Below are 72,089 nucleotides of genomic sequence, written 5' to 3' on the forward strand. Positions count from 1 at the left end.
ACCTTGGTAGTTGTTGGCCATGTGGCAGGGACTAGTGCTTCCGGGTACTTTTCCTTGTGAATGTGATCTGTTCCATGTCTTCTTCTTCTGATGTGTGTGTTGCCTCCTCTGTCCTTGTTGGTGGTTGTGGAGGGGCAACACACACCTCAGTGTTAGAAGACTTGGAGTAAGACATCCCGGTCACTGCTCCCTGTGAAGGTCTTAAGGGCAGTACTGCAGCAAGGAGGATCTGCTGTTTTTTTAGAATAGCAGCCACATCATGATGGTAGGCAGCCAGGTCGGCCCTGAGGGGTTCAATGTTGCATTCGTGCACGCGTTGACAGGATTGCCGTTGTAGGTGTTGGGTCAACTGTATTACAGCTGTGCTGATTTCGTCTGGGTTCTTTGCTGTTCCTGCAAGATAGATGTTAGGGCTTGCATAGCTGCTGCCTGATCTGCAGATGACATCATGGACGAAAGCACCCCCTCAAGGCTGGCTGCCATAGTTTGCATTCCCACCCGCACCTCCTTGGCCAGCTCCCACTGTACTCCAACTACAGTTCTCTCAAAGCTGTTGCCAGTGTCGTCTGAGTCCTCAGCTGTATTGGAGCTGGCAGGTCTTACAATTGGGGTGGTGGGTGGATCCTCTGCGATGGCTGCTTGTTCTGTGCTCCTCCTTGTGACTGAAGGTGGGGTCTGGAGGGTTTCAAGGACCTTTTGGATAGTCTCCTGGGGGATGTTTATCGGCTCGTCATCCATGTCATCAGGGTAATCTGGGACATGCATATCCGCAGGAGATCCATCTTCCTCTGCAATGAAACAGGGTACAATTAGTGTGTCTGTGTTGTGGCATGAGTGATGTGACATGCCTGCCTTGTGATGAATTCACATTGTGATCTTGTTTCGTGTTCATTGCTCCAGTCCTTCAGATGGGCATTCACCCAGGCCTATGGCCCACCTGCATGTCACATATATGTTATTGAGTTATTAGACTTGTCGGCATCATCTCTTCTAGGTGTTGGTTTTGGCCAAATAGAGAATTGCCACCTTCTTGTCCTACTCAAACCTCCGTCTACATCCATTCTCATGGTGAGCCCTTTCACTGGCTGTGGGTGCTCTGATGGCACTGGCAGCACACTTAACAATCTGGACCTGCCCCAATCTCTGATCTTTTACATCCACTTAAATGTATTTGACATGTGGCATATCCTATGCATAGCAATGTTATGACACGATATCGATGTTGGCATTGGTAATGTGTATTACTGATGTTGGGGAATGTGTGGTACATTGGATTGCCCTGATTGTCGTAGCAGTGTCCTATTTCCTCCTCTGACTGTGCAGGTGTATTTCAGTGACCAGTTACATGTGTCCCTCCCTCAATGCTGTTGTCTGAGCAGTATGACATTTGGGATGTTACATTGTGACCTAGGCACAGGATGGACCCTGACATATGCAGCATGGGTATGTCCTTAGAGCTGTGTACCTCCTATTGTTGTTTACATTGGCTGTTGTTTGCAACAACAATGGGCATTGACATTTGACAGTTGTGGGGCCTTTGTCTTGATTCAGGGGATTGTTGAAGTTGTCATCCTCAACCCCCTAATTTAGGTGTGTATGATCCATGGGGAGGTTACTGCCATTGGCTACTTGAGCTGCACACAGAGCGGAGGTGGTAGTGGCAACTGTTGTCGCAGTTACATTCCAGTTGTCGGTATGGCTAGAGGTTGTTAAGAGGGCCCTATTTAATGTAGGGGGTATGGTGGCTGACGTGTGCCTGGATGTCAGTTTGACGTTGTGGCCTTCCCTCCTGGCGTGGATTTCCCTTTGCTCCATCGTTGGCATGACAGCATGCCCCCAACGGACTGATGTTGGTGTAGTTTAATGGTGTGCCCCTGCTTCTGTTTGTGCAGGCCATGCCCCCATGCCACCCCCCTTTACCCATGCCACTCCATGTATATGATGACTTCCATGCATTTTGTGGTTGATATCCCCCCCTGCTTATGGTTAACATTAGTGCATTTTGATTCCCCATGCGACTTACCCTGCATTTGCGTTGTCTCCTGGTAGTCTGCGCTGTCCTGTCCTTGAATCCCTGTGACGATATCCTCAGGGATGACGGCTGCGACCATCTCCTCCATGTGGTCCAGGGCCTCCTGGTGTGCTGGACTCCCACCTCCAATCTGCAGTGCTGCCTTCCTGTTCCTGGCTATCTTTTCCTTTGTCCTGCGCTTGCAGTCATGCCAGCGTTTCTTGCACTCAATGGCTGTTTTGCATACTTCAGCCACACTGTTAATCTTGTCAACAATTTGTTGCCATATAGCCTCTCTCCTACTGATTGGCAACTTTAGGTGACAAACAGTTGATGCTTGTGTTCCGTCACCTCTTTAACCAGAATTTCCTGCTCCTCTGCACTAAAGCAACACTTTCTTTTCTTCTTATAAGTGTCCTGGTTCTTGTGTGGGTCCTCCTGGCTGGTTCCTGGTCTGTTGTCATCTTCCTGGGGTCTGTAGTGGCATCTGGGATCCACTTTGGCTCTCCTCTGGTGAAATGGCAGTGTTCGCGTTTTTTTTTTATGCTATTGCCTCAAAAAACGGCGCACATCTGGTTTAACGGGGTCGTAAATCGACCCACAGTCATTTCCGCCGCGTTAACGTCGTTTTGCTTGACGCTGCGGTGTGCGTCAAAAATAATGACTCCCACCTGTGGTTTGCGCCGCCGTGCGTCAAAGTATAAATTTGATGCCCGCACGGCGCACCAAAATGGCGTTAGCCGGCGGTAATATTTTTGACGCAAAACTGCGCCGCCGCAGTTTGCGTCAAAAAGTATAAATATGGCCCTTTGTATTTCTTAACGGACCGAATCTCAATTTCACTTTATTAAGAAATGCTAAATTGCCTTTTCAGATGTACAAAGGACAACAGGGATCGCACAATGTGATTTCTACCCAGTAGAAATCAGATTTTGCGATGCTCAAAAAGGAAACCGCAAATAGAGGTTTTCTATTTGCGAATTCCTAAGCACATGTACAAAGCATTTTCTAAATGCAAAATAGGTATCTAGGAAATGCTATAACCATTGACCCCAAGTCGATGGTAACCATGTACAAGTTTGAAAAATGCAGTCAAAATGCATTTTTTTAAAGTACCATGTTGTGCACATTTTCCCATAGGACATTTGTGCGCTTTACATGTGCACCACTTTTTTTAGGGTTCATCAAGAAGGGCCACAGACCCCTAGGCTCCCTTGCTTTTGCATTTCCTAATTTGTGATTTCTTGTTTGGAAATCACAAAATTAGAAATGCAAAACCATACGTTCCTATGGGCCAATAGGCCTATAGGTATGAATTATATAGCATTTCTTAAATAGTGATTGCTCTTAAATAGTGATTGCCTAAAAGCGATTGTTAGTCCGCAGGAAACGCTATTAGGATATCTCTATTTTTATATATTCCATTTTGCATTTCCTAGCTAGCGATTTCTTAGGATTCACTATTTAGAAAAGCAAAATAGGAATTTCGTTCATCTAGCCCAATGTGTGCAAGGTAAATACTGGGAAGCCAAAAGTCTATGTGGAAGTGTCTATCATGCACCTTGGAATAGAAGGAGTATATCCTATCCTCCCCACACATAGCTCTCCACACAGCTCATAGACCATCCATTTTCAGTATGCATCTTACCACCCTGGCGGCTTGTGGATGGTCCACCCGTGTGGGGTTGATACTGTCAAATGCAGGGAAAGACCCCCGCCTGCATAGTGTGAATATGGAATCAAAGAACACAGAGGAATCCACAATGATGGCATATGAGTTGATCAGTGTGGCACACATCCATCCAGTGTACTCTCCATAAATATAAATCTACCTTCATGGTCCATATGAAGAAATATCAATGAGTATGGCAACTACCCCAGAGTACATATTGTAGGATATATAAAAGCTGGAGTTTTTGCACGCTCAGGTGAATGAAGTGATGACTGTTGGCACTAAATGTGTCAGATGTAGCAATCCTTCCTCTACACCATGCCTTTACTTATGTGTCAAGACCTGACATTTCTTTTTCGGCCTGCTGAGACCTCGCATGTACCATCTGAGTCCTTTAATCTTGCCCATCAATGGCCTTACAAGACGTGATTATTAGGGATTGGTGTTTATCAGCCAAAAACCATGCAGTAAGTATGACGTGCATCTCTGTAAAAAAACAGCTACATAACCAAAACTTCCCCAAAACCCCACTCCACCACCCACACTGAGTTCCCCAACTATCACAGAAATACCTCTTTTTACAAAACTCTTTCAGAAAAAAAACAAAAGATCCCAAAGTCAACCATCACCCACTCCTTTTCTGTTGCAGTATACTTTGAGATAATGAATTGCATAGAAAACATTACCAGGGTTGCCAAACATTCAGGAGGCAGATGATTCCCCCAGGAAGCCAACATGCTAATCCAGCATGTCTTTCGTTAGGTCCATTATCACACGCAGGTGGTCTATTTTTTGCTCTTGCAAGTGTCAGGTGGCATGAGAGAGGCCAGTCAGGACTGCACCTTAGTGTGCTGCCTCTGCTCAAAAGGCAGCCTACCCCGTTTGACGTCCGACTTCCCTTTAGCAATGGTGGGGCAAGAGCCTACAGGTGCAGTGAATGGCAGGGGTGAATTGTTCTCAGGATGTACTCACCAGATGAGGCCACAATTTCCTTTGCCTGGGGAATTAGACTGCCACCAGGAGGGGACTTTATACCCATTGTCTCCCCAAGTGTCTCACTGCTGTGAGGGCTCCTTCATCACATCACTGGGTCATGGCATTGCATCTCTCTGGTATCTCAGGCCAGGGCAGAGAGTCTTGCAGGGAGGACCAACATTAAGCAGCTTGTAGCAGCCATAACACGGTCATCAGACAGCACAGGCCCTAGCAAAAGCCCCTTGGCATCTTCTTGTGATGGAGCACGCCACATCATTTGGTAGACTTTGGACTGTGTCACAGCTTGCTTAGTCCTACAGTTTCAGTTGCCTCTAAAAATCTGTATGGAGCTTGGAGAGTGCAAGTCAGGCTTGGGAAGGGGGTGGGGGTTTGCAGGGATCTCCAATGCAAGCAACCAACACCCTGTTGCCAGAATGTCGGCAGCAAGCAGCATGGGTCCTGATAGAAGCCTGTTACTGCCCCCACCTCTTGGTGTTGAGCTCCACTGTATCTAGTAGGATTTGGGCTGTGCTTCTGCCTGTGGTCTCAGACAGCCCACATAGCCTCCAGGATTTTACATGAGTTGAAGTCGGCCATGGGGGAGGATAACACTGACTGTCCGCACTCTCAAGGGCAACACAACTCTGCTGCCAGTGTCACAGCTTTATTTGGGTGACCAGTGAGGCAAAAGAATCGCTGTAGGCTAAGCCCACCTCTGTCATGCAGCTAGATCACAGGAGCCACACTAGACATTAGCAACCCCAGACCAGCCAGTGATCAGGTTCTTGAGGTGTGGACCATTCAGGGGCACCCACAAAGAGTGTCCTTGGTGCAGTATGCAAGGTTTATGCCATGTTAGTGAAATGGGTGAGGAACAGCTCCGTTCTATGTGACCATCTTGGCAGGCACCTAGCCATTCCCCCAACAAATCTGACTTTACCAGTGAATTAGGCCTGTAACAGATATTTTAAAAACTTCAAGAATTAATTTTGTAGATGTTTCCCAGGTGGAGATAACATTACTTAATTTTTATATTAACTCCCAATACTTTCCCATAGAACAGCTAGCCCTCTTACAGTGAGAATAGCTTTTGAGTCCTTGTCACTGTAAGGACATATTTTATATTAAACCTTAGGTGTCCTACTTTTAAATACATACACAGCGCCAGAATGGGCATTAAGACCTATTTAAGGCTGCCTTAATACTATTTGAATGGAGTCCTTAGTCCTGCCTGCAGTCATGTTTTGCACTGTGACTCATGGTGGCACAGTGTGTGCTGCAGTCCTCTAGTGACATTTAGACCCAGATTTATGTTAAAGTGACACAGTGTGGTGCTGCGCCAAAAATAGCAGTGCCGTGCTGCACCACTTTAGAAATGCAGAGGTGCGTCGTATTTAGAGGAATACTGTGCACCCCTGCATTTCCCCCTGCGCTGGCGCTGAATTAAGCTCTCCAGCGCCAATGCAGGCATCCTTGCACCATATTGCAAGGGTGTCTGTGTTGAGGGAATAGATTGTTTATGTGCAGGAACGTGTCCCTTCCTGCACAATTCAAAAATCTGAAGCAGTGTCAAAAGCAATGGGTGTTGCGGTGGTATGTCCACTGCAACACCCATTGCACGCCCCTCTGACACAGAAAACTGCATCGGAGGGGCCCATATTTCCAAGGAGGCGTAACGCCACAAAAAAATGGAGTTACACCTTCTTGTAAATATGGAACAGTGCTTAGCACCATCGGAGCGTCACAAAAAATTACGTTCAGGTGGCGCTAAAAGCTCTTAAATATGCCCCTTAGTTTGCAGTTCCTGGGTACACTTTGTGCCACATACTTGGAATTTATAGATAAGTTAAATAAGAAAATTAGTAGTCCAACCAATTTCAACATGTTTAGAGGTCATGCCGTATGCACTGGGGCCTGAGTAATTGAGCCCCGGTACGCTGAATCAAAAATCTAGCAGCATCAGTCCAAAATACAGGGGTGATCATGCAAAAAGGAGCATTTTCCTACAAATGCTAATGTAATGATATTTTAAAACGGGTTGGAAAAGGGTCCCTAAAGTAATGAAAGTGTTTCTCCATGTATGTCAGTTAGTGTTTTAATCAGAGTCATCAACATAGATGCTATTTCGAAGGGGAAGTGAGATTGTGAAAGAGTTACAAAATATTTTAATCTCTACCCAGGGACAGCATCCTGCATCTTAAAATGACTTGTAGGATGCACTTGTGTATAACATATAAAATGTAAAAATCAGTTCTTACAAGGCTGTTTCTTGATTGAAAGGAAAACAGCCTTAAACTCATCTTTTGTATCAAGAAGTATTTTTACTTTAGGAGTTAGAGATGAGAACATTGATAACATTGTGTTCCTGTGCTTTCATGCAAGAAAAAATAACAAATGTCAAATGACATTTTAAATAGTTTCCGCTGAGTGTGCATACTTTTCTTTCTGACTAAGCCAGAAGATACCCAACAGTTCTGAAAGCATTCTGGAGCAAAGATTCAGCATGCCTATAGAAGCCGTCCTGTCACTAAACCTCAAGCAGATACCTTTGTTCAATGTCTGCTGATCGGAAAGCCAAATTATCATACAAGAGAATGAAACACAGTAGATGATCACTAGGCTTACAAAGACCTAGATGCTCAAATGACCTGAGCACAAACCTGAAATTCAGACACAACCTAAGGGGAGACAGGAAAGCCTAGCTAAAAACATCTGCTTAAATTTGCCTTTTACCGAAGTCAACACTAACAGATTGCAATCAAAGAATTTCAGACAAAATTAATTTGTTAGACCTGTTGTCCTTGGGGTGGTCTTCACCCAAACTTTTTTCCTTCACTCCTACTGTTTTCTGAATTTGTTTTATTGGTTTTAGCACTGTGTGCATTTTACCACTGCTAACCACTGCTAAATTGCTTGTGCTCTCTCATGAAAACATGGTAAAACTGGCATACACCAGATTGACACATTTAATTTACTTGTAATTCCCTAGTAAAGTGGTCTTACATATATACACAAGGCCTGTAAATTAAATGGAACTAGTGGGCCTGAAGCCTTCATTGTGCAGCACATTAGAGTACCACTTTAAAACATGTCTCAGGCCTGCCATTGCAGTCTGTAGAGCACTTTTAAACTGCCAATTTGAGAGAAAGGTGTTTAAAAGATGGAGGATTTATGTGGTTCACACAGGACAGAAAGGACATACTAACTCCCACCTATTTGTCCTCTCCAGCTCCTTTGTCTCCAGAACACAAGATTTCTCATCAGAGCAGGACTCCGAGGTGGTACCTGGAAGACTCCTTGGTGGGAGTGATCACCACAGTACATTCTCCAACAAGAGAAAGTGGGCCAATCCCAGAAGGCCCTCAGAGGAGGGAAATTCTGCTCAACGCTGCCTGGAGTTTTGAAGTACATGAGATGACCTGACTCAGAATGGTGTTAAGTGCTGTCTGTAAAGGGAAGGATACATACAGTCCTGATTTACAGCTTGGCAGAGGGGGTTACTCTGTCACAAACATTACGGATAGCCTGTCTACTGTATTACGATCCAATTATTGCCTATGGAGATCGTAATACAGCAGACAGGATATCTATCATGTTTGTGATGGAGCAACCCATCTCCCAAACTCTAAATCAGGCCCTAAGTTGGAAATGCAATTATCCTACGGACCACATTCTTCAACATCCAGAGCTGCCTGGACTCTGCTGCTGTAATGGTTACAAAATAAGGAATTGAGTGCTGTTCATGTTCTCTTGGCTTGGAGTAGTCAGAAGGCCTTGCTAAAATACTGCTGGTATGTGCTCCTGCAGACCTTACCTTTATAAAAATTCCCCAGCCCACCTGATGAGTTCAAGATGTGACACAGTGCCTAAAATCCCTTCTACTGTCTCATCTCCTGATTGAAGGCGTGCTGCCTGGTGAACCAACTGACACAGGTGCAAATGACTTAAGTGATGCATGATGAACATACTCCCTACTTGCATGCCCTTTAAACAATGTTGTGGTTATTTGATCCTCTCTTGTGTGAGGAGGTATAGTACTTGGTAGGTCTGCATTTTAGCTGTAGCAGAAGGGCCTGAGTTGTCCATGTGGGCTAGATTGTGGTCTGGCCCTACATCTCCAATAAAGTTTGTCTCACCTACGTGAGAATCTGATGTCTCACAGTCCTGAGGGCCCACAGGCAATAGGATCAACTAACCAGAAACGAAGAGATATACCTGCTTTCTGGAACACTTTGCTCCACACTTGCTGTTCCACTGTTTGTTGATTGCCACTGAATTTTCTTTTGTTGCAGCTTTTGTTGTTTGATGTTTGCAATAATTATGATAGCAAAAGGTAAAGTTTGTGAACCCATAAAAAATAAATTTAGATTTGTTCAGATGAATATTGTTGGACTTGGCCCTCTCTGCCGGGTCACCATTCACCCCTCCTGTTTCCCAAACAAGCTGTTGTTGGCTTTTATGACTTTGTGTACTTTACCCCTGCTAAATAGTTCTAAAATATTTGTTTCATCTAAACATGGTAAAATTGTTTCACCCCCAATTGACAAATTTAATATACCTGTAAGTCCCCAGTAAAAGTAGTACTACATGCACCTGCAAATTAAATTCTACTACAGGCTCTACAGCGCTCATTGTGCTACCTACTAAAGTAGTGCTATAAAACGTGCCTCAGGCCTGCAATTACAGACTGTAGTGTGGTTTTAAACTGCCAATTCGAATTAGCAAAATAAACCCTTTTCCAGGCCTCACCTTTCCTTTTCAAAATATATGTCACCCCAAAGGCAGGCCCTAAATAGCCACAGGGCAGAGTGCATAGTATCTCAAATGTAGGACATATGTTTTTCGGTTTTACAGTTCCTGACAGTTTAAAACTCCAAATTTGCTTTTCACTACTTCAAGGCCCGTCCCTCCCATTCTATCACAGATTGTTACCCTATTACATTTAGTAAGTGCTAACATCTGATTGAATTTTAACCTAAAACCCTATTCAAAAGTAAAGTTGGCATTTCAGTCACAATTCTGAAAATGGCACTTTTAGAAAGTTGGCATTTCTTTTCCTAACCAGTTGGTGCCTGTAGCCTGTGTCTTGACTGTGATTATCTTGGCAGTAAGCCTTTGTGTATTCCTCCGAGATAGTGAGACAAAGGGAGACTGTATGTTGGCAGGATGGGCCATCCTGCTGGGATAGGAGGGGAAGAGCTGTTCCCTGCCCCACTTACATTCCAAAGGGCTGCCTCCAACACACTTACAAAGGGACCTGACACCAGCCTTTTGTTACTCTGGACTGCTTGAAGCCCTGGCACGGGAAGGGAAGAGCTTTCCACATCCAGATGAGGTATTAGCCAGGTTGTCACCATCACTTCAAAGGCAGGCACCAGGTATAAATGTTGGACCTCCTGGATCACCTCTTCCATGCACTCCTGGACATGTGGACATTGCAGAAGAAGAACTGCCTTGTATCCCAAAGAACTGCCCGGCTGCTTGAAGTCTTCCTTTCTCCCCAAAGGATTGCCATGCTGCTTGAGGCATTCCTTGTTCCCCAGGGGACTGCCCCACTTGCTTGAAGCTTTTCCTGCTCTGTAAATTGAAAGACTGGACCTACTCCTCCCTTCATATTAACCAGAGTGACTGCCAGGGTAAGTTGGCTAACCTTCTGTTCTGAGCTACAGGGACACAACATGCCCAAGAGGCCGCCCTGCTACTGTCAAGCTGACCTGCTGCACTGGACCTTCCTGGACCTGCAACTGGACCTGCCTGAGCCCTGGTGGTCTCTGCTGGAGTGAGTCCCTGATCTTCAAAGGGTGCCTTCTCAGGTTCTGGACCCTTGGCTGGCATCAGAGATAACTTATCCTTGCCTAAATAAAAATTCAAAATGGTACAAAGTGATGCAAAGCCCTGGGAAGCCCCATTGCACAGCCGAAAGCTTCCTCAGAACTGACTCCGAGTGACGCGAAGCCTTGGGGCGAAGCTGACAGCATCAATGGAACCGATGCCAAGTGACACAAATCCATGCAAAGCCTTGTCACACCGCTGAAAACTTAATTGGAACCATGCCAAAAGAAGCATAGCCTCCCAATGCAATGCTGCACAGACCTTGCACCAAGGATGACCGGTTCAACTCCCAGCGGGCCAAAAATGGTCAGGTGCCCAGCCTGTCCATTTCAGTTGGACTGAATATTTGACTTTGTCCAGCATGACCAGATACCCTCAGTTGGAGCTTTGTGTTTTTAGGCCCCATACCAAAACTTTAAAATTGCATATCTCCCATTCTACTGTTTGAGTTTTTGTTGTTCATGTATCATTCAATTTATTACAATTTACTCTATGTTTCTAAATTGGTGTAGAATTTTTCTTCAGTTGTTTTTCACTTTATTACTTCTTGTGCGCTGCATAAATACTTGACACATTGCCTTAAGTTAAGCCTAACTGGTTTTGTGCCAAACTATCAGAGTGTTAAGCACAGGTAATACCCTGACGCGTATTGTGTTTATTATTTGAGTGGGGGTTCCACTACTCTCAGCTAATAACCCGATTCAAATCTTACACCCATCCATTTGTACTCTAACACCCTGCTGTAATATAACAGTCATGCACATCTTTGCTCTGACATAACAAGGAGGTCTGAAGCACTTTATAAAAATTATTAAAAAATATATAAATACATTTTCTAAACCACATGGACCAACGTGATATAAATATCTATGTGAGTATAAATGTCAGTATAACTAGATAATAATACCAAAGAATGTGCTACATTCATTTCCTGTTTGCTGCACGATACAACCAATCCTGCCACATAATCTGTCCAAGCATTTCCCCATTATTCCAATTGCCATGTATGGAATTAATTTGAACTTGAGCTACAAATGTCTTGCAGAAAACTTGCATAGCTTGCAGATCTATTTTGCTTTTGCACATATAATTAATTGTGCCTGGGTTAAACAGTGCTGAGATGAATGTGTATACATCTGGCTGCTAAGAACAGTTGCAGTGGCATCTACAAAATTGAAGAACTCAGTTAATGGTCAGTGGCATATTTGTGATGCCTAATATTTTGATGGTTATGGTTGTTATCATCCTCAGAGCAGCAAGCAGCTGTGTGAAAGACAGGAGACAGTTTGTGAAGTGCTGGTAGGTTGGGAATTAGAAAATATCTGTTCTTCATCCTCCTCATCCCAGGGCTGTCAGCCTAATCCTCTGGATCAGAAGGACCAATTTCTCCTAGTGCTGGGCTAAAACACATGGGGCAAAAAGTAAAAAGAAAATAAAGGACAAAAATAATTTGAAAAAAAAGACATCTGGGGCAGGATAAAGCTAACTAAAGTTGACAAAAGGTAAGTAAAAAGGAAAAGTGTCAGAATTTCAGAACCTTGGTCAAGACTCTTCTCATGGGTCAGGAATTGTTTTTAAGTCTTCTCACCTCAGCACTTGTGAAGATGTGGGGCAAGGGCAAAGACGTTTGTACCTTTCAAAATCCAAGGCAAATCTGCTCAAAGTCCAAATAGGGCATACCTAAAGTCCAAAAGAAGTCTGCCCAAAATCCAACAATAAATTAAAGTCCAAAGTGAAAGATGATCTGTCCACCCATCACACCACATTAATTGGAAGGTTTGACTGTCCAATCATAGTCCATCATATAACAGTCATCTACAACATTCAGAAAGATTTCCATTACCAACATGCGAAAGGCATCCATCTTCCTCTCATGTACGATTTTAAACAATTGTATATCATCCATGTCCAAAGTTCCTCTATGTACGAAATTCAAGGTTACTTTCTCAGGTTCTCTGTGCATAAAAAATAGGCATCTGTTTCCAAATAAACATTCTATGGGGACAAAGTTTGAAAGAAATGACACATTAGGAAAAGAAAAACAGCTTTCTCACATCTCTGTAAAGTCAGAGGCCTAGCAAACCAATATGGCTCAACTAAAGCAAATTGAATTAAGATGGCACATTTATTCACTTTAACTAAAACACATATAATGATATAATTGCAATGCCATCATTAACAAACCTTATTAATGGTCATGTTATATTAAATGCAAAAGCAAAATAGCTTGTTAATTCATTTCAGTAGGTATAATAAGGAACAGCATTTTTTACTTTAACATGTAACATTTAAAACAGTTCTTTCTAGAAATTCATTATTATTTTAGTAAAAACTATTTGTTAACAGCATTAGGAAACACATTGAATCAAAAGAAATGATTATTCTTGGATTAAAATAGCTCTACTGTATCACATTAGATCACTAGCCTATAGTGAATGCACTTGAATAAAGGCTTTCAGTGCACCACTTTACAGTTATCATGTTAGAACTTCAAACAATATAATGAAAATATGGTCACGTGTAGATGGTCTCTGTGATGTCAAAGGTTGCAGTGATACTACAGCTACAACAACAGTCTCCAGGCAAATTATTGGAAGGCTTGTGTGACATGGACGCGTAAGTCTGTCGATTTTCTATGGTATGGCAATGCATGCTTCAATTGTTCTTGGTTCTTCCCACAGTGGAGATTAGTTTCTATATTAGCACAGTCGCACAAGATGTAAAACTTGAATATCATGTCAGACACCATGAAGGATACCATTTATGGAGATAGGGGGGGACTTTGACATTCCAGTCCTAATAGCATTAGTTCTCACTTTATGTGGAGGAACCATAACCTGAACAGATGCTCTGAGTCCTTCACCAAGGATAGTGGGATGGAGGTTTTGTAATAAGGTCGTACACATTGGCCCTCATTACGACCCTGGCGGGCGGCGGAGGCCGCCCGCCAGGATTCCGCCCTCCATAATACCGCTCCGCGGTCAGAAGACCGCAGAGGGTATTATGAGTTTTTCCCTGGGCTGGCGGGCGGTCTCCAAAAGACCGCCCACCAGCCCAGGGAAAAACTCCCTTCCCACGAGGATGCCGGCTCGTAATCGAGCCGGCGGAGTGGGAAGGTGCGACGGGTGCTACTGCACCCGTCGCGTATTTCACTGTCTGCAAGGCAGACAGTGAAATTCATTTTGGGGCCCTCTTACGGGGGCCCCTGGAGTGCCCATGCCGTTGGCATGGGCACTGCAGGGGCCCCCAGGGGCCCCGCGACTCCCCCTCCCGCCATCCGGTTCCCGGCGGGAGAACCGCCAGGAACTGGATGGCGGGAGGGGGAGTCGGAATCCCCAAGCCGGCGCAGCAAGCTGCGCCGGCTTGGAGGATTCCTTGGGGGCAGCGGGAAACCGGTGGAAGACTGCCGGTTTCCCTTCTCTGACCACGGCTAAGCCGCCGCGGTCAGAATGCCCCGCGGGGCACCGCCGGCCTGTCGGCGGGGCTCCCGCGTGCCGCGGCCCTGGCGGTTACAAACCGCCAGGGTCGTAATGAGGGCCATTATCTTTTGATATTATGGTAATGACAGATTACAATTTCAAACATTCATCCATGGTAATCTCCAGTGATTTCACATGAGAGACAAAGGAGGGAAAGATGCCAAACAGAAACAACTTTGTTCAAGGGGAAAGGAGCTCACCTGGGCTTCTTGAGAATCAGGAGTTTTTCTATGCCATACCTTTAGACAGATTAGCAGCCCACAGACAAATTCAGATTTTGAATCTATAGCAGTGGATTGGTGTTCTGAGAATTATGTGTATCCTTTTTTGTCAACCATCATATGCATTTGTTTCTGGTTGATACACATTGACTTGTTTTATATTTATTTTCCTGCGAATGTGTAGTTTTCAAACACTCTTCACCCTTTTTAATTGTAATTTACTGCCTTATTATGCACTTGTCATAGAGAAGTAGTATACACCATATGCAAGCGTCTTGTTAGAATCCCTCAAATCTGTTTTTTACTCTGATTTCTCCTTTCTGTACTTTAAGCCTGTTCACTGTATCTTCAGTGAATACACATTATGTGTGACGTCAAGGTGAGGTTGCAACCTACTCAGTTGCTGTGGCAGCTTCAGGGATCTCATGGCTGCGTTTTTCAGTCCAGCATTTGACAAGGGACAAGCACTCCTTTCTCATCGTTGTCTCTGCCTCGTTCATCTTTCTGCTCACATCTCTGACTTGTTGCACTTCATTGGGCTTGGAACTGTGTGCATTAAGCTCTGGGGAACATTATATGTGACATACATCTCCATTTATCAAACAACAGATGCTGCATGGTTGGTGGGCATTGCTCATGTGTTTGCTGTAGTGTAATTATGCAAAATTACAGCAAAATTGCCTGAAATAACGCAGTATTGTGCAGGGTGAGTAACCTTCCATTTAGAGCTATTTGCTTTGTGCACAATGCACCTTTGCATCCAAAATGGACAACATTTTGCTTAAAGAAAATAGAGCTAAACACAACAAAACACGAACAGCAACAGCCAGCAGCGCAGCCACACAAGCTCAGTTCCAGGGCTCTTGGGTAGGCATTTGTGCCTGAAATTACTCAAAATTACATGAACGATTATAATTCTGTCGTTTTCGGTAACTTTGCATCACAAGTGAAAAATTATCAAAATAACTTCAGCAGGATAAAAATGTTGCTCGGGTCTAGAGGCCCCTCCCTAACGCATTGGTGCTCTTGCCATCTTGAGTGAGGCATTTCACCTCCTAAAACAGTAAGTTTTGTTCTTGATAAAGTAACTGATCAAATTTAAAGGGCAGATTTACTGACTTTGGAACTGGTGCCTCAGTTCGAGCCGAGACGTCAGCTCCATTTCCTGTAATACTGCGCAAATTACTCAATTTCCCTCTGCCTAAAAAAATTAGGGGCATATTTATACTCCGTCTGCGCTGAATGTGCGTCAAACATTTTGACACACATTCAGCGCAAACCTTGCCCCGTATTTAAACTTTGACACCCGAGCCTGCGGACGACAAAATTCCGCCGTGTGCATCATTTTTTTAATGCGCAACCCGGCTTGCGTTAATTATATGCAAGGTAGGCGTTCCCATCCAAAAAATTACTTAAACGGCGTGCGTCGTATTTATGCTTTCGGCCAAAAATGACGCACGGCCGGGAGGCGAAGCCGGAAAATGACACACAGCCCGATTTGCGTCAAAATTTAACGCTTGGGTCATGGCAGGTGTTAAAATGGGGCAAACACACCTGTATTTAATCAGAACACACAGAAGCAAAAGCAGAGCAGCAGAGCAGCAAAAGGGAAACATGGAGGTGATTCTCATCCAGCGTGCACGCAGACGCAGAGCCCAGCAGCAACAACAGCAGCTACCACAACACCAGCAGGGACCCCAAAGGCAGCGCAGAAGGCTGGAGAGAATATTCCGCCCCAAAACAACCCTTCAGGGCCTCAGGGAACATGACATCATCCAGAGGTACAGGTTGAACTGGCAGGCCATTCAGCAGCTGCTGCGCAACATTGAACTGCAGTTGGCACCCCCTTTGCTGACACCCCACACCATCCCAACAGAAACCAAGCTGCTTGCCGTACTTCACATGCTGGCAAGTGGCTCTTTTCAAACAACTGGTGCCCTGGTTGCCGGAATATCACAGCCATCATTCTCTGCCTTTTTGCCCAAAGTACTGGATGTCATCATTGGACTCACACCCCACCACATCTGCTTCCCAAACACACTGCAGAAGCAGCAGGAAACAAAACAGGGGTTCTACCTGATTAGTGGCTTCCCACACGTCCTTGGTGCAATCGACTGCACACATGTACACCTTGTGCCACCTGCTGCAACTGAACACCTCTACCGCAACAGGAAGCACACACATTCCATCAATGTGCAGGCCATTGTCACTCACCAAGGATTGATCACCAACATCGTGGCTAAATATCCTGGGAGCATCCATGACTCATCCATCTTCCATTACAGCACCATCAATGAACACTTCCAGGATGGACGGTATGGCAATGGACTACTTGTTGGTAAGTACAAAAACCTACTTATATACACATTGCACAGCAACCCTCTAGGACACACAACACATACACCACAACAGCAACATGTCAACAGGAACACACTGAGGTTGTGACATCGCTAGTCATGTTTCTTAGGTCACCATTGAATCTGTCACACATCTGAAATTACTGTACAGCCTAATGTTAAGACGTCAATGGTCACAACGTTTGGAGTGGGTTGCCTAAATGTCACCTTGCAAATTGTAAGTGTCTCAATTATGTTTACATTAATCCATTGCATAAGTCTAAAGGTATGTGATGTCCAGGGTACATTGATATGAACGTGTTAACAACACTGTCAATTTTAACCTGTGTATGGAACTATCATCTCACCCCCAGTGAAGACACAGGGACACCTGTATTACAAGTCACAATGCTAGGGAGGGCACACTGTACTGCAAATCCCACAACATACTGCTGACAACTGGTTAGCAGCCAAACACTCGTTCAGCCAAGGAAACAACACAATGTAGATGGTACATCCTACTAGCCTAGGATGCGACATAATAACACAAAAGAGACAAGACAGCATAAGACAACTACTGCCATGAAAGGTGATTTCAATGGGCAAGCTACATCAACATGATCCCATTCATTTTCTCTTGCAGCTGATCAGTGGTATGGCATCCAGCCATGGATAATGACACCTATTCGCAACCCGAGCACTGCAGCAGAGCGTGCCTACAATGACGCACATAGGAGGACACGCACCATAGTCGAGAGGACCTTCGGCATCCTCAAGTCAAGGTTCCGGTGCCTCGACATCACTGGTGGTAGCCTCCTATATTCCCCGGAAATGGTATGTAAGATCATCCTAACATGTGCTATTCTGCACAACATTTGCATAAAAAGGAACATTCCCCTCCTGGAACCCGAGCCACACATGAGTGAAGAGGAGGAAGAGGAGGATGCTGGCCTGCAACATGAGGGGGAACAACAAAACACGGCTGCTGGTTTACATAGGCGGCAACATATCGTGAACAATTTCTTTTAAATATAATCACCATCACCACTTTATGAACTAATTTAAATAAACACCTATAATAGTCACCATATCATCGTTTGGCTATTCATTTTTGCACACCTTCATCTCTAACTATCAGATTAAGAGTGTTGCCTCATGGAGCATTGCTGATATACCGATTAGAACACTGAAAATCCCAGAGCAAATGTGATGCGTACCATACAATGGTCACATACACACACACAATAAATGACATATATCCTGTGCATTTCACATTTTAAGGGCAATAGCAGAGGACCACACCTATTTCACACAAACATGTTGAAAATATGGTTCATCGTAGCATAAGGCTCACAACTAAGACACCATCACTCAATAAGGGGAAAACAAGCCTCATACATGAGGCAGTGGATATGCTTTTGCATCAGTGACAGGAATGTCTGACAAGACCCTTGACAGCAGTAAGTCCAACTACATCCAATCTTTGCAAGGACTATCTGTGACCAGAGTTCCATAGAAGCAGAACATAGACAGCACAAGTGCCACACATATGAGCAGCATTATGCACATGACATTCCATGTACATGTCAGCCCATTTCCTAACTCCTGACACACCCATGCACCTGGTCACAACCCACCTGTCTGAAGAGGTCCCTGGAATAGTAAGATGTGTACCCTGATATTCCCTCCTCTACACACACAGCTTGTCAATAGCAATCCAGTGTGCTACACCCTTTCCTATGGTATACCATTGGCATTGAACATCTGACTGCATGGACGTCAGGTCAATTAATACACTGGCTTCTAGTTTCCAAGCCCTGTAACACCTGTAGATTGCTTCCCGTGTGAAAATGTCTATTGGCCATTAGAATGCAAATCTCACCTACAGGACTTGTGAGAAACAGATGCAGCCCACACCTGTGATCACCTCCATGCACACAACCCATTTCAACAAGCACTGCCCCTGCTGATGCCTGGAACAACATAGGAGTTGCCATTTTGTCAAATACACTGTTAAGCATTGCTACTAATTAAGCCATGTAACACAGCCCTTGGGTTCATTTGTCACCTTCAAAAACACAGGACACACACAGTTTTACATGTCAACTGTGTAGTTCGTCCTCCAAACAGTCTTACTCAGACCACTGATTATGTAACTTGTTAAATTGCTGGATCCTGATTCACCCTGCATCCTGTCAGCCTGACTGGCATCTGTCTGTGCGTCACACTAAACTTTCCCTGTGGCTACATATGTACCACACTTGCGTTAGGAAACCTCTCATTCCTCAGAGGGTATTTGGGCATGTGCTTCATCAATGCATACCCAAATACATTGTATAGCATCATCTGCCTTTTAACTGTACCATATGAGTTAAATCCTCCGTGAAAACCAAAATTCATGGCCCATCCCTTGTCTGGGTCTCATTTATGCATGAATGACAAAGTGTGACAGTGTCCCAGGGCCATATGCAGGGATTGGGTACGTGGCCTTCAGCAGAACCAGCAACCTCTGATAATGTCCATTAAAAATCCACACATGTCAGGACCCTGACAGTTCACACACAGAATTACATTGCTCACAACATTTTGATGGGCCGTGTGTGGTGAATAGCTGCGAGAATAATCAGCACAGAGGCTATGATGTTCCCAGACGCAGTGGGAATTGCAGAGGCTAACCTGTGTACAAATGTTGTAATGACACCTGCCGGAACATGACACCTGAGACATTATCTCACTCAGCACACAAAGGTTTCCCTGTTGACTGTCTCATTACACGTCTTCGGTGACGGGGTGGGACCATCCCCATGTAGGTTCTTATGTCCACATCCACTTTACTCACATTGATCAACAAAGGATACTCAGTAGATACAGGAATAGCTGCCACTGACTCATGATGAGACCTGGACCTAACTGTGACAGATTACACCCCAAAAAATATACAGGATCAGCATTGGACCACACACATGAACAAGACTCCCATGTGCAATTGATCACTGGAAATATGTGGACACGTGCTGCCTCGTCTGCTGGTCCACCACAGCCACTGGAGAGTTGTGGCTCACTTCTATGACCTCAACTGTGGTGTCATCATACATTTGTGGTTCACCTTTGGCTGTCTGGGCCAACTACATGGTACCCACTTCATCAATGCATGTGTCTGACTCACTGTGGGATTCACCAACAAGTGCCTAGGAAGCTGTTACCAAAACCCTAGGATATAGGATGGTGAAAATGTGGACCATTGACATGAACAAGCGTCTGCCATCTATCTGGTGCATGCTTTGTCATATGTGTTGTCTACGTTACCCTAAATCTTGGAAGTGCACATAACGGATGTTGCTACATGTATGACTAACACATGTCCTCTCTCAGTTCCACAATGACTTGCATCTAAGGTTTAGACACATTGGGCCTCATTCTGACCCTGGCGGACGGTGGAGGCCGTCCGCCAGGGTACCGCCGCTGAATGACCGCACTGCGGTCAAAAGACCGCGGCGGCCATTCAGACATTTCCTCTGGGCCGGCGGGCGCTCTCCAAAAGAGCGCCCGCCGGCCCAGAGGAAATGCCCCTGCAACGAGGACGCCGGCTCAGAATTGAGCCGGCGTAGTTGCAGGGGTGCGACGGGTGCAGTTGCACCCGTCGCGTATTTCAGTGTCTGCTTAGCAGACACTGAAATACTTTTCGGGGCCCTCTTACGGGGGCCCCTGCCGTGCCCATGCCATTGGCATGGGCACGGCAGGGGCCCCCAGGGGCCCCGCGGCACACCCTACCGCCATCCTGTTCCTGGCGGGCGAACCGCCAGGAACAGGATGGTGGTAGGGGGTGTCAGAATCCCCCATGGCGGCGCAGCAGGCTGCGCCGCCATGGGGGATTCTAAGGGCAGCGGTAAACCGGCGGGAGACCGCCGGTTTGCCTCTTCTGACCGCGGCCGAACCGCCGCGGTCAGAATGCCCTGCGGGGCACCGCCGGCCTGTCGGCGGTGCTCCCGCCGACCCTGGCCCCGGCGGTCTTAGACCGCCGGGGTCAGAATGACCCCCATTGACTTCACATTCATACAAGCATATGTGCAATAAAGCATCATGTGATGCACACACACTTGGTCAACAAATACATTAGTTGCCACAGCACACACATTGAGCCATAGGCATTGAGGTATTGTACATATTTGCGTCACATTGCTATCCTCGCCTGATGCCAAACATGCCCAATTTGTGCAATACATATATGTAGGCCACACATATGGCCATTTAGTGCGTCAGCTAACCGTCAAAATACTGTGAAGGAAGTAGCGGGTCGTGGTCCGCTGCAGTATGATGTCTCACATGTGCCCACACACCGTCATGACCAAAGTGGGTGCAATCAGCCTATCTCAGTTGTGTCACAAATGTAACATAACATAAAAACTGAAAAAATGCCCAAAACCAGTTCATGCACTGAAATGTTGACGTTGCTAGCGTTATGCGTCATTTTATTCCACAAATACTGTTTGTGCATCATATTTTTTGACGCACAGGAGTGAAAATTAGGCCGCATCCAAATAATTGTACAGACTATTAACTATTATTTGGGTGCGGGCTAATTTTCACTCCTTTGCGTTGAACATTATGATGCACAAACTGTATGCGTGAAAAAATAGGACACATAATGTGAAAAACGGTGGACATTTTATACAGGAAGTGATGTAATAGGATATCCTGTTTACAGATCATGTACAGTGGGTGTACTTTCACTTTCACTTTGCAGTCTGTGAATCTTCTAGACTGTGTGGCTGTGTTGAGAGTGGTGTCCAGTGATTTTGTGCTTTGTGTCCAGTGTGCTGTCTCAATTGTCAATTTGTGAAATAAATATTGTTGGTGTATAGTGTCCTACTGTGTTTTGTTTACATTTGTCCAGTTTTCTAGTGTTTTTGTCGTTTGTGGGAGTCTGTTGTTGGTAGTGCTAGTTTGGGGATAGTTGGGCTCTTTTAGTGGTTAAGTTTACTTTTCTTCTGTTTTTGTACCCCTACTTTCCCCCTTTTCCCCTTTCTATTTCTTTAACCCCTATTCCCCTTCTCATTTGCACAATGTCTGGTAGGCCACGTCTTGGCAGGATGGGTGACAAGGAGTTGGGGGGCTTCATATGGCTTGTGTGCCATTTCTTGCCACTGATGATCGAGGCAGGGGGCAGGGTGATACAGGGGTATCACACTGAGGCGCGCAGAATCCGGTGGGGAAAGGTGCTGCATCACCTGCAGCGTGTGTATGCCAGCCAGAGGATTGACCACCAGCTGAAGCACCGGTGGTCTGACCTCATCACCAGGGAGCAGGATCTCTTGGACCACCTGGGAATCGTGATTGGTGGCACTGTTGGTGAGTACTAATCATGTAAATGTGCACAATTAAATGCTCTGTAGTGACATCAGATGATTTGTACAATATGTGCCAGCTAACTTGCTGACTGTGTGTAATGCTGGGGAAACATACAGGGTAATTGATGCACTATGGGAAGGATCACAATTGCTAGCTGTCAGGTAGCACGTGCTCTGAAAACTTACAGGATACTTTTCCGTTAAGTAAATTGGTGCTGCCTTTGTGTCAGACAACCAAACAAAATAGGAGCCAATCATGTCTATATAGGCCACATTTGCCAGAGAAGTAAAGATGTACTAAAATATTGGCTAACTTTGTTGACGCAATAGCTAGACGGACTTTAGAATCACTACATGATGCAGAAAATGAGTGCTGGCTTCACGTCAATTGATGATAGCAAAGTGGCCCAGACATATGTCTCATGTGAGTCTGGTGAATGTGGAAGGAAAGCGTTCACGGAAGTTCTATGAATGTTAGGGATTATTGTGGTCCTTCATCTTTTTGGATACATGTCAGTACTGGATTTGAAAACATTGTTAAAAGGTGTAAGGTGCCCTCAGCTTACATCTTAGACTGGTATTTGGAGTGAGTTGTGCCACATTCCAAATAGGGATGGCAGTCCAAAGGTATGCACATGGCTTCACATATCCATGGTTGGTGCAAATCACCATTGAAGGGCCACATCAAATGAAGAAACTGTAACAACAGGAGAGCTTACAAAAGTCCCTGCCCCTCTGTACATTGTACCTATGTGTATGAACTGTGTCATGGCCACATAGGCTTTTTGACTGGTAACGCAGTCCTCAAATAACCAGGCTTTGGATGTCTCTCTTGGATGCACATGATGAGACGATTACACTCCATAATTTTTTCTGATCACTAATGACGGGGCATGTTTGCCACCACATGATAGTTAGGGCCACTGCATGTGTGCAGATATGTGTGAAACCGTCACAGGAGACCCATGCTATGTACATGTTGGCCGTGATATATCAGATGCAGTATCATCATGTCAGAATGGCTATCATTTCCTTATTCAGCTTACACATTGTATATGTCTTTGAAATTGTTGGTCAGTGCACAGATTTTAAGCACATTTCTTCCTTCCTTGCCTTACAGGTGGACCGGCACCCTACACTGTGGGAGAGGTGGCTACATTTGAGGACCCCAACCACTCCAGTAAGTGTTGATATGTCTTTTATGTGTCATGTTTGCTGGTTATGTGTGATGGACTCCTGTGTATTGAACGCATAGCAAGGTGTGATGCGTTGGCCAATCATTTGTCTTGTTCCATGAGTGGGATTTCAGTTTCTCACCATTTTTGAGTTGGCCAATGCTTATCCTATTGTATTATGTAGGGATTGTAGGTCATTCCTGTAGGCCCCACAATGAGTACTGGGGTGAGTCATGTGGATGACACTTGTATCAACAAGAGTCGCACTGGAAGTCAGCTCAGATTTAGTCAGCCTGTCAGACCCACATTCTCCCAGATTGGTACGAACGAAAACTGTGTGCTTTAAAGATTAAGATTAAGAAGTGGTGGACCACTGCTTAATTAAAACATTTTTTTTTTCACCATTCACAAAGGGTAAGGCTTTTACAATATCCAATAGATTACCACCTGCTTTGAGTCAGAGGTATAAAAATTAATGTTTTGTGACCATATTTTGGTTGCAAACCAATAACACATGCCTTAAAAAAATCAATATTTAGACGGAATACCCCTGAAATGACCCTTCCAAATAGGGACTCCCAGTTGGCTTACAGACCTGAGATGGATATTGCGCATGCTCACAACTTGGATGCCACACCAAAGTCAAAGAAAGCTCTGCCTAAACTTAATGTTCTTTTCCAATCAAGTGCTAAAGGACCTTTTCCTCAACAGCCTCACAAAAGAAGTTGTACCGTTTTGCTGTTCATCTGTAAACAGTTCACTCCAATATTTTACTCCAGAAACCTGTAATGGTGTGGCTAATTAATCTTTTAGACATTCTGAAGTGCAGGCATGTCTCACATCCAATGAGAAGTCTAAATACTATTCTACTAAATTAGTACTAAGGGCCTCATTTGCAAGAGGTCTGCACTGCTGGGGCATCACTTTTTATGATGCTCTGGTGGTGCAGGCCTCTCATTACTATCTATGAGGCAAAGCAAAACCACCCTACATTGCATTGCATGGCCTCATTAATATGGAGTAAGGCAAGGCAGCACAAAGTACTGGGTTGCCTTGCTCTTCCTCAAGAAGGCATTCCATGGGCATTGCAGGTGATTTTCCCAAGCAACACCCATGCGTTTTGACACATTCCCAAATTTACAAGGATCTGTAAACCTGGGAATGCATCAAAACTGTGTCCCTCTCCAGTGGACGCGTAACCATGGGAAATAACTTTATTTCACCTCCATGAATTGTTTTTGTGCATGATGGTGTCCCTTCCTTCACAAAAACTATCAAGCCAACAACGCAGACCCCCTTGCACACTTTGTTGGCTCTAGGCACCACTTTGTGTGCTGGGACAGGCAGAAAGGAAAGGAATGTGCTGTATTTCTTTAATACAGCGCTTTACTGTACTTTCCTTTTGATGCAGAGCAGCACAGCAAGAAGCCTTGCGGCGCTGCCCTGTGATAAAAAGTTGAGGTCATAAATGCCCATGATCCTCCTAACACCATGCCAATTTTTAGCATTAAATACAACTTTAATTGCTTTAAATAGTTTTAAATCTAACTTTCAATAAATCTTGCACTGCTGTAACATTTTCATCCTAATGCTCATCGAGGTCAATGGACCGTTTGACCCAGCAATAGAGTGTGGTAAAACCATTAAACACATTTCAAATAAAATGCAAGAACTCTTACACACAAGGAAAACTCCAGTCAGAAATAAACTTAAGGAGATTTATTACAAACTCAGAATTAAAGTCATGCGAATTATTCTCAATAAGAAATTGTAAAAATACAATATCAAGAGAGGTTGTCCAAGGTGAGGAAAGAAATGTAGTCGAACTAACAATAATAAAACTAAACATTCAATAATTAAAATACAAATCTCAAGCAGAATTAATTGTGACAAAGACAACATGCATTCCTCAGGCTGGGCAAACATAAATCAAATTCCAATCAGAGGCGGCCCCTCCGATAAGGGGAAGGAGTGTCACACCAAACCAGCAGCAGAAGCTGCAAAACCTTTCACAACAAAAGGATAATAAACTTTGTTTATTATCCTTTTGTTGTGAAAGGGACGGGGCATTGGGGGTGATGAGCAGTTAGGGGAGTGCACTGAGCACTCCCCTCAAAGCGAATGTGTGTTTGGACGGCCATCTCAGGCTGGCCAAACACACATGCGCAGTGTGCTCTCCCCAGCCCAGCACTATGTTGCCTGGCTGGAGAGAGCAGGCACAGGCTCCTAGTCTGCCTGGAAGCACCCTGGCTGGGCCCTTCAAGCCAATCCTGACGCTGCTCTGAGCAGCATCAGGATTGGCCGCAGGGCAAACTGGGAGCCTGTGCCTGCAGCGATGGGAGAAAGAGAAGAGGCAAGGCAGTGAATCAGGTCAGTGTTTTATATTTCAATTTTTTAATTCAATTTTACCCTCTCCCACTACCATCCTCGCGCGCTCCTGACCCACGCCCCTTGTGAGCGTAGCGAGCCCCTGTTCTTTATCAGCAAAGGTTCAGGTCGAAAAGGCATCTGGAAATCTGTGGCATCTGCCCAAAATCCAACTGACCACTACAATACAAAGTTCATAAAACAATTTGATTTGCTGGGGGAATCAGTCCACATACTACAGTTCATCTATTTTTGCACACCTATTTTAATAAATAATCTTTAGAAATTCAATATTGTTTCGATATCTTCTGTTAGGCTAGAGCCTAAATTACATTTTGATAACATTTTAGTCCTGTTAACATTTAATTTAATTCAAATACCACCAAAATCGTTTTTAAAGAAAAGCACATTCATAAACATCTCAATGCAATTGTCTATGTTCTAAACTGGTAGTACCCTGAACACCATAAGGCATGCCTGTCACATTCTGATGCCTTTTGTGACATGAGGAATGCCACTAAATTTCAGGATCTATCATTACTTTAAGAAGTCTACCTGTAAGTAGATTCTTGTCATCTTTTCAGGCAACTCTGCCCACCACTTTGTCCTGGTATGCTATGAGGGACATAATGTTCATCATTTGCTAGGCCCAGAAGCCTATATGTATTTCTGTGGGAGCTAAACTGCCCTTTTTGGAAGAACTTCATATTTTTCATAGCCTGACCCCAATAGATGTCCAAACAAAAATCATAAAAATCCTTTGAATTTTGTTTGTGTTTCATATCTACTGACACCAATATTGTGGTATAATTAGCTTTGGAATAATAAACAATTTAGGAATATCACTTTTACCTATTAACAGTAAAATCATATGTTGTTATTATTTTCGAAGGGATTTGGGACCAGATTTAACAAAAGTACCCAGTGCAGCGACACTTTACTTGCGCCCCTTAGCGCCCCCCTAACGCCACCATGTGTGCGGTGTATCTAACATACGGTGCACCATGGCGGTAGTTAGGGAGCTAGCATCAAACTTTTTGACGCTAGTTTAAAGCTTTGCAGGATTAGTGTCAAAATTTTTAATGCTAATCCTGCAAAGCCCATCGAGGCCCATTAGGAATAATGGTGTGCCTCCTTTTAACGTCTGCTCTGAGCAGGCATTAAAAGTGCCAAAACAATGACGCAAACTAACCTCTTAGTTTTCTTAGCACCATTTTGTCGGCCCTCCTAATGATGACGCAGAAAAAAAGAAGGTCCGACATATATTCATGTATACCGTGTGATCAATACATAATGAAGTGTGATTTTAATTAAAGAAATAATGAACGAGGGAAATTGTGCCCTCGGGGTAGTTCGCCATCATTATAAACGAGCTTTATTAATCACGAAGTATTAAAATTGTACTAATCCGTCAAAATCGCAAATGTATGCCATGATTTCTTGTTTGAATACTGTTTTGCTTAGCTTAAATTTAGTACAGGCTTTGGCCTAGTTGCTTGGTTTCAAATTCTAACTGCGTGATTTTTTTCCTGGAATTGATGAAACATATATTCTTGCTTGAAGTTGTATTTTTCCAGTAGAAACTGGCTGGTACACTTATCTCGAAGGTTTCGTGCTACGCCGGTTACATCCCCTTTGATACAAGGTCAGTCTCTGCAGGTGCGGACAATGAAGGTACAGATAGTAAAATAATTGGCAAACCATGATACAATTTGTGTTCCAAGGCTCCAAGGACAGTGTATGCATAAATAAGCGCTAGTAAAAGACAATTTTTGATTGGACAATTTGAAGCCAACCTATGAACCCTCCAATGGAAGACCCTGCAAAATTTGGAATGTTTCTTACTTAAACTCACCGGACAAAGAGAAGTCAGCCATTTTTCCTCGATGCCAGTTTGAAGCCTGATGCCAGACTCCATTTTGGACGACACCCTGATGCCCTTTTCTCTATCTGAGAGAAAGAGACTTTAAGAATTCTCACCCTAGAGACTTTAACTTTGATTTGCCCCCGTCTTGCCCATGCAGTAACTTTGCCCTATTCTCCTTGCCGCTGCAAGGAAACTTGCCCTTAACTTTGCCCCTTTGAAACTTGCCCCATGCTGATCAACCGGTACCTGAAGGACGAAGACTTTTCTTGAATGCTGATTGTATTTGGTAAATATGAAAGGATAAATGTATTATGCATTGTGTTTTTCCTTTTAGGTACAAACTGCTATTTTGATAGGGTCCTAGCTAGAAGTTTTTCCAAATTTGTGTTGACTAAATTCGTTTTGCATGAAGTCCCACATGCCAATGCTAATTAGAGGTTAGTCGAGGTATTCATTCAATGTATCATGAAGAATTGAAATCTTGTTATGCTGACCGAATGTATGCAATTAGTCAAATACAGTTAGTCACATTGGTGATTTGCATTGCTATAACAGAGTGTATCATCATTCAGATTTTGCGTAGATTGCGTTTCTTCCGCCGTTATGGACAGCTAGTAATGTTCATATACATATATCAATTGGTTTTGAGACATATATACATCGTGCTAGCTTTGTTAATATAGGGAAATAAATTCACTAACTTTTAATAAACTGGTGTGGTTATTCATGACTGAAAGGTCATGGTGCACCGAAATATCAACTGTTATTGATTTCTGATGTGTTATATTGATCTATAAATTGAGTACTGATTACCGATTACAACAGTTATTGATTATTGATCTGAGTGACTCGACTATTGAGGATGAGGAGAGCCCGACTCGGTTAAAAGATTCACCGACCTCCAACGTGTCCAGGTACAGATAATTTATAAGGGCTGGACGCGTTATCAGTAGATGGTAGCAGAGATTGATGGTTTAGCCCTTTGGGACCCCATCCGAACAATAGACAGAGTCAGGTTAGAATTTTCTTTGATAAAACAAGTTGGAGAGATGATGATGCCCTAAGTCCCCAATGACTCTCCCGGGATCTCGGAGCTTGCGAATGAGGAACATGGAGGTATGAGAATGGTCTCAGCATTTCTAGTGACGGTATGAGTGAAGTTAGGGTTTCGCGCTTGCACAGCTTATCGCCGCAGATTAATTGAGAAGTTTGTGAGGATTTAAGGAGTTAAAAGATATTAGAGGAGTGTTCCTCCAAAGGTGTGAGAGTAGGGAAGTCGTCGAACTTCACGTGTGTGTAGCGCTTTGAGCAGAAAAATTGTCCACGTGGTTGTTGATGTTGAGACGGGCCCTGCGAGGTCAAGAGACTCCGGAGTATGTTGAAAAGTGTATGTGACACTTGTTTGATGTTGTGATCTGGTCGGTTTAATAGGTTGATCGGGCATGGTCAACAAGTCGGTATGAATGTTGCAGAGTGAAAGAAAACTTCGACTTTGAGATTTGACGAATTCTAAAGTGCACTAGAATAGTTCATTGATCAGTTGAGAGTTAAGTTTGCGGGTCAAATTTTGCTTGCGAAAGTGGGAAACCGAGAAAGATGGAATAACTGCAGAGGCTAGTGAAAAATCCCTAAGGTTTCTGAAGCGATTGTAGTACCTTTCCTGTAGTAAACCGACAGATCTGTTTTATTCTTTTGGTTAAGTGCTCGCGTTATAGTGCAGAAATTAGTTTATGAGTGAAGCCGAATGAAAAGAGGACAAGCCGCGGGACTTTGTCAGCCGCAGTGTGTGAGTGTGACGTCACTAGGAGCCGCGCTGGGATAGGTCGGTTGGTGAGAAGGGTCGCGCACAGATTGGACGCAGTCCGTGAAGCGCAATTGGAAGGGGAAAGGCAAGCGAAGAGTATTCCGGGAATTAAAGTCACTTATTGATTACATATTTTAGAAAAACAAAAGACGGAAAGATGACATTTTTCAAAGCATTTAAGAGTGCCATGAGGGGAGATGTTTATATTAAAGCAAATGTAGGAGAAGAAACACCGCCTGAGGGTACACCAGCTTACATCGTCATTGAAGAAAAGGGTGTAGCGGCGTGTCTTTGGCTAAAACAATGGTGCAAATTAACAGAAAAACATGGAAGTGTAGCGTTCCCTATCCATGGGTCGTTTAACCTAAGGGTTTTAGAAAACCTGAGATTTGCGCTATACGACATGAAAGTACCTCCAAGACCAGCACAGTTTGAGGCATTAGCAATTTGGGAGCTAATAGCTAGAAACCAACAACAAAAGAAATTTGAGACAAGAATAAGAAAAGTAGAAAAGACACTAGCAGATGCTAGATGGGACAGTACACAAAAGGTTTGGAGATCAGACGTATTACAGGGAATTAAATTGTTTCCAGCGATTACCGAGGAAGCGGAGACGGAAGGAAGGAAAGCCACCTGTAAGACAAACAGGAGTCAGTCCAGGGAGGGAGAGAGCAATAGGAACTCGAAAAGGAGAGACGAGTCAGATGATGAGGAGTTCATTATACAATTGCTGAATGATCGCCCACCACCATATGTGGAAAGCGAAAAAGGCTCGAGCATTAGTACTGCCCCTCCAGAACCAATACAGGGTAATGTAACACCAAATTTGATAGTATCTCAGAGACCGAGCAGCTCTGACATGCCTTTCTCACCACGAATACCACGGATTCAGAGAATGTACCCAGACGTGCCAACATTGAAACCTGCTGATAACTATCAGCCACAGGTTCAAAGGCACTGTTGCGATGAGCATAATGTGGGAATGACTTCTGATTCAATGGCGCAGGGAGGACAAAACTATCAGAGACCGACATTGATTCAAGCTGAATCAACACAGTTCTCGATGCCCCAAAAGCAAACGCAAGAAGTGCGAGTAGTAGAAAGCCAGTTAGGTATGCCAGCAATGATGAACCACAATGTGGGGATTAACATGCCACAGAATTCGGGGAACAGACAGAATCCAGATGCAATATCTCTACCTATCACTGTAGGTCCACCAGTACCACTGTACATACAGGCAAATTCAAGCACCAGCGACCGAGGGTTAATGATACAAAATGGGACAGGGAGAAGATGCATAGAAACCACTCCAGAGACAATTCCGATAGCGGCACTGCCAAATGGATCTGGGTCCTTGTCGGAATTTAGTCCGATTCCAATTTGCGCTCCGTCAACCGTGGTAAGGTCACATCCACCACTATTAGTACCGTTAACCTCACAGACTGAAACATTACAGAAACCGTCAATGGCAGTTGATGTAACTGCTACATTGATGGGACTGAACGCACAACAGTTAACACAATGGTTCAACAGCCTGAACTCCCCGCAGAGTACATCAAGCGGGAAGGGAGAAGAATACCTGAATAAAATAAGGTTGGGCATGGAAGCAGATGAACTGGTAGAGGGAACAATGGGTTTGAACAGATTAGAATCATACACAGAGGAAGAACTAAGATACATGTGCCCTAGGGTTACAAGAGAAGTGAGCAACATACATAAGAAGTTTCAAGAAATTGCAGACAGAAATGAGATCAATATAGGTAAGACTAAGGCCCGTATTTATACTTTTTGACGCTAAACTGCGCTAACGCAGTTTAGCGTCAAAAATTTTTGCGCCGGCTAACGCCATTCTGAAGCACCATGCGGGCGCCGTATTTATTGAATGGCGTTAGCCGGCGCAAGCAGACCGGCGCTGCCTGGTGTGCGTGGAAAAAAAACACGTACACCAGGCAGCGCCGGCGTAGGGAAAAATGGCGTTAGGGCGTCTTAAAAATGGTGCAAGTCAGGTTGACGCTAAAAAATCGCCTCCACCCGATTTGCGCCATTTTTAACGACTCCCAGACGCCATTTACATGACTCCTGTCTTAGTAAAGACAGGAGTCATGCCCCCTTGCAATGGCCATGCCCAGGGGACTTATGTCCCCTGGGCATGGTCATTGGGCATTGTGGCATGTAGGGGGGCACAAATCAGGCCCCCCTATGCCAAAAAAAATATATTAAAAAAAAACAAATTTATACTTACCTGAACTTACCTGAATGTCCCTGGGGTGGGTCCCTCCATCCTTGGGTGTCCTCCTGGGGTGGGCAAGGGTGGCAGGGGGTGTCCCTTGGGGCATGGGAGGGCAGCTTTGGGCTCATTTTGAGCCCACAGGTCCCTTAACGCCTGCCCTGACCCAGGCGTTAAAAAGAGGCGCAAATGCGGGGTTTTTTGCCCCGACCACTCCCGGGCGTGATTTTTGCCCGGGAGTATAAATACGACGCATTTGCGTCGCAGTCATTTTTTTGGACGGGAACGCCTACCTTGCATCTCATTAACGCAAGGAAGGCGTTAGGCAAAAAAATGACGCTCTTTACTCATACTTTGGCGTTAGACGCGTCTAACGCCAAAGTATAAATATGGCGTTAGTTTTGCGCTGAATTTGCGTAAAAAAAAACGACGCAAATTTGGCGCAAACGGAGTATAAATATGCCCCTAAACACCTGAGCAGAAGTTACAGGTTAGACTTTGAGACAAAAGATTTTGAACACATGAGATCCGCAGGGATGAAAACACACCTTAAAGAGATACTGCAGAGTGCACAGGTCTGGAGATGTTTAGACAAGTGGGAAAGCAGGTGGGTTAAGGAAAAGGACAAAAAGAAAGAAAATACTTTAGAACGGAGTGAGAAAAAACAACAGAATGACGATCTGATAACCATGTTACCAATGAGAGAGACAGCAGGGGGAAAACTTGTGCATGTACCATGGCTCAGGTGCGATATTCAATCCTTTACGGATGACTTTCCCAAGTTAAGGGAGAAGCCGATTGAATGGTATCAACAAACGGATAGATTTGTGAAACTCGCGAAGTGTCTCTGGGAAGACCTGAATACCTTATTTGAAATTGTGGTTCCGGCTGATTTGTGGGAAGATTGTAAAAGGGCTGTAGGTTGGCCGACGAGTGAACCGGAGAGAGATAGGGACACAGGTGCGCCATCACCTACGGTAATGAGTTTGTACCACAAGGTGATCGAGCACTTGAAAACCAAGGTTGTGTCGAAAAATGTGGATTGGCAAAAGATTGACAGGACCGCTCAAGAGGTTAAAGAATCTATACACGCGTATTATGAGAGGTTGTTGAAAGCGTTTAAAAATTACAGTGGCACGGAAACGATTGAGCCAAAAGACATGCTGCATTTTGTGTTCAGGTTTGTGAAGGGCTGAGACCCGAAATTAGCCAGATGATTAAATCGCATTTGATTTGTTGGCAGTCAAAGTCGATCGATGAAGTGTTGAATTATACAAAATACTGCAGTGATGAGATTGAGACAAAGCAGAAAAGATTGAAGGAAAAGGTGATGGTGATGCAGCTTAGAGCAGCTCAGACAGGTTTACAAGGTTTGCAAGGTTTTCAACAACAGATGCCGCAGCAACAGGGAAATGCTATGTTTCAGCCGCAGATGAGAGGCAGAGGCCGGGGAGGATTTGTGAATAATGGTCCTGATTTGAATACCGTTATGATTCCAAATGGTATACAGGCAATGAAGAAGGTGATGCCATGTCACACGTGCGGAATTGTCGGGCATTGGAAACAGGAGTGGCCAATGATGGTGCAGGAAGGTGTAGGTCAGCAAAACAATGATGTCAATGCATTTCAGACTATGAGAGGACCGAAACTGAGAGGTCCGAACCCAAATTTTCAAAACAATATAAACCAGATGCAGGGTCTACAACCCATGCAACCGCAACAGGTGCAAATGCCTCGTGTGCAAATGACACAATTGCAGCCAATGCAACAGCAGTTTCCTATGGTACCTAATCAGCAGATGCAAATACCCTTAGCACCAATGAATCAGCAGCAAGCAATGCTTCCTCAACAGGTCACGGGTCAGGGAATGAGTCAAAAAGACACAGTACACCAATTCCCACTACACAGCGAGAGTGGAATAAACGATGCATGGGAGAGTGAAAGTTCAGATGAGGAGGGAAATTGTGTGCTTGCAGCATCTTTGGAAGTTGATCAAAAGGGTCCGTATGTGGAGGGAAGAGTTATGGGTCATCGCGTTTCATTCTTGGTTGACACAGGAGCTACACGTTCCACTGTTAGGAGCATTGAAGTACCAAATTTGCCACTTTCAGGGAGAACGGTTCAAGTAGTGGGAGTAGCAAATAGGTACCTGACGAACCCAATCACAGATCCAGTACAAGTCAGAATTTGTAACTATCAAGGGACACATAATTTTGTGGTATGTGACTCAAGCCCGATATCACTGTTAGGGAGAGACCTATTGTGCAAATTGGGATGTTCGATTATGTGTTCAAACGATGGAATTAAAATTCAGACGAGCAGTGATGGGGAAGAAGAGGACAGTGTAGAAGGGGACGAAGTAGAAACTGTCGATGAGGAATATCCCCTGATTACCCTTTACCCAATGATCACTGAAGCAGATATTCCTGCTGAGTTACAAGAAACAGTCGGAAAAGAAGTGTTGGATATGACAGGAAAAGAGGTGGGATTGGTGAAAGGAGTGGAACCAGTGAAAGTGACTGTAAAACCCAATGTAACCTTTCCCCAGACCCCACAGTACCATATGGCACAAGACACCCTCATGAAAGTCGCCCAACTCATTGACGAGTTTGTAAAACAGGGAGTACTGAAAGAAGTGTTAAGCAGTCCATGTAATTCACCAATTATGGGACTAATAAAGCCAAGTGGAAAGGTCCGAATTGTGCAGGACTTGAGGAAAATAAATGACATAATAATTAAATGCTGCCCTGTAGTACCAAATCCAGCTGTGATAATGTTTCAAGTCCCTTGCGATGCCGAGTGGTTCTCAGTCATCGACTTGTCACAAGCATTCTTTTCGGTGCCTCTTCATGAGGAGAGCCAATTTCTCTTTTGTTTCAAATTCTTAGATAGAGTCTACAGTTGGTGTCGAATTCCTCAAGGGTTTTCGGAGTCACCGTCAATTTTCAATCAGATTCTAAAGAAAGATTTGGAAGCGTTGGAATTGCCATTTGGGTCAACCCTAGTACAGTACATTGACGACTTACTGATTGCATCCAAGACAGAAAGTGACTGCACAGCCAACACCATTGCCCTATTGAACCATTTGGGAAGGAATGGACACAAGGTGTCTCCTTCGAAATTGCAATTCTGCCAGAAGAAAGTGAAATATTTGGGTCACCAAATAGAGAAAGGGTCACGAAAAATTATGAAGGAAAGAATAACAAGTGTACTTCAAATGAGTCCCCCAAAGACGAGGAGGGAGGTGAGGAAGTTTTTGGGAATGGTAAGCTACTGTCGCCAATGGATTCCCAACTTCTCAACCCTAGCAAAACCTTTACTGAAACTGACCCAGAAGGATGCATTGGGTGAAATTGAACTGAAAGGAGAAGAGATGGATGCTTTTATTGAATTGAAAGAATGCATGTGCAGGGCTCCAGCTTTAGGAATGCCTGACTACACAAAGCCTTTCACATTGTTTTGTCATGAACGTGATGCATGTTCCTTGTCTGTCTTGACCCAAGCCCATGGTGGCGTAAACAGACCAGTAGCATATTTTTCAGCTACTTTGGATCCGGTCGCAGCAGCACTGCCAGGGTGCTTGCGCGCCATAGCCGCAGTTGGTATCAGCCTCACTCAGAGTGAATTAATAGTGATGGGACACCCTTTAACAGTCATGGTCCCTCACTCAGTTGAGATACTTTTGACACGTTCCCGAACACAGCACATGACTGGTGCTAGACTTACAAGGTACGAAACAATAATTCTGGGATCACCTAATGTGCAGCTGAAAAGGTGCACTACGTTGAATCCAGCAACCTTGTTTCCCAGTGAAAATGCTGAAATTGAGAACGCTGAAGACATCGAGCACGACTGTCTTCAGGTGACTGAATTTTGCACCAAACCAAGACCTGACATCAAAGATACCCGATTGGAAGAAAATGATCAAATTATTTTTGTCGATGGTTCATGTTTAAGAGATGCACTGGGTGTATTGAAAGCAGGGTACGCTGTATGCACAGTAACAGGTGTTTTGGAAGCATCTTGGCTTCAAGGAGTTTACTCTGCACAAGTAGCAGAATTGGTAGCCCTTACTAGAGCTTGCCAACTCTCTGCATTGATGAAAGTTACCATTTACACTGACAGCCAGTACGGGTTTGGAATAGTGCATGATTTCGGACAATTGTGGTCACAGAGAGGTTTCATGACCTCTTCAGGATCGCCAGTGAAAAATGGCGAAAGAATAAAAGAATTGTTACATGCCATTCAACTACCAGGAGAAGTAGCAGTGGTAAAATGCAGTGCACACTCGAAGGGACAAGATTATGTTTCTCTGGGAAATGGATATGCGGATCAAGTCGCAAGGTTTTGCGCATTGAACTGTATATTGCTTAGGGATGAATGGAATTTGATAAGTGAACCAGAACTCGAACCAAGCGAAATATTTGCTCTAAAGGTGATAGATACGATGGACGAATTGAAATCCCTACAGAATGATGTCAGTGAGGATGAGAAACTCTTGTGGACCAAATCACAATGTGTAAAGAGACTAGATGAATTATGGGTTTCAAGTGAAGGGAAATTCGTTCTTCCAAATAGCCTTTTGACACAGATAGCCAGATTTTACCATGGACAAGCTCATCTTGGGAGGGATGCCATGATTAGGTTGTTTAAAACTGATTGGTTTAACCCCAAATTCCGTCAAGTTGCTGAAGCAGTTTGCCACCGTTGCGTCATTTGCCAACAGATGAACGCAGGGAAGGGAACCGTAGTGAATTTGAGCCACATTGGAAGAGCAGGGGGTCCATTCAGCAGGATGCAAATGGACTTCATTGAGATGCCTGTGCATGGGGGCTTGAAGTATGTGTTGGTGGTTGTGTGCATTTTTAGTCACTGGATTGAAGCATACCCTACACGCAGAAATGATAGTCTCAAGGTTGCAAAACTACTCTTGAGAGAGTTAATACCACGTTTTGGATTCCCGATCTCTTTAGAATCAGATAGGGGAAGTCACTTCAATAATGAAGTAATAAAATTGCTTTGTGCAGCACTGAACATTGAGCAAAAGCTGCATTGTAGCTACCGCCCTGAAGCATCAGGTCTAGTGGAGCAAATGAATGGCACATTGAAATCGAGAATGGCGAAAATATGTGCATCAACAAACTTGAAATGGCCTGACGCATTGCCTTTGGTACTAATGTCAATGAGAAACACCCCTGACAGAAAGACTGGACTGTCCCCACACGAGATTCTCATGGGCAGAGCTATGAGACTTCCAGCAGTTCCTGCAAATGCGCTTTTGAATATTACTGATGATATGGTGTTAGACTACTGCAAAGGTCTAGCTGATGTGGTTCGATCTTTCTCTCACCAGGTGGAGGCAACCACCTTGCCACCGATCCAAGGTCCAGGACACGCCCTGAAAGCAGGTGACTGGGTCGTGATAAAGAAGCACGTGAGGAAGTCGTGTTTGGAACCCCGTTGGAAAGGACCTTTTCAAGTGATTTTGATGACTACCACAGCTGTGAAGTGTGCGGGAGTTCCCAACTGGATTCACGCCAGTCACACAAAGAGGGTGTTGTGTCCCACAGATGAGGAAGTTGAAGCGCTGAAGTTACCAGTACCTGATAACAAAGTACCGAGCGCTGAGGCAGAGCAAAACAGAACTAGAAGCGAACAGGCAGAAATAGAGGAGGGAGAAATATTCTCTGAGGACAAAGCAACTGATTCACTTGGGGAAGACCAAGGAGGAGCCTCAGACAGCGACGAAGCAGCTGAAGGTAACAAAGAGCCTGAAGCAGCTGAAAGTGACAAAGAGCCTGAAGAAAGTAACGGTGACAAAGGGCTCGAAAGAGGTGAAGAAGCAGGAGAGCATGATCAGAGGAGGGCTTTCCCAGAAGCAGACGATACAGAAAAAGAAAAGGAAAACCTGATTGACTCCCCAGAAGGAGGGGACAAGGCAGAACAGAACGAAACTGCTCAAACTTCTTCAGAAGAGATTGCAGGTTCATCAAGTGGACCTAGTGCAAAAAGAAGACCAAGCATATCGCCAGTAAAATTAAGAACTAGAGAAACGTTGAACGACAGTGAAGGGCCAAGAGTGAAAGAGAAAAGAAAGGAAGTGTCTGTCGTAGTACAAACACCAAGTGAAGAAAAGGACTTGGCCAAGGAGGAAAGTACCAGTGAGAAAGAATCAAAGAGAGATGCAAAACTGAAAAGAAAAAGGATGCCGAGCAGGAGATATTCCGGTCCGGAGTGGGCATACGTAGCCAATAACGATTGGTCAGACGAATTCGTATCCCTCAGTCTTGAGAACGAAGAGGCAGAACTTTATTTTGGAAATAAAAACTTTATGGACTCTGTTGATTGAAACCATTGATCACCTGATTGACTTTTCAACCGGCTAAGACATTGCTAACTTGATTGACTTTGAAACCGATTTTGAGACAACGCTGCTAACCGATAAGAGACTAAGCTGCTAAAGAAAACTGTGTGAACATTGAACTCGTTCAGCTTTGTAAATACCTGCAAATACGCTTTGATAAAGTGTCTTCGACTTTCTGATTCTATACAGATCATGACTAGCTTCACTACACAGGGGCGTAAAATGAAGTATTGTAAATACATGTGTATAGGCTTAATAACCGCATGCGTACTAATAATTGTAGCAATAGTTCTTGGAATGCATGGTAAAAGTGAGAGTGAGACGAATGATGCTTCTACTTCTAAACCTATTAGCGTTACTGAACTAACAGCTCTGAAGAGACTCGAGCAAGACGAGAGACACTTGCATGATAAGAAGGAACTTTCATCTAATGTTTTCTATCGCTTACTGAGTGAGTATGTTGAGACCATGGATGCGAAAGATTGTTATGTGTGTACACAAATACCTACCTCAGTAGTGGAAGGGGTAACGTATCACAGCATGCCTCTTACGTATGGAATTACATGTAGTATAGTAGCTTCCAGATTTTATGCTCAAAAAGACATTCATTACTTCTATACTAATTACGATGTTACTTTTGCAACTGTCCCCATAATAGGGCACCTAAGTAAGATAGTTCGAGATTATTATGCCAAATTAATGAGGGAATTCTTTGAACCAATGTCACCTTTTCACACAGCTCACGCACATAGAGAGAACCTTACATGCTTGCTTTCACCAGTAGAAATAGAATTTTTAGACCGCACTGATGATAGGAAGAATGAAATGAAGGAGAAGTTAGAGAAGGAATTACACGAAAGGACGTCTGTAGATAATTATGCTTTTGCTGCAATAAAGACACAAGGGAAAATAGCTTTAGATACATTGCATGTAGGAAGATTTTGTATACATAGATTTCCATCATATTATGACACAGTTTTTGTGGGAACGAGTGAATGTAAGCACACGTATGCATTTCAATCTAAGTGGACGTTCATGCTGAATGGCAAGACCCAGTTATTCCTGGAGTATATTATATTTGTGGACTCAACGCCTATTATCGTCTTCCTAAAGGATGGTATGGGAGGTGTTATTTGGGGATAGTGTTCCCAAAGGTTTACCAACTAGACGACTTAAAGAAGTTTCCAAGGCTGTCGGAATCACATTGTGTTCAGAAAAGGGAGACAGCTGCTGGTGTGGTAGGAGATATATTTGGAGCTTTGATTCCTTCAGTAGGAGTCATATTGAATTCGATCAAAATACGAAAGTTGTCTACTATTGTGGATAACATGCTGACAAAGTTTTCAGGAGCTATAATCCTGATGGATGCTGAACTCGCTGCAGAAAGAGCTATGACTCTTCAAAATCGGCTTGCCTTAGAAATTCTTTTAGCAAAGGATGGCGGCATTTGCAAAATGCTTGGCACGCGTCACTGTTGTATATATATACCAGACAACAGTGGAAAAATTAGAACGATGCTTACAAATTTAACTAAAGAAAGTGTAGATTTAAACGAATTGAAAGAACCCGGAGTTTGGGAGAAAGTTGGAAAAGGATTTGCTTCTGTGGGAAATTGGCTCAGCAACGTTTGGAACGGATTGTTACTAAAAATAGTAAAGGGAATATTGATAATATTAATTTGTTTATTAGGCTCTTGGGGAATATGGAAAGCTTTCAAAATGTTAAAAGCAAGGAACAAAATAAAAAGAGAAGAGAAAATAGAGAACAAAATGGTGGAAATATATAGGGAAAAGTCAAAAGGGACTAAAAGAAAAAGGGAATTGACTGAAGTGCCAAATTACTATACAGAATTTTAATGGAATAAAATTTGTGGGTAGATTTGATGTGATGACATAATTAGTCATCAGAGGAGGGATTGATGACGCAGAAAAAAAGAAGGTCCGACATATATTCATGTATACCGTGTGATCAATACATAATGAAGTGTGATTTTAATTAAAGAAATAATGAACGAGGGAAATTGTGCCCTCTGGGTAGTTCGCCATCATTATAAACGAGCTTTATTAATCACAAAGTATTAAAATTGTACTAATCCGTCATAATCGCAAATGTATGCCATGATTTCTTGTTTGAATACTGTTTTGCTTAGCTTAAATTTAGTACAGGCTTTGGCCTAGTTGCTTGGTTTCAAATTCTAACAGCGTGATTTTTTTCCTTGAATTGATGAAACATATATTCTTGCTTGAAGTTGTATTTTTCCAGTAGAAACTGGCTGGTACACTTATCTCCAAGGTTTCGTGCTACGCCGGTTACATCCCCTTTGATACAAGGTCAGTCTCTGCAGGTGCGGACAATGAAGGTACAGATAGTAAAATAATTGGCAAACCATGATACAATTTGTGTTCCAAGGCTCCAAGGACAGTGTATGCATAAATAAGCGCTAGTAAAAGACAATTTTTGATTGGACAATTTGAAGCCAACCTATGAACCCTCCAATGGAAGACCCTGCAAAATTTGGAATGTTTCTTACTTAAACTCACCGGACAAAGAGAAGTCAGCCATTTTTCCTCGATGCCAGTTTGAAGCCTGATGCCAGACTCCATTTTGGACGACACCCTGATTCCCTTTTCTCTATCTGAGAGAAAGAGACTTTAAGAATTCTCACCCTAGAGACTTTAACTTTGATTTGCCCCCGTCTTGCCCATGCAGTAACTTTGCCCTATTCTCCTTGCCGCTGCAAGGAAACTTGCCCTTAACTTTGCCCCTTTGAAACTTGCCCCATGCTGATCAACCGGTACCTGAAGGACGAAGACTTTTCTTGAATGCTGATTGTATTTGGTAAATATGAAAGGATAAATGTATTATGCATTGTGTTTTTCCTTTTAGGTACCAACTGCTATTTTGATAGGGTCCTAGCTACAAGTTTTTCCAAATTTGTGTTGACTAAATTCGTTTTGCATGAAGTCCCATATGCCAATGCTAATTAGAGGTTAGTCGAGGTATTCATTCAATGTATCATGAAGAATTGAAATCTTGTTATGCTGACCGAATGTATGCAATTAGTCAAATACAGTTAGTCACATTGGTGATTTGCATTGCTATAACAGAGTGTATCATTATTCAGATTTTGCGTAGATTGCGTTTCTTCCGCCGTTATGTACAGCTAGTAATGTTCATATACATATATCAATTGGTTTTGAGACATATATACATCGTGCTAACTTTGTTAATATAGGGAAATAAATTCACTAACTTTTAATAAACTGGTGTGGTTATTCATGACTGAAAGGTCATGGTGCGCCGAAATATCAACTGTTATTGATTTCTGATGTGTTATATTGATCTATAAATTGAGTACTGATTACCGATTACAACAGTTATTGATTATTGATCTGAGTGACTCGACTATTGAGGATGAGGAGAGCCCGACTCGGTTAAAAGATTCACCGACCTCCAACGTGTCCAGGTACAGATAATTTATAAGGGCTGGACGCGTTATCACTAACGAGGGAATGCACCTTTGCATATATTATACATGGCACATGCATGATGTAGCACAAAGGGTTACGAAGTGGCCCAATGCATGCAATTTGTCACTTTATAAATCTGGTGCGGCATTTTTGGCCATCTAAGCCACATTAGCATAAACAAATTATGCTAATGTGTTGTTAGATGACGCAAGGGGCTCTTAAATTTGCCCCTTAAACTTCATGCTAACATTGCTTTCATCTGGTGCATCAATGTACAAAAGCTAAGCTATACTACTATTCACAAGTATCTTTTTACAGTTTTTACTGAAGGGAATATATATGGTGTAACCCAGGTCATAACGTCTCACTTTGATTTGTTTACTAAATATCGTGAAATTTTGGAAAGCTCTTCAAGAATGCCATCCACGCAAGGTATAGGTTTTTGTGGATCTAATGAATAAACCCTAACATTATCTGCGTACATTAAAAAATTGACCTTAAAATCTTTAATACAAAAATGGAATTACGGCAGAACCCTGACAAATAAACTGTGCGAAAGGAACAGTAAAACTGCGAAAACGGCAGGTGGCATAGGGCCACCTCGTCCTGTTACTCTTTCTATGTTAAATGTTAGCGAAGTTACATTTAGAGGTGTGTGAAATGTGCATACTTTGCCTTCTCATAATTATATACAATTTCAGGTAAATTATGCATAATTATACAAATGACAAATCCATCAATTAGGACTACATTTCAGCATTATATTAAACCTTGTGACGATTTTTGATGTAAGGATATATTTCGCTGGAATCTATAATTAAGGTAAATTTCCCTTTGTAATTCCTCATTTTGACAGAGATTTCAGCAGCAAAACTATCTATAAAAATGAAATATGCATAATTCTGATGGTGTTACTGACCTCATCCGAAATAACTCCTAATGAGGACAATATGGTTGTGCCATAAAAGTAATTTGCTTTGTAGGGAATGCTAATGTCAGCGTTCCAGGACAACAGAAACTGGTGTACTAAGAATGAAAATTAAAATTCAAATATATTGCCATCTTTTGTGACCTTTTCCTAAAAGAAATAACTGAGTTTGCCAGTACCTTCACCGCCCTCGAAATTCTCATCTACTATTTGGAACATCTTCTATCAGATCTATGTTTTTAGACCGACCAGAGATAGGGTGGGTTTGCTTTGATAGCAAAAGGACCTATGTCCATCTTACATGCCTATTTTAAATACCACAGAGGAGATGGTGGCTGCTATGGCCTCATTCCAACCAGAGTAAAAGAGGTAGCAGCCCTTTTGATCTCAGAGTTGGAGGTTCTTTATTTCTCCATCGACTGGATTTAAAAAAAGCAATTCACTGCCCCCTTCCCCCTTTCTCACGTGGGTGGGCAGGGGAAGCTGTTTTACTCAGAGAGGTGAAATTGAATAGAAACCCGCAGGTATCGCAAATTGTGACGGATTATTCCATAGATGTCTTAGGTCCAATTCAAAACGTAGCAGACCTCTGTGCTAGATTTTTCCTTCTAGGAGAATGTTAGTTGGAACAGGAAGTGGCAGAATTAGTAAGAAAAAGAAGCCATCATTCCTGCTCTATTCTACAATGTTTTGCCAGTTTCCTTTTTCTGATGCACAGGAAGCTCCAAGGCCTGAACTAAATGATAAAATATAAATCCGTAAACTCAAGGCTTCTCTAACATCTTATCAAAATGGTGGGAATCCAACACTTGCGGGCCATCCCCCGTGTTCATTATTACTCTGGCAGGATCTAAAAGATCTGTATTTCTAAACTTTCATTTTCCCATATCCCAAGTAATTTCTAAAATTCCCATGGAACAGGTAGATGTGCAATTCTTTTGCCTTCCTTTCAACATATTTGTGATGCTTCACAACGCTCCTTCATACAATACTGTAGTGTGCTATCATGCTCACAGCTTTTTCCTCGTGAGCTACTTGGATGGCATTCACCCAGTGGCCTAGTGTTTCGTCACACTCTTTTGGAACACTTGAATCACACAGTGCACTTTCTCCATTGCTAAGCGACCTGTACACCCTTCCTGCTGACGGAGCTCCTGGGCTTCATAGTCAATAACAAAGCATGCCTTCTGAAGCTTCTAGCTGACTAATCTACCATTTGAGGAAAAAGCTCTCCCTGGAATGGAAATTGATGCTGAAGGACCCAGCCTGAATCATAGGTCTACCATCCTCTTCCTTTGAAGCAATTTATCTGGGACCACCTCACAATAGTGCAATCTAACAGTAGAAAATATGTTGTTTGAGGCAGGGTTTGAGTTACTAGGACACGATTCTTCTTGGTTATTGAAAGAGTTGTGTTGGTGGTTAAAGGAGATCGAGGCATGGAATGGAAGGTCCATCTTCAGATCCCTGCTGGACGTTAGCCTGGATCAAACTTAAGCGTAATGGCTTGTGGTGCCAATTTGGGGTGTGCAAAATCAATCACATAATTATTTTTCCTAAAAGTGAAAAGGAAATTGGTAGAATTGCATGAACTTTCATGTAAGATCATTCTCATATAAAAACAGTCACATAAGAAACACTCAAGAGACTTCAAGCTCAAAATATCCCTTCCAAGTCAATGTCTTCTTAAACCAGACACAAGCAAGCAAAATATGACAATAGGTTGGTAAATTTCATGAATTTAGCACATTTTATATAATAATACTTGTGAATTTTTTACGTCTAATTAAAGTTTAATTTGTGCCTCATCATTAAAGGAAGTTTCTCTCCACATCAAGGGGCATATGATGTATGCAAAGGGGGCGTTCCCTCGTTAGGGGAGCCAGAAAAATGGTGTAAGGAAATCTATGAGGTTTGTTTGCGGTATTTTTTATGGCATTTTTAACGCCTGCTCAAGATCTCCAGGATGGATTTCAGATGAGACTCATTATATATGCCATTATATATGCATGCTAACAACACTTTCCCAGTCCTACATAGAGTTCTTAGCTAAACAGAAATGCTAGCACTCTTGAGATTGTGTCCTTTGGGAGTGAGGAGGTGGTATTTGGAAATTGCATTCATGTGAACTTCAAGGCCAAGAACCTATACATTGCTTGAGAGAAATTGCTACTCATAATTTCACTACACACTAAGGGGCTCATTTACTAGTTTGTGCTGCAGAGCAGCACAGCAAGTCACTTTGGTGTGCTAACCTGCAGCAAATAGAAAGGGCAGGATTGTGCGTCATGACACAGCATTCCTCCAGGTTTCCTGATAACCTGATGAAAATGGTACCTCACTTGTGTGGGTGGACCAAGAGACCTTCACACAAAAGGGCGGAAAGTATTATTTTGAGAGCTCAGCAATAAGGGCAGTGGCTGGATTTTGGGCCATGTTCAGCCGCCACCCATGGAAACCTACCAACCACAGACATTTTTGAAAAGTACACAACCAGGGGATTGTATGAATCCCATGAGGTTTTCTTACCCACAATGCCCTGCAAAACTCAAACTTTGCCTGAAATCAGGCATTTCACTTATACTTTCGTGATGGAATATGCAGGAATCCACAAAATCATGCCACCCAGCATTGCCACATTTGTGCCAATAAAAAAGCTGCACCACTTGGGGATTGAGTCTAGTGCCAACAACAGATCAAACCGAAGTTAATGGGAGACCTACGCAAGGGTTTCCATTGACCTTAATTTGAACTGTTCCTGTAAAGGGCACTAGGCTCAGCCACAGAAGTGAAAGGAACAGATGATGGACAGAATGCTGAATAAATCAAACACTCACCCCCTCCCAATCACAGATCTGGGATTAACCACTATTTTTTTGCTCACCACCCACTCCAGTTTGGACCCAGTCATATGCAAATGAGTCCAGACTCTGCTCTCTACAGGAACAGTCCAGCCCGACTTGCCAAGCCAGGACCTCCCTGGAACGGAACTAAGCATCCTGGGACTGGTTTCAGGATATCACTCCTCATCAGCCAGGCTAGCTTGAATCCATTGGCACAGTGAGCATGGGTCCCACGTCTGGGCATACGCTTCCCACTTAGGGCTACCTAAGCAAAAAGAACAGATGATGGACAAAATGGTAAACAAATCAAACACTCTCTCCAAGTCGCAGATCTGGGTTTAATCCATAGTTTTTTTGCTCAGCACGCCATCCCAGTTTGGACTCAGCTATATGCTCCCCATGGCAACAGTCCAGCCAGAATTGCCAAACTAGGTCCTCCCTGGACCAAAAAAAAGCATCCTGGAATCTGTTTCAGGCTATCACCCCTCATCAGCCACTCTAGATTGAATCCAGTGCACAGTGAGCATGGGACCCACGTCTGGGCATACCTTTCCCACTTAGGGCAAAAACACGCAAAAAGAGCAGATGATGGACTGAATGCTGACCAAATAAATATTCACCCCAAGCCATAGATCTGGGTATAATCAATTTTTTGTGCTCACCACGCCATCCCAGTTTTGACCCAATCATATGAAAATCAGTCTTGATCCTGCTTCCAATGGGAACAGTCCAGCCGAATTGCCAGGCCAGGTTATCTCTACACCGGAAACAAGCATCCTGGGACCGGTTTTGGTGCATCACCCCTCATCAGCCAGGCTAGCTTAAATCCAGTGGCACAGTGAGCACCGGACCCATATCTGGTCATACCCTTCCCACTTACTGCAACAAAAGCAATAAGAAGAGATGATGAACGTAATGCTGAACAAATCAAGCACTCACACCCAGTCACAGATTTCAGTTTAAACCATCATTTTTTTTCTCAGCACGCTACCCCAGTTTGAACCCAGCCATATGCAAATCAGTCTTGATCCTGCTCACAATGAGAACAGTCCAAACCAAATTGGCAGGTCAGGTCTTCCCTGGACCAGAAACAAGCATCCTGGAACCATTTTCAGTGTATCGGCCCTCATCAGCCACTCTAGTCTAGACCATCTGGGCACACCCATCCCACTTGGGGCAACAAAAGCATAACGAGGAGATGATGGAAGGAATGCTGAACAAATCAACACTCACCCCAAGTCACATATCTGGGTTTTATTCATCGATTTTTTGCTCAGAACGCCACACCAGTGTGGACTCAGCCATATGCATATCAGTCTTGACCCTGCACTCATGGGAATAGTCCAGCCTGAATTGCCAGGCCAACTCCTCCCCAGACCGGTAACAAGTATCCTGGGATCAGTTTTGGGGGAATCACCCCCTCATCAGCAAGGCAAGCTTAAATTAAGTGTCACAATGAGCACAGGACACACATCTGGGCATACGTTTCCTACTTAGGGCAACAAAAGCAAAAAGAGCAGATGAAGGACATAATTCAGACCAAATCAAACACTCTCCACCAGTCAAACATCTGGGTTTAATCCATCTTGTTTTTGCTCACCACAGTTTTGACCCAACTATATGCAAATCAGTCTTAACAATGCTCCCCATGGAAACAGTTCAGTCTGAATTGCCAGTCTAGGTCCTTCCTGGACCAGAAACAATCATCTTGGGACTGGTTACAGTGTTTTACTTCTCATAAACCGGTCTAGCTTGAATCCAGTGGCCCAGTGAGCGCGGGACCATTGTCTGAGCATTCCTTTCCCACTTAGGGCAAAAAAATGAAAAATTAACAGATGCTGAACAAATCTAACTATGATCCCAATAACAGATCTGGGTTTACTCCATTGTTTTTTTGCTCACCACGTCACATCCATTTGGACCCAGCCATATGCGAATCTATCTTCAGTGTGCTCCCCATGGGAACAGTCCAGACCGAATTGCCAGAAAAAGTCCTCCCTGGACTGGAAACAAGCATCCCAGGGGCCAGTTTTGGGGTATCACCTCTCGTCAGCCAGGCTTGCTTGAATCCAGTGGCACAGTGAGCACTGGATATACATCTGGGCATAACTTTCCCACTTAGGGCAACAAAAGAAAACTGATGAGATGATGGCCGAAATGCTGAACAAATCAAACACTCACCCAATATCACGGATCTGGCTTGAATTAATTGCTGTTTTGCTCACCACGCCAACCCCTTTTGTATCCAGCCATATGCAAATCTGTCTTCATCCTGCTCGCAATGGGTTTCATCCAGCACAAAATGCCAGGCTAGGTCCTACCTGAACTGCAATGAAACAACCTCAGTCTGGTTTCAGGGTATCACCGATCATCACCCAGGCTAGCCTGAATCCAGTGGCACAGTGAGCACGGGACCCAGGTCTGGGCATACCCTTCATACTAAGGGCAACAAAAGCAAAAATTAACAGATGATCTACAGAATGGTGAACAAATCAAACACTCACCCCCAATCGCAGATCTGGGATTAATCTGGGATCTGGGATTAATCCATCATTGTTTTGCTCACCACACCACACCACCTCAGTTTCGACCCATCCATATGCAAATCAGTTTTGACACTGCTCCCCAAGGGAACGGCCCAGCCCCAGTTGCCAGGCCAGGTCCTCCCTGGTCTGAAAACAACCTTCCGGAGACTGGTTTGGGGTATCACCGCTCATCAGCTAGGCTAGCTTGAATCCAGTGGCACCGTGAGCATGGGACCCAAGTCTGGGCATACCCTTCCAATTTACGGCAACAGAAGCAAAAAGAACAGATGAAGGACAGAATGAAGACCAAATCAAACACTCTCCGCCAGTCTCAGATCTGGGTTTAATCCATCGATTTTTTGCTCACCATGCTGACCCAGTTTTTACCCAGCTATATGAAAATCGTCTTGATCCTGCTCCCAATGTGAACAGTTCAGCCTGAATTGCCAGGCCAGACTCTCTCTGCAGTGGAAACAAGCATCCTGGAACCGATTTTGGGGTATCAACCCTCATTAGCTGGGCTACCTTGAATCCAGTTGCACAGTGAGTAAGTGACCCATGTCTGGGCATAGACTTCCCACTTAGGGCAAAAAAGCAAAAAGGAGAGATGGTGAACGGAATGCTGAACAAATCAAACTCTCCCCCTCAGTAACAGATCTGGGTTTAATCCATTATCTTTTTGCCCATGGCACCATCCCCATTTGGACCCAACCATTTGCAAATCAGGCTTGACCCTGCTATCCATGAGAACAGTTCAGCCAGAATAAGCAGTCCAGGTCCTTATTGGACCAGAAAAAACCTTCCTGGGACCAATTTCGGTGTATGACCCCTCATCAGTCAGGCTAGCTCGAATCCAGTGGCACAGTGATCACGGGACCCACGTCTGGGCATACCCTTCCCACTTAGAGCAACAAAAGCATAACGAACAGATGATGGACGGAATGCTGAACAAAACAAACACTCACTTCAGTCACAGATCTGGGTTTAATCCACCGCTATTTTTGCTCACCACGCCACCCCGGTTTAGACTCAGCCATATGCAAGTCAGTCTTGACCCTGCTCCCCATGGGAACAGACTGGCCTGAATTGCCAGGCCAGGTCCTCCCTGGACCAGGAACAAGCATCCTGTGGCAAGTTTCGGGGTTTCATCCCTTATTAGCCATGTTAGCTTCAATTCAGTGGCACCATGAGCACAGGACCCCTGTCTGGGCATACCCTTACCACTTAGGACAAGAAAAGCAAAAAGAAGAGATGAGGAACGCAATGCTGAACAAATCAAACTCTCACCCCCAGTTACAGATCTCAGTTTAATCCATCACCTTGCTCAGCACGCCACCCCTATTTGGACCCAGTCATATGTAAGTCATTCTTGACCCTGCTCCCTCATGGGAACAGTCCAGCCCGAATTGCAAGACCAGGTCATCCCTGGTCTGGAATCAATTATCTTGGGATCTGTTTCAGTGTTCCTCTCCAGATCAGCCAGGTTTGCTTGAATCCAGTGGCACTGTGAGCACTGGACCCACGTCTGGGCATACCCATCTTAGTTAGGGCAACAACAGCAAAAGAACAGATAATGGACGAAATGCTGAATAAATCAAACACTCACCCCAAGTTACAGATCTGGGTTTAATCCATCCTTTTTTGCCAACCACACCACCCCAGCTTCGACCTCGCAATAAGCAAATCAATCTTGATCATGCTCCCCATGGGACCATTCCAGCCCAAAATGCCAGACCAGGTTCTCCCGGGACCAGAAAAAAAGGATTCTGAGACCAGTTTCAGAGTATCACTCCTTATCAGCCACTCTAGCTTGAATCCAGTGGCACAGTGTGCACAGGACCCATGACTGGGCATACACGTCTGAATTAGGGCAACAAAAGCAAAAAGAACAGATGGTGGAGAGAATGCTGAACAAATCAAACGCTCTCCAGTTTGGATTGAGCCATATGCAAATCAATCTTAAACCTGCTCTCCATGGGAGCAGTCCAGCTCAAATTCCCAGTCCAGAACCTCCCAGGACCAGAAACAAGCATCCTGGGATGAGTTTCCGGTTATCACGCCTCATCAGCCAGGCTAGCTTTAATCCAGTAGCACAGTGAGCACAGGACCTACATCTGGGCATACCCTTCTCCCATAGGGCAACAAAAGCAAAACGACCAGAAGATGGACAGAATACTGAACAAATCAAACACTCTCCACCAGTCACAAATCGCTGTTTAATCTATAAATGTTTTGCTCACCTTGCCACCCCAGTTCCAACACTGCTATACGCAAATCAGTCTTGATCATGCTCCCATAGGAAAAGGTCCATCCTGAATAGCCAGGCCAGGTACTACCTGCACTAGAAGCAAGCATCCTATTACCTGGTTTGGCGTATCATCATTCGTCAACCTCATTAGTTTGAATCCTGTGGCACAGTGAGCATAGTACCCACGTCTGAGCATACCCTTCACATTTAAGGCAACAAAAGCAAAAAGAACCTATGATGGACAGAATGATGAACAAAACAAACACTCACCCCCAATTACTGATGTGAGTATGATCCATCGTTTTTTGCCTCCCCCGCCACCCCAGTTTGTACCAAGCTAAATGCAAATACATCTTCACCCTGCTCCCCATGGGAATAGTTCAACCCGAATTGCCAGTCCAAGTTTGCTCTTGACCGGCACCAATCATCCTGGGACTGGCTTCAATGTATCACCCCTCATCAGCCAGTCTAGCTTGAATCCTGTAGCACCATGAGCACAGAACCTAAGTCTGTGCATACCCATCCCACTTAGAGCAAGAAAAGCAAAAATAACAGGTGATGGATGGAATACTGGACAAACTAAACACTTACCCCAAGTCACAGATCTGGGTTTAATTCATTGTTTTTATGTTCAGCACGCAACCTCAATTTGGACTCAGCCATATGCATATCAGTGTGGTGACTGCTCCCCATGAGAATAGTCCAGCCCAAATTGCCAGGCCAGGTCCTTCCTAGATCAGAAACAAGCATCCTGGGACCTGTTTAGGGGTATCATCATTCTCCAGCCAGGCTAGTTTGAATCCTGTGGCACAGTGAGCATAGTACCAAGTTCTGGGCTTTAGGGCAACAAAAGCAAAAAGAACAGATGGTATACATAATGCTCAACAAAACAAACACTCACCCCAATCACTGATGTGAGTTTAATCATTCATTTTGTTTTTCACTACGCCACCCAGGGTTGAACTAAGCTATATACAAATATGTCCTAATCCTGCTCCCATTGGAAACAGTTCAGCCCAAATTGCCAGGACAGTTTCTCCCTTGACTGGAAGTAATCATCCTGGGACTGGTTTCAATGTTCCACCCCTCATCAGCCAGGTTAGCTTGAATCTAGGGCTACTGTGAGCACTGGACCCAAGTCTAGGCACACCCTTCTGTCAGGGCAACAAAAGCAAAAAGAACAGATGATGGGTGGAATGCTGAATGAATCAAACACTCACCTCAAGTCACAGATCTGGGTTTACTCCATTGCCTTTTGCTTACTACACCACTCCAGTTGGAACACAGCCATATGTAAATCTGTCTTGTCCCTGCGCCCCATGGGAACATTCCAGCCTGAAATGATAGAACAGTATTTCCCTGAACCAGAAAAACATCCTGGGACCAACTTCAGAGTACCACCCCTCATCAGCCAGTCTAGCTTGAATCCAGTAGCACCATGAGCACAGAACCTAAGTCTGTGCATACCCATCCCACTTAGAGCAAGAAAAGCAAAAATAACAGGTGATGGATGGAATACTGGACAAACTAAACACTTACCCCAAGTCACAGATCTGGGTTTAATTCATTGTTTTTATGTTCAGCACGCAACCTCAATTTGGACTCAGCCATATGCATATCAGTGTGGTGACTGCTCCCCATGAGAGCAGTCCAGCCCAAATTGCCAGGCCAGGTCCTTCCTAGATCAGAAACAAGCATCCTGGGACCTGTTTAGGGGTATCATCATTCTCCAGCCAGGCTAGTTTGAATCCTGTGGCACAGTGAGCATAGTACCAAGTTCTGGGCTTTAGGGCAACAAAAGCAAAAAGAACAGATGGTATACATAATGCTCAACAAAACAAACACTCACCCCAATCACTGATGTGAGTTTAATCATTCATTTTGTTTTTCACTACGCCACCCAGGGTTGAACTAAGCTATATACAAATATGTCCTAATCCTGCTCCCATTGGAAACAGTTCAGCCCAAATTGCCAGGACAGTTTCTCCCTTTACTGGAAGTAATCATCCTGGGACTGGTTTCAATGTTGCACCCCTCATCAGTCAGGCTAGCTTGAATCTAGGGCTACTGTGAGCACTGGACCCAAGTCTAGGCACACCCTTCTGTCAGGGCAACAAAAGCAAAAAGAACAGATGATGGGTGGAATGCTGAATGAATCAAACACTCACCTCAAGTCACAGATCTGGGTTTACTCCATTGTCTTTTGCTTACTACACCACTCCAGTTGGAACACAGCCATATGTAAATCTGTCTTGTCCCTGCGCCCAATGGGAACATTCCAGCCTGAAATGATAGAACAGGATTTCCCTGAACCAGAAAAACATCCTGGGACCAACTTCAGAGTATCACTTCTTATCAGCCACTCTAGCTTGAATCCAGTGGCACAGTGAGCATGGAACCCAGTCTCAGCACACCCTTCCCACTTAGGCAACAAAAGCTAAAATAGAAGATAATGGACAGAAGGTTGATCAGTTCAAACAGTCACCCTGAATCACAGATCTGGAATTAATCCATCATTTTTTTCTCACCATACCACCCCAATTTGGACACAGACATGTACAAATCCGTCTTGACCCTGCTCCTCATTGGAACAGTCTAGCCCGAATTGCCAGACCACATTCTCCCTGGATCCAAAAATAGCATCCTGGGACCAGTTTCAGGGTATCAATGCTCATCAGTCACTCTAGCATGAATCCAGTGGCACAGTGAGCACTGGACCCACGTCTGGGCATACCCTCCCTACTTAAGGCTGCAAAATGAAGAAAAAAAATCAGATGCTAGATGTAATGCTGAACAAATAGCATACTCACCCGAAGTCAAAAAGATGGGTTTAATCCATTGCTTTTTTGCTCAGCACGCCACCCCAGTATGGACCTAGCCACATGCAAATCAGTCTTACCCTTCTCCCCACAAGAACAGTTCATCCCAAATCGCCATGCCACATCCTCCTGGACCACAAACAATCATCCTTAAGACCAGTGGCAAGATTTCACCCTTCATCAGACAGGCTAGCTTGAAAGCAGTGGGACAGTGAGCATGGGACCTACATCTAAGCATACCCTTCCTACTTGGGGCAGCAAAATCAAAAAGAACAGATGATGGACAGAATGCTGAACAAAACAAACACTCACACCAAAACACAGTTCAGGGTTGAAACCATCATTTTTTTCACTCACCGTGCTGCCCCATTTTCTACCCTGCCATATGCAAATCCATCTTGACCTTGCTCCCCATGGGAACAGTCCAGACCGAATTGCCAGGCCTGGTCCTCCCTGGACTGGAATCTAGCATCCTGGGACCTGTTTTGGGGTATCACCCCTCATCATCCAGGCTAGCTTGAATCTAGAAGCACAGTGAGCACATAACCTAAGTCTGGCCATTCCCATGCAATTTAGGGCAATAAAAGCTAAAAGAACAAATGTTCGAGGGAATACTGAACAAACTAAACACTCACCCCAGGTCACAGATCTGGGTTTAATCCATAGATTTTTTGCTCAGCACACAACCTCATTTTAGACTCAACCATTTGCATATTAGTCTTGTCACTGCTCCCCATGAGAATAGTCCAGCTCAAATTGCTAGGCCAGGTCCTTTCTGAACCAGAAACAAAAATCCTGGAACTAGTATTGGGGTATCATTATTCTTCAGCAAAGCTAGTTTGAATCCGATGGCACAGTGAGCATAGTACTTACTTCTGGGCTTACCCTTCACATTTAGGGCATACAAAAGCAAAAAGAACAGATAACGGAGGGAATGCTGAACAAATCAAACACGCATGTCCATTCACAGACATGAGTTTAATCCATCGTTCTTTTGCTCACCAAGCCACCCCGGTTTGGACACAGACATATGTAAATGAGTCTTGCTCTTGCTCTCCATGGGAACAGTCAAGCTGGAATTGCCAGGCCAGGTCCTCTGTGGACAGGAAACAAGCATCCTCGGACCTGTTTCAGGGTATCACCCCTCATCAGCCAGGCTAGCTTGAATCTTTAGGAGGCTGGCCTGGTTTGTAGTGGGTACCTAAGGTACTTACACCTTATACCAGGTCCAGTCATCCATTATTAGTGAAATGCAGGCAGTGTCTAGAAGCCAGGCTGTCTAGAGGTAGCTGTAGGCAGAGCAGCCAAGGCTGAACTAGGAGACATGCAAAGCTATTGCAATACCACTGTAGTCACACAGTACTTACACTATACTGATACACAAGAAATACAATACTCAGTGTAACCAAAAATAAAGGTACTTTATTTTAGTGACACAAGGCCAAAAATATCTTGGCGGATATGCTCCCTTAGAAGGTGCGTGTTTTACACAAAATATACACTAGTAACCAAAATCAGGTAAGTAAACAGTCAAGAAATAGTGAAAAAAATAGTGAAAATCACCATAGGTTACAATGGGCCTGGGGGAACACAAACCATATACTAAAATAGTGGAAGGCGAAGGTCAGTTTCCCACCTAGGCAAGAGGAGTGTGTAGAGGGGTGCTGGCAGTGTGAGAAAACAGCAACCAGCAAACAGCAAAGGTAAGTAAAGTACCCCAACCTAGAGCCCAGGAAAGCAGGAGTAAAGTACAACAAGTTTCCTCAGAACACACTAGAAGCCTAGGCAGTCCTCGGAACGTGCATGACCTGGAAAATGTTGCAGTTGCTGGCAGGACCAGAAGTTACAGAGTTGCAGTAGCCTTCTTGGATACTTTGATGTATTTGTAGAGTTCCTGGAGCAGTTCTGTGGTTGATCTGTCCGTAGAAGGAGAAGCAGAGGTTGCAGAGGATTCCTGCTGGAGCCTTGCAAAACCAAATCTGTGGAAACGCTCAGAGGAGAGACCCTAAATAGCCCTGAGAGGGGGATTAGTCACCTAACCAGGCAAGCACCTATCAGGAAGGATCTCAGATGTCATCTGCTGGCACTGGCCACTCAGATGCTCCCAGAGTTCCCTGACCATCCAAGATGGCAGGACCCAAGGAAACTCTGGAGGAGCTCTGGGCACCACCCCTGGGGTGGCGATGGACAGGGCAGTGGTCACTCCCCTTTTCTTTCTCTAGGTTTGCTCCAGAGCAGGGACCGGAGGTCCCTGAACTGGTGTAGACTGGATTATGCAGGGAGGGCACCATCTGTGCCCTTCAAAGCATTTCCAGAGGCTCTGGGATGGTGCCCCTCCAATGCCTTTAACACCTATTTACAAAGGGAGAGGGTGTAACACCCCTATTTTAAAGGGAATGCATTGTTCTGCCTTCCTGGGATTGAGCTGCTCAAGCCCCAGGAGGACAGAAGCCTGTCTGTGAGGTGGCATCAGCTGGGGCTGCAGTGAAAACTTCGGAAAGCTGGTTTGGCATTACTGGGGGTCTGTGGTGGAGCCCCCCGGGTGTATGGAATTGGTCCCCAGTACCAGAATTGGATTGAGGGTATAATCTCCAGCTCCTAGACACCTCACATGGCCATATCCAGGGTTACCATTGTGAAGCTACATATATGTATTGACCTATATGTAGTGCACACTTATAATGGCGTCCCCGCACTCACGAAGTCTGGGAAAATGGGCCTGGATGATGTGGGGGCACCTCTGCTAGTGCAGCCTGGTCTTCTTAGGGCTCTCTGAAGTGCTGAGAGCCCCCTCTTTCCCCTCAGTCTGAGTCGAGACACCCCGGGTCCCTCCTGGGTCCGGGCAGTGCCTCTTTGATACAAAACACGTTCTTGCTTGAGCCAAGGCTTGTTTGCGGAATCCAGAAATGAAAACAGCCCGCATCGACTTGATGTGGGACATCTCTTGCACCAAGCAAGAAGCCGCAGCTATCTTCTTTGGTGCATTTGTGTACTTTTCTTCTAACCGGAGAATCCACTTTTGCACCTTTATCCAGGTTGGCCGGGGCTCCTATTCTTCCTGGACTCTTCATCGACTTCTGGACTTGGTCTCCTCTCTCCACAGGTCTTCAGATCCAGGAATCCATCATTGGGTTCTTGCAGTTTTGCTTGGTTCTTGTATAATCCTTTACCACAACTTCTAGTATGTTCTGAGGAAATTTGCTGTACTTTAACCCTGCTTTCCTGGGTTCTGGGGTGGGGTATTTTACTTACCTGTGGTGTTTTCTCACACTCCCAGCACCCCTGTACACACTACACTTGCCTAGGGGGGAATTCGATATTTGCATTCCACTATTTTAGTATATGGTTTGTGTTGCCCCTAGGCCCATTGCAATGTATTGTTTTTTTTTCACTGTTTGCACTCTTGTATGACTGTTTACTTACCTGATTTTGGTTACTAATGTATATATTGTGTATAATACTTTCCTCCAGTAGGAGTTTTGCTTCTAAGATATTTTTGGCCTTGTGTCACTAAAATAAAGTACATTTATTTTTGGTAACACTGAGTATTGTATTTCTTGTGTATCAGTATAGTGTGACTGTAGTGGTATTGCAAGAGCTTTGCATGTCTCCTAGTTCAGCCTTGGCTGTTCTGCTACAGCTACCCCTAGACAGCCTAAGCTCCTAGAAACTGCCTACATTTCACTAAGGTGTTTTACTGGACCTAGTATAAGGTGTAAGTACCTCTGGTACCCACTACAAACCAGGCCAGCTTCTCACAAGCAGGACTCCAGTGACACAGTCAAGCATACTGACAAAACAGTAAAACATACTGACATGTAGGCCACAAACCATAAGCACTGGAGTACTGACTAGCAGGATCCCAGTGACACAGTCAAAACACACTGATAATCAGGCAGAAATTGGGGGTAACATGCCAAGAAAGATGGTACTTTCCTACACGAACCCCCACCCCCAAACGAGGGAGAATAAGGCTAATCTTGCCCAGATGAGTCTTCATTGGCTAAGTGGAAGTATCTGGAGAGTCCATCTGAATTGGAGTGGTTACTCCCAGGTCTATGTTCCACTGTAAAGTCCATCCCCAGTAGGGAAAGGGACCACCTCAATAATTTTGGGTTTTCTCCTTTCATCTGTTTTAACCATCAGAGAGGTTTTTGGCCAATCTGAACTATGAAATGAGCCCTAAATAAGTATGGTCTCAGTTTTTTCAGGGCCCAGACCACAGCAAAGGTCTCCCTCTCTATGGCTGACCAATGCTTTTCTCTAGGGGTCAACCTCCTACTGATAAAAGCAACAGGTTGATCCTGGCCCTCTGAGTTTAGTTGTGATAACACTTGCCCCATCCCCAGTTCAGAAGCATCTGTCTGGACAATTAACTTTTTAGAGTAATTTGGACTTTTTAGGACAGGTGCGTTAAATATAGCCTACTTAAGCTCCTCAAAAGCTTTTTGACAGCTGGCTGTCCATAATACCTTCTTGGGTATTTTCTTAGAGGGGAGGTCATTAAGAGGGGCAACAATGGAGCCATAGTTCTTATTGAACCTCCTGTAATACCCAGTGAGACCAAGAAAGGCTCTGACCTGGGTCTGAGTAGTAGAGGGATCCCAGTCTCAAATAGTCTGGATCTTCCCCTGTAGCAGTTCAATCTGTTCCCCACTAACTAGGTGTCCCAGATTAACCACTTTCCCCTGCCCTATCTGGCATTTAGAGGCCTTAATAGTGAGGTCTGCCTTTTGCAGGGCCTCCAAAACTTTCCACAGGTGGAGTAGGTGGTCCTCCCAGGTGGAGCTAAATACAGCAATATCATCTAGATATGCTGCACTGAATGCTTCCAGACCTTGGAGGACTGTATTCACCAGTCTTTGGGAAGTGACAGGTGCATTTTCCAGACCAAAGGGAATAACTGTAAACTGATAATGCCCTGCAATGGTTGAAAATGCAGTTTTTGGTTTAGCATCCTCTGATAACTTGATCTGCCAATACCTGGCAGTCAAGTCAAAGGTGCTCAGATACTTGACAGATGCCACTGTATTGAGCCCTCTGTAGTCTACACAAAACCTCATTTCCCTTTTTCCAATATGACTATGAGATTTGGGGACAAGCCCTACTGAGCTGGCCCATGCCCTGTCTGTGTGCTCAATTACTCCTAGATCCAACATCTTCTGAACCTCAGATTTAATAGTCTCTGGCATGGTCAGGCTACCTATAAATCTTATTTTTGACAGGCAAACTGTAACCAGTATCAACAGTATGTTCACACCAAGTAATCTGACGAGGTGTGAGTGAGAAGAGTTCAGAGAATTGGCCTAGGAGGTTCTTGCAGTCCTCCTTTTGCTCTGCTGTAAGGCAGTCTGCAAAGACATCCCTTGGCCATCGGCTGCGGTGTTGGAGAAGAGGTCAGGGAGAGTGTCACTCTCTTCTTCCTGCCCCTCATCAGTGGCCATGAGTAGGGTCAAATCTGCCCTATCATAGTAGGGTTTCAGGTCGTTCACATGAATTACCCTCAGGGGACTTCTTGGAGTGCCTAGGTCTACCAGATAGGTGACCTCACCCTTCTTTTCCACTATGAGATGTGGACCACTCCATTTGTCTTGGAGTGCTCTTGGTGCCACAGGCTCCAATACCCACACCTTCTGTCCTGGGTGGTACTCAATCAGGACAGCCTTCTGGTCATGCCATTGCTTTCGGAGCTCTTGGCTGGCCTGCAGGTTTTTAGTGGCCTTTTTCATGTACTCAGCCATTTTAGATCTTAGGCCAAGCACATACTCCACAATGTCTTGTGGAGGGGGCTTCAAGGGTTGTTCCCACCCCTCTTTGACAATTGCAAGTGGACCACTAACAGGGTGACCAAAAAGGAGCTCAAAGAGGCTGTAGTCCACTCCCTTCTGGGATACCTCCCTGTAGGAAAAAAGGAGGTATGGCAGTAGGACATCCCATCTCCTTCTGAGTTTTTCAGAGAGCCCCATGATCATGCCTTTGAGTGTTTCATTAAATCTCTCAACCAGTCCATTTGTTTGTGGATGATAGGGTGTGGTGAATTTAAAGGTTACACCACATTCCTTCCATACTGCTTTTAAGTATGCAGACATGAAGTTACTACCCACCTGTCTGATGCTCCCTCTTTAGGGAAGCCCACCCTGGAAAGTATTTTCAGGAGGGCCTTTTCCACTGCAGGAGCTGTAGTGGTCCTTAAGGGCATGGCTTCTGGTTATCTTGTGGCATGGTCCACTACCACTAAGGTGAATCTGTTTCTAGAAGCAGTTGGAGGGCCAAAGGAGCAAACAATAGTAACCCCTGCCCTTTCAAAGGGCACCCAACCACAGGAAGTCGGATTGGGAGGCCTTTGGGGTGCCACCAGATTTGCCACTGGCTTGGCAAGTAACATAAGAGCGACATAATTATTTTGTGTCTTCTGACATGTGATGCCAGGGAAAGTGAGGGACAAGTCTGTCCCAGGTCTTATTTTGCCCCAGGTGCCCATCCAGGGGAATATCATGTGCAAGAGTTAGGAGGAATTCTCTATACTTAAAGGGAATGACCAGTCTCCTGGTAGCACTAGCCTTTGGGTCCCTTGCCTCAGAATAAAGGAGATTTTTCTCCCACTAAACTCTGTGTTAGTCACTGATATCCCCAGCTTCTTGTTTACAGCTTGCTGTCTTAGACCCTCTAGTGTGGGACAGGTCTGCTGTGCCACACTCAGTTCCTCCCTGGCAGGACCCCTTGCACCCAAGAGTTCAGCTGTGTCAGCCTGAAGCTGCTCTGGAGTAGGTTCTACAAAAGGAGTTGACTCCTCCTCATCAAAGGGGGGAACTTATGGGGACGGAGGGAAAGTGGACAAGGGTTTGCCCTTTCTTCCCCTAGGTTTTGGGAGCACTTGATCCATTGTTCCAGTATCCAAGTTTCCCTTTCCTCTTTGCTTCTTGGCCTGAGCCCTGGTAAGAGCAAAGATGTGCCTTGGGATGCCCAGCATTGGTGCGTGGGCCTCCAACTCCACTTCAGACCAAGCTGATGTCTCCAAATCATTGCCCAGTAGACATTCTACAGGTAGGTCAGTAGATACCACATTTTGTGTAGGACCAGTAACCCCCCCCCCTCAGTTGAGATTCACAACAGCCATGGGGTGGCTAACAGTGTTGTTCTGGGCATCAGTAACTTGGTACTGATGAACAAGTAGGTGTTGTTCAGGGGCTACCAGTTTTTCCATCACCATAGTGACACTGGCACCTGTGTCCTTGTAGGCCTCAACCTGAACACCATTTATTAGGGGTAGTTGCTTGTACTTATCTATATTAAGGGGACAAGCAACTAATGTGGCAATGTCAATGCTACCATCAGAGACCAAAACAGCCTCATTGGTCTTACTAACTAGACCAACCCCCACTACATTACCAAAAGTGAGACCAGCAACACCTTTACATTGGCTATATTTAGAGTTTTTTCCACCACCACTGCTATTACTAGGGGCACTAGAGGAAGCAGTGGGTGTTTGTGGTGGTGGGAGGTTCTGGTGTTCTTGGGACAAGTGGGGTCACTTACCCAGTGGTCTTTGCTTTTAGACAAATAACACCAAGGCTTTTTCTGATGATTGGAAGAAAATTTGGGCCCACCACCCCGAGAGGATTTTTGTGGACCTGATGAAGACTCTGACTTTTTATCTTTGTCCCCACTCTTGTCATGTGACTTACCATCCTTCTTCTTGTTGTCCTGTCACCCCCTGTAGGAGCTTTTCTGCACACCCTGGTTCTGACCCATTTGTCTGCCTTCTTTCCCAATTCTTGGGGAGAGATGAGATCTGAGTCCACAAGATACTGGTCCTACAAATCAGACAGACAATTGTTAGGATTATACTCTCTCAGGATTATATTATATAGACCCTCATAATCAGACACCTTGCTGCCATGCAACCAACCTTCTAAGGCCTTCACTGAACAGTCCACAAAGTCTATCCAATCTTGTGAAGACTCTTTTCTGGTTTCTCTGAACTTAATTCTGTATTGTTCAGTGGTTAAGCCAAATCCATCCAAGAATGCTGTCTTCAAAACATTGTAATTATCTGAATCATATTCTCTGACAGTAAGGAGCCTATCTCTCACCTTGCCAGAGAAGGACAACCACAGAATAAGCAGCCCATTGTACCTGAGGGATCCTCTGAACTTTACATGCCCTCTCAAGTGCAGCAAACCACTTATAGATGTCATCCCTCTCTTTGTAAGGGGGAACAATCGTGTGCAACCTTCTAGAATCAAATGTGTTCTCCCTAACACCATAGCTTCTGAAACTGCTGTTGCTGCTGCCACCATGGGGAACTGATCCCAACCCCTGTCTTTCCCTTTCTAAAGCTAGGGATTCCCTATCTAAGGCCAACTGTTGCAGCCTCAGTGTGGCCTCCTCTAACCTCAGCTTTCTGAGTTCCCTATCTAGGGAGATGTCCTCAGGGTTGGATGTGTTTGACACCTCTGAGACTGAAGTGACATAGGAGTGAGCAGAGGTAGATTTTACCCTAACTTGTGTAACCCTAGCTACCTGACCTCTAGGTGTGAAGGGAGCCCTACCTGAGTGTGACCCCCTTCCCAGTACCAGCTACACTAGGAGGTTTGTTAGTGGAAAGCTCTGTGGAAGGACCCTCCCATGGATCTTCAGGACCCTCTCCTGAATTTACCTGGTTAGAATCTCCCTCCGCCTCCTGTCCTACCTGTTGACCAGTCTGTTCTTGGTCATCCTGGAGAAGGAGGTTTAAAAGGAAATCTTTGTTGTTGGGCTTCTTCCCAATCCCTAGGCTTCTCTCTAAGCAAAGCCCCCTGAAACTTTTAAAATTTAGGTTCTCATAAGTAGTTTTGATAACCTTAGGGGTGGCCCTAGAGGAATACATAGTGACAGAAAAGTTAAAGTTGAGAAAAGGAAAATACCTACTTTATTTGACTTTTTAGAAGTTTTTAGAGTGAAAGTGAGACTGCTAGGTATACTTATGTATAGCTCCAAGTGCAGAGTACACTTTCTTGTGGAAAGCTCCAGTGACAGAGTGATAAGGCAACTGTATTCACTTATCCCACAGCTACACCACCATTGTAGGAGGCTGGGCTGGTTTGTAGTAGGTACCTAAGTTACTTATACCTTATACCAGGTCCAGTTATCCCTTATTAGTGAAATGTAGGCAGTGTTTAGAAGCCAGGCTGTCAAGAGGTAGCTGTAGGCAGAGCAGCCAAGGCTGAACTAGGAGACATGCAAAGCTATTGCAATACCACTGTAGTCACACAGTACTTACACACAAGAAAAGACAATACTTAGTGTTACCAAAAATAAAGGTTCTTTATGTTAGTGACACAAGGCCAAAAATATCTTGGAGGCTATACTCCCTTAGAAGGTAAGTATTATACACAAAAAATGCAATAGTAACCAAAATCAGGTAAGTGAACAGTCAAAAATAGTGAAAATAGTGAAAATCACCATAAGTTACAATGGGCCTAGGGGGGACACAAACCATATACTAAAATAGTGGAATGCGAATGTCGGTTTCCCACCTAGGCAAGAGGAGTGTGTAGAAGGGCGCTGGGAGTGTAAGAAAACACCAAAGGTAAGTAAAGTACCCCACCCCAGAGCCCAGGAAAGCAGGAGTAAAGTACAACAAGTTTCCTCAGAACACACTAGAAGTTCTGATAAAGAATAATGCAAACCCCAAGCAAGAATGCAAGACACCAACAATGGATTCCTGGTCCTGAAGACCTGCAGAGAGAGGAGACCAAGCCCAAGAACAGCTGAAGAGTTCAGGAGTAACAAGAGCTCCTGCTAACCCGGATGAAGGTGCAAAAGCGGATTCTCTGGTTAGAAGAAAAATTCAGAAATGTACTAAAGAAGACAGCTGCAGGTTCCTGCTTGGTGCAAGAGATGTCCCACGTCCAGTAGATGTATGCATGCTGGTTTTCATCAGTGGATTCCATCTACAAACCTTGGATCACGCAAAAGACGTGTTTGGCAGGAAAAGGCACTACCTGGACCCTGGAGGGACCTGGGGGTCTCAACTCAGACTGAACAGACAGAGGGGGCTCTCAGCACTTCAGAGAGCCCTCAGAAGACCAGGCAGCACCCACAGGAGTCCCAAGACATGGGGACAAAAGAGTTGCAAATCGAGATCATCGTAGCACTGCAGAAATGGATCCCACGCTGCCGGAGAACAAATCAGGGAGCTGAGCATCACAGGACAGAGTGCTGGGGACCTGGTCTACGATGTGCACAAAGGATTCCTTGGAGAGGTGCACAGAAGCCCTAGGAGCTCCAAAACACATGGTGGACAGGGGTACTGTCTTGCTTGGAAAGGCAAGCTCTCATCTCTGCCAAATTTGGACAGTTGGACCTTTGGACAGTTAATGTTACTTTGGTCCACTACCTGTGTTCTAAGATCCAGGCTCATCACCAAGGGAGGGGACCCAGAGTACCGGTATTCACTGCAGAGAGGTGCCTGCTGGAGCTCGGAAGTGACTTTGTCACTCCACAGGAGATTCCTTTGGTCCTTCTGGTGCAGGATGAAGACAGGCAGTCCTCAGAGTGTGCACGATCTGGAAAATGTTGCAGTTGCTGGCAGGAGCAGAAGTTACAGAGTTGCAGTAGCCTTCTTGGATACTTTGCTGCAGTTGTAGAGTTCTAGGAGCAGTTCTGTGATTGATTCATCAGTAGAAGGAGAAGCAGCGGTTGCAGAGGATTCCTGCTGGAGTCTTGCAAAACTGAATCTGAGGAAACACCCAGAGGAGAGACCCTAAATAGCCCTGAGGGGGAGATTGGCCATCTAACCAGGTGAGCACCTATTAGGAAGGGTCTCTGATGTCAGCTGCTGGCACTGACCACTCAGATGCTCCTAGAGTTCCCTGACCATCCAGAAAACAAGATGGCAGAACCCAAGGACACTCTGAAGGAGCTCTGGGCACCGCCCCTGGAGTGGTGATGGACAGAGGAGTGGTCACTCCCATTTCCTTTGTCCAGTTTTGTGCCAGAGCATGGACTGGGGTTCCTGAACCAGTATAGACTAGATTATACAAGGAGGGCACCATCTGTGCCCTTCAAAGCATTTCCAGAGGCTCTGGGAGGGTACCCCTCCCATGCCTGTAACACCTATGTCCAAAGGGAGAGGGTGTAACACCCCTCTCCTAAAGGAAATGCATTGTTCTGCCTTCCTGGGATTGAGCTACTCAAGCCTCAGTAGGGCAGAAGCCTTTCTGTGAGGTGGCACCAGCTGGTGCTGCAGTGGAAACCTCAGACAGCTGGTTTTGTAGTACTGGGAGTCCTTGGTGGAACCCCCAGGGTGCCTGGAATTAGCCCCCAAATGCCAGAATTAGATTGGGATGCACTTTTCAGTTCCTAGACACCTCACACGGCTATATTCGGGGTTATCATTGTGAAGCTACATGTATAAATTGACTTATATGCAGTGCACACTAATAATGGCATCCCCACACCCACGAAGTCCGGGAAAATGGGCCTGGATGATATGGGGGCACCTCTATTAGTGCAGGGGTGCCCTCACACACAGGTACTATGCACCTAGTCTTCAGGGTCTGAAGGTTAGAAATATAGGTGACTTATAAGTGACCTGGTGCAGTGAAAATGGCTGCGAAATAGTGCTATTTCACTCAGGCTGCAATGGCAGTCCTGAAGAAGTGTTTGTATGACCTCCTTATGGGAAATGCTGCAGCCCATACGGATCTCCTGGAACCCCAATGCCCTGGGTACCTAGGTACCACATACTAGGGACTTATAAGGGGGGCCCAGTATGCCAATCTTGAGTGAAATAATTAGTCACTAGACTATTGTGACAAATTTGGAAACAGAGAGATCATAAGCACTGGAGTTCTGATTAGCAGGACTCCAGTGACACAGTCAAGCATACTGACAAAACAGTAAAACATACTGACATGTAGGCCACAAACCATAAGCACTGGGGTCTTGACTAGCAGGACCCCAGTGACACAGTCAAAACACACTGACAATCAGGTAGAAATTGGGGGTTACATGCCAAGAAAGATGGTACTTTTCTACAGAATCCAGAAGAACAGTGAACACACAACCTACGTCTGGGCATAACCTTCCCACTTAGAGAAAGAAGAGCTAAAAGAACAGATGATGGATGGAATGTGGAACAAAGTAAACACTCACCCTAAGTCACAGACCTGGGATTAATCCATAGTTTTTTGCTTAGTACACAACTTCAGTTTAGACTCAACCATGTGCAAATCATTCTTGCCACTGCTCCCCATATGAACAATCCATTTCAAATTGCCAGCACAGTTCCTCATTGGACTGGACTGGTTTTGGTGTATCAGCCCTCATCAGCCAGGCTAGCTGGAATCCAGTGGCATAGTGAGCTCGGGACCCATGTCTGGGCATGCCCTTCCCACTTACAGCAAGAAAAGCAAAAAGAACAGATGATGGATGGAATGCTGTACAAATCAAACACTCACCCTCAATCACAGATCTGGGTTTAATCCATAGTTTTTTTTGCCCACCAGGCCACCTCCATTTGGACCCAGACATATGCAAATCAGTCTTGACCCTGCTCCCCATGGGAACAATCCAGCCCAAATTGCCAGACTAGGTCCTCACTGAACCGGGAAAAAATATTCTGGGATCAATTTAAGAGTATCACCAGCCTCTCTAGCTTGAATCCAGTGCTACAGTGAGCATGGGACCCACATCTTGGCATACCCTTCCTACTTAGGGTGACAAAAGCAAAAAGAAGAGATCATGGATGAAATGCTGAATAAATCAAACACTCACCCCAAGTCACAGATCTGGATTTAATCCATTGTTTTTTTGCTCAGCACGCATCCTCAGTTTGGACTCAGCTATATGCATATCAGTCTTGTTACTGCTCCCCATTAGAATTGTCAAGCCAAAATTGCCAAGCCAGGTCCTTCATGGAGCAGAATCAAGCATCCTAAGACCAGTTTTGGGGTATCATCATTTGTCAGCCAGGCTCGTTTGAATCCTGTGGCACAGTGAGCATAGTACCTACTGCTGGGCTTACCCTTCACATTTAGGGCAACAAAAGAAAAAAGAACAGATGATAGACATAATGCTGAACAAAACAAAGACTCACCCCCAATCACTCATGTGAGTTTAATCCATCGTTTTTTTGCTCACTTCGCAACCCCACTTTGGACTAAGCTATATACAAATACTTCTTAACCCTGTTCCCCAGGGGAACAGTCCAGCCCAAATTGCCAGGCCAGCTTCTCCCTTGACTGAAAACAATCATCCTGGGACTAGTTTCAGTCTATCACCCCTCATCAGCCAGGCTTGCTTAAATCTAGTGCTACTGTGAGCACTGGATCCATGCCTGGGCATACCCATACGACATAGGGCAACAAAAGCAAAAAGAACAGATGATGGGCGGAATGCTGAACATATTAAACACTCACCCAAGTCACAGATCTAGGTTTACTTTGTTGTTTTTTTTTGCTCACCATGCCACCCCAGTTTGAACTCAGCCATATGCAAATCTGTCTTGATCCTACTCCCCATGGGAACAGTTCAGTCTAAATTGGTAGACCAGGTTTTCCCTGGACCAGAAAAAAACATCCTGGGACCAAATTCAGAGTATAACCTCTCATCATCCACTCTAGCCTGAATCCAGTGGCACAGTGAGCATGAAACCCATGACTCGGCATACCCTTCCCAATTAGGCAACAGAAGCTAAAATAACAGATAATGGACAGAATGTTGATCAAATGAAACACTCAGGCCAAGTCACAGATATGGCTTTAATCAATCATTTTTTTGCCCACTAAACCAACCCAGTTTGGACACAGACATAAGCAAATGCGTCTTAACCCTGCTCCCCATGGGAACAGTCCAGCCCAAATTGCCAGACTAGGTCCTCACTGAACCGGGAAAAAATATTCTGGGATCAATTTAAGAGTATCACCAGCCTCTCTAGCTTGAATCCAGTGCTACAGTGAGCATGGGACCCACATCTTGGCATACCCTTCCTACTTAGGGTGACAAAAGCAAAAAGAAGAGATCATGGATGAAATGCTGAATAAATCAAACACTCACCCCAAGTCACAGATCTGGATTTAATCCATTGTTTTTTTGCTCAGCACGCATCCTCAGTTTGGACTCAGCTATATGCATATCAGTCTTGTTACTGCTCCCCATTAGAATTGTCAAGCCAAAATTGCCAAGCCAGGTCCTTCATGGAGCAGAATCAAGCATCCTAAGACCAGTTTTGGGGTATCATCATTTGTCAGCCAGGCTCGTTTGAATCCTGTGGCACAGTGAGCATAGTACCTACTGCTGGGCTTACCCTTCACATTTAGGGCAACAAAAGAAAAAAGAACAGATGATAGACATAATGCTGAACAAAACAAAGACTCACCCCCAATCACTCATGTGAGTTTAATCCATCGTTTTTTTGCTCACTTCGCAACCCCACTTTGGACTAAGCTATATACAAATACTTCTTAACCCTGTTCCCCAGGGGAACAGTCCAGCCCAAATTGCCAGGCCAGCTTCTCCCTTGACTGAAAACAATCATCCTGGGACTAGTTTCAGTCTATCACCCCTCATCAGCCAGGCTTGCTTAAATCTAGTGCTACTGTGAGCACTGGATCCATGCCTGGGCATACCCATACGACATAGGGCAACAAAAGCAAAAAGAACAGATGATGGGCGGAATGCTGAACATATCAAACACTCACCCAAGTCACAGATCTAGGTTTACTTTGTTGTTTTTTTTTGCTCACCATGCCACCCCAGTTTGAACTCAGCCATATGCAAATCTGTCTTGATCCTGCTCCCCATGGGAACAGTTCAGTCTAAATTGGTAGACCAGGTTTTCCCTGGACCAGAAAAAAACATCCTGGGACCAATTTCAGAGTATAACCTCTCATCATCCACTCTAGCCTGAATCCAGTGGCACAGTGAGCATGAAACCCATGACTCGGCATACCCTTCCCAATTAGCCAACAGAAGCTGAAATAACAGATAATGGACAGAATGTTGATCAAATGAAACACTCAGCCCAAGTCACAGATATGGCTTTAATCAATCAATTTTGCCCACTAAACCAACCCAGTTTGGACACAGACATAAGCAAATGCGTCTTAACCCTGCTCCTCATGGGAACAGTCCAGCCGGAATTGCCAGACCACGTTCTCCCTGGACCAAAAAATATATCCTGGGACCAGTTTCAGGGTATCACCTATCATCAGGTACTCTAGCATGAATCCAGTGGCATAGTCAGCACTGGACCCACGTTTGGGCATACCCTTCCCACTTAGGGCAATATGAGCAAAAGGAACAGATGATAGGTGGAATGTTGAAAAAATAAAACACTCATCCAAAGTCACAGAGATGGGTTTAATCCATCACTTTATTGCTCAGCACGCCACCCAAGTATGGACCTAGCCATGTGCAAATCCGTCTTGGCCCTTCTTCCCATGGGAATAGTCCAGCCTGAATTGCCATGTCAGGTCCTCCCTGGACCAGAAACAGTCATCCTTAGAACCAGTTTCAGGATTTCACCCCTCATCAGCAGTGGGACAGTGAGCATGGGACCCACTTCTGGGAATACCTTCCCAACTTAGGGCAGCAAAATCAAAAACAGGAGATGATGGACGGAATGCTGAACAAATTAAACACTCACCCAAGTCACAGATCTGGGTTTACTCTGTTGTTTTTTTGCTCACCACCCCACCCCAGTTTGAACCCAGACATATGCAAATCTGTCTTGATCCTGCTCCCCATGGGAACAGTCCAGCCTAAATTGGTAGACCAGGTTTTCCCTGGACCAAATAAAACCCATCCTGGGACCAATTTCAGACTATAACCTGTCATTAGCCACTCTAGCTTGAATCCAGTGGCACAGTGATCATGAAACTCATGCCTCGGCATACCCTTACGACTTAGGCAACAGAAGCTAAAATGACAGTTAATGGACAGAATGTTGATCAAATCAAACACTCACCCCAAGTCACAGATCAGGGTTTAATTCGTCATTGCTTTTGCTCACTATTCCACCCAAGTTCGGACACAGACATATGCAAATCCGTCTTAACCCTGCTCCTCATTGAAACAGTCCAGACTGAATTGCCAGACCACGTTCTCCCTTGACCGAAAAATAGCATCTTCTGACCATTTTCAGGGTATCACCCATCATCAGTCACTCCAGCATGATTCCAGTGGCATAATCAACACTGGGCCCACGTCTGAGCATACCCTTCCCACTTAGAGCAACAAAAGAAAAAGGAACAGACGATGTACGGAATGCTGAACAAATCAAACACTCACACCCAAACACAAATCAGGGTTGAATCCATCATTTTCTACCCTGCCACATGCAAATCCGTCTTGACCCTGCTCCCCATGGGAACAGTCCAGCCCGAATTGCCAGGTCAGTTCCTCCCTGGACTGGAAACAAGCACCCTGGGACCTGTTTCGGGGTATCACCACTCATAATCCAAGCTAGCTTGGATCCAGTAGAACAGTGAGCACAGAACCTACGTCTAAGCATACCCATCCCACTTAGGGCAAGAAAAGCTAAAAGAACAGATAATGGGTGGAATGTAAAACCAACTAAACACTCACCCCAAGTCACAGATCTCGGTTTAATCCATTGTTTTTATGCTCAGCACACAACCTCAGTTTGGACTCAGCCATATGCATATCAGTCTTGTGACTGCTCCCCATGAGAATAGTCCAGCCCAAATTGCCAGGTCCTTCCTAGATCAGAAACAAGCATCTTGGGACCTGTTTTGGGGTATCATCATTATCCAGCCAGGCTAGTTTGAATCCTGTGGCACAGTGAGCATAGTTTAGGTCAACAAAAGCAAAAAGAACAGATTATAGACATAATGCTCAACAAAACAAACACTCACCCACAATCACTGATGTGAGTTTAATTCATCATTTTTTTTCTCACTACACCACCCCAGGTTGGAATAAGCTATACACAAACACGTCCTAACCATGCTCCCCAGGGGAACACTCCAGCCCAAATTGCCAGGCCAGTTTCTCCCTTGACTGAAAGCAATCATCATGGGACTGGTTTCAGTGTTCCACTCCTCATGTGCCAGGCTAGCTTGAATCTAGGACTACTGTGAGCTCTGGACTCACGTCTGGGCATACCCTTCCGACACAGGGCAACAAAAACAAAAAGAACAAATGATGGGTGGAACGCTGAACAAATCAAACACTCACCTCAAGTCACAGATCTGCGTTTACTCCATTGTTTTTTTGCTTACCACGCCACCCCAGTTTGAACCCAGCCATATGCAAATCTGTCTTGACCTTGCTCCCCATGGGAACAATCCAGCCTGGAATGGTAGACCAGGATTTCCCTGAACTAGAAAATAAAACATCCTGGGACTGATTTCAGAGTATCACCTCTTATCAGCCACTCTAGCTTGAATCCAGTGGCACAGTGAGCATGAAACCATGCCTCGGCATACCCTTACCACTTAGGCAACAGAAGCTAAAATAACAGATAATGGACAGAATGTTAATCAAATCAAACACTCACCCCAAGTCACAGATCAGGGTTTAATCCATCATTGTTTTTGCTCACTATACCACCCCAGTTTGGACACAGACATATGCAAATTTGTCTTAACCCTGCTCCTCATGGAATCCGTCCAGACTGAATTGCCAGACCACGTTCTCCCTAGACCGAAAAATAGCATCCTGGGACCAGTTTCAGGGTATCACCCATCATCAGTCACTCTAGCATGAATCTAGTGGCATAGTGAGCACTGGACCTACGTCCGAACATACCCTTTCGACTCAGGGCAACAAAAGCAAAAAGGAACAGATGATGGATGGAATGCTGAACAAATAAAACACTCACCCCAGGTCACAGAGATGGGTTTAATCCATCACTTTATTGCACAGCATGGCACCCCAGTATGGACTTAGCCATGTGCAAATCAGTCTTGGCCCTTCTACCCATGGGAACAGTCCAGCCTAAATTGCATGCCAGGTTCTCCCTGGACCAGAATCAATCATCCTTAAGACTAGTTTCAGGATCTTACCCCCTCCTCAGCAGTGGAACAGTGATCATGTGACCCACTTCTAGGAATAACCTTCTGACTTAGGGCAGCAAAATCAAAAAGAGCAGACGATGGATGGAAAACTCCACAAATCAAACACTCACCCAAGTCACACATCTTGGTTTACTCTTTTTTTTTTTTTTGCTCACCAAGCTACCCCAGTTTGAACCCAGCCATATGCAAATCTGCCTTGATCCTGCCCCCCATGGGAACAGTCCAGCCTTGAATTGGTAGACCAGGCATTCTGTGGACCAGAAAAAAAGCATTCTGGGACAAATTTCAGAGTATAACCTCTCATCAGCCACTCTAGCTTGAATCCAGTGGCACAGTGAGCATGAAACCCATGTCTCGGCATACCCTTCCCACTTAGGCAACAGAAGCTAAAATAACAGATAATGGACAGAATGTTGATCAAATCGAACACTCAACCCAAGTCACACATCTGGGTTTAATCAATCATTTTGTTGGTCACTATACCACCCCAGCTTGGACACAGACATATGCAAATCCGTCTTAACCCTGCTCCTCATAGGAACAGTTCAGCCCGAATTGCCAGACCAAGTTCTCGCTGGACCGATAAAATTGCATCCTGGGTTCAGTTTCAGGGTATCACCCATCATCAGTCACTCTAGCATGAATCCAGTGGTATAGTCAGCACTGGACTAATGTCTGGACATACCCTTCCCACTTAGAGCAACAAAAGCAAAAGGAACAGATGATAGATGGAATGCTGAACAAATAAAATACTCACCCCAAGTCACAGAGATTGGTTTAATCCATTGCTTTATTGCTCAGCACACCACCCCAGTATGGACCAAAGCATGTGCAAATCAGTCTTGGCCCTTCTCCCCATGGGAACAGTCCAGCATGAATTGTCATGGCAGGTCCCCCCTGAACCAGAAACAATCATCCTTAAGACCAGTTTCAGGATTTCACACCTCATCAGCAGTGAGATAGTGAGCAGGGTCCCACTTTTGGGAATACCCTTCTGACTTAGGGCAGAAAAATCAAAAAGAGCAGATGATGGACGGAATGCTGAACAATACAAACACTCACACCCAAACACAAATCAGGATTGAATCCATTGTTTTTTACTCACCACACGGCCACATTTTCTACCCTGCCATTTGCAAATCCGTCTTGACCCCGCTCCCCATCCAACCCGAATTGCCAGGTCAGTTCCTCCCTGGACTGGAAACAAGCACCCTGGGACCTGTTTCGGGGTAACGCCCCTCATCATCCAGGCTAGCTTGGATCCAGTAGCACAGTGAGCACAGAACCTACGTCTAAGCATACCCACCCAACTTAGGGCAAGAAAAGCTAAAAGAACAGATGATGGGTGGAATGCTAAACCAACTAAACACTCACCCCAAGTCACAGATCTCGGTTTAATCCATTGTTTTTATGCTCAGCACACAACCTCAGTTTGGACTCAGCCATATGGATATCAGTCTTGTGACTGTTCCCCATGAGAATAGTCCAGCCCAAATTGCCAGGCCAGGTCCTTCCTGGATCCGAAACAAGCATCCTGGGATCTTTTTTG

Source organism: Pleurodeles waltl, chromosome 3_1, assembly GCF_031143425.1.
Source record: "Pleurodeles waltl isolate 20211129_DDA chromosome 3_1, aPleWal1.hap1.20221129, whole genome shotgun sequence".
Taxonomy (NCBI): Eukaryota; Metazoa; Chordata; class Amphibia; order Caudata; family Salamandridae; genus Pleurodeles; species Pleurodeles waltl.